The sequence below is a fragment of the Durio zibethinus genome, chromosome 2 (assembly GCF_047325235.1).
Source record: "Durio zibethinus cultivar Kanyao isolate XHJ-2024 chromosome 2, ASM4732523v1, whole genome shotgun sequence".
Classification (NCBI taxonomy): domain Eukaryota; kingdom Viridiplantae; phylum Streptophyta; class Magnoliopsida; order Malvales; family Malvaceae; genus Durio; species Durio zibethinus.
This window is the reverse complement of record NC_143163.1, coordinates 15,198,611-15,270,699: the sequence shown is the minus strand read 5'-3', so window position 1 is coordinate 15,270,699 and position 72,089 is coordinate 15,198,611. Positions and strand designations below refer to the sequence as shown.

Genomic DNA, 72,089 nt, shown 5'->3' with positions numbered 1-72,089 from the left:
TGGCTGAAAGGCTTGGTTGGAACACGGGTTAATAGAACAGGTTGGCGCTTAGGTTGGATCACCCAGGCGGTAAAACGCGTGGATCCTAAAGGTTGCTTAAGGCAAAATGTCATCATTTTGGCAGGGTATAAAAGCCTAAATTTATTTTTTTCCTCCAGATTTCCCTTGTTCCCCCATTCTCTTCTTCTTTTTTTCTTTCCCTCTCTCTCTAGAAACAATGAATGGCTGAATGAATATTCATCGATATTTGGAATTGGTTTTCAGAAATTGGGTTAAATCACTAGAAGTTCATCGAAAGTTCATCAGTTTCTGAAAAACTAACGTTGAAAACTATGAATTTCATCGAGATCTGGGATTGTTGCCAAAAAGTGGTCAAAATCTTCAAGAATGGCCAAAAAATTCAACTGAATTCTAAAAATTTTCTAAAAAAATTTCCAAAAAAAAACTGCATAAACAAAAATTTTTCTAAAATTTCCAGTTGCGTTTGTGCTTTTTTTTTTCCTTTCTCTTCGTGTGTTTTTTTTTATTTGTGTGTTTCTCTGGCTTGATGCAGGTTTGTATTTATAGGGCTTAAATTCAAAGAACACTAAACTAGAAAAGGTTTTAATCCTCTTTAAGTTTTAACTTCAAATTTTAAGTCTAACTTAAACTCTTCAGTTTATACACACAATTTCACATAAACTCAACATGTTAGATTTTTCTTTTTCAATTTTTTTATTTTTTATTTTTATTAACAAAAATAAAATCCATTAGAACCCCAGATAAATTGGGGTGTCTACAATGTGCACAAGACCAAATATTTGCTATGCTGTAAGCATGGTAAGAAGATATCAATCCAATCTAGGTTAACCCCACTGGAAAGCGTTAAAAGGATATTGAGATATCTAAATGGTATTATGGATTATTCGTTGTGCTATCAAGGAAGTGATCTGCATTGATCGGTTATAGGACACTGATTGAGAAAGAGATTTAGATGAAAGATAATCTACCTTTAGCTACATTTTCTTGCTGAATAGTGGGCTATTTTGTAGAGTAGTAAAAACAAACTTGTATAGCACTATCCATAATAGAAGTTGAATTTGTAGCACTTTTAACGGTAGTACAAAAAGCTATTTGGCTTAAGAGATTCTTGAATCATTTAAGATTTGAGAAGGATGAGTCTAACTCAGCGTCGGTGAATTGCAATAGTCAAGCTACAATCACATTCACAAAAGGATCTTAAATATCATTATAAGACCAAACATATAGATACCAAGTATAACTACATGAGAGACATGGTTGCATAAAAAAAGTAAATATACTATACATTTTTATGCATAAGATGATTGTAGATCCATTTACCAAGCTTATACCTAGAGATAATTTTAATAACCACATGAGATTTTTAGGATTATGTAGATGTTGAAACACATATAGTGATTGAACAGTTTTATATAAACAATGTATGATGTTTTTCATTTAAGTTAACTTATATTGAATACAATTAATGCCAATAAAGTTTAGTACTTTGTTTTGAGATGTATACACTAATGTATATGTATATTTACATATACGATATGAGTCAAAAAGCATGTTAGACAGATGATTGGCCTTTTCACATAAGCAATCACCTTAATGATTTGGCACCATAGAGATGAGATTAGTTTTAAGCTATGGATTGAGAGCTCAATCTTAAAACTAAATTACCTTGATAAGGGATTAAGATAAGGTCACTCAATATTGAGATTTGTGACCGAAAGTGAATAAACCCATAATTCACTTTATCTATCTTAATATGCCAAGTAGAAGTCATGTTGATTATATGAATTCAAGTAGAGTTGTTAACTAAAGTTAGATACTAAGAGCATCTGAACTATCACTTGTACGGTATTGATATATAAATGATGAAAGATATATGCTTTCCAAGAACATAAGAGTAATATTATAGCATGTGTTTTATACCACATGTACATTATTTGACTAATAACGTTAATAAAAGAATAAATCTCTGCTTTGTGTTGTGTAAGACCCTTGAAATCAGAAGATCTCATATTTAGTACCCTTAAGGACTTTCAATCATTTTTTAAAGTTTTAGTTCAATGTTAGCTATCTTGGATTATCGGCAATAATCATGGAAGATTCAATCTAATGGGATGTTTCTGGATAGCAGTTGAATTGAAATGAAAATATTATAGAAGAAGGGAAGATTATTTTGGTATCACATTTGGTTGTATTTATAGGTAGCCCAACTATGTTTGAAACATCGAACATAATTATGCATACGCAAGTATATAATGAAATATGATAAATATAGATCATGAAAAACTTGAAATGTGACTAAATGGATTTAAGGTGCTACATACTTGCTCTACTTGTATTTGAGAGTTACTAAACATACCTAACAAATGTATAAGTGACTAGAGCTAATTATGAGCTACTATATACACCTAACAGTCGTATAGCAACTAAGCTCTCGAAGTATGCTAGTCACACTATTTATTTCCTTTTATGAACTCAATGCAAAGAATAGAGAAAACATCTTGAGATCATAAGAATTTAGCACCTATTCGTGTGAGTGAGAGATGTTAGGATAACCACCCATAATGGAAGGTTGTATCCTATAAACATAAAACTACCATAGGCAATTTAAAAACCAAATCAAAACAAAATGCCACCCAAAATTTTTTTTTGAATAACAATGCCATTTGGCAATTAACAAAAAAGAAGAGAGAAAAGTCTCTCAAGAGAAGAAAAGAAGGAAAAGAAAAAAGAGTCGGGCAAGCATTTGAACAACTCTCAATAAGGAATTCTTACATTCTATGTGAAAGAATTACACTATGGAATCAAACAATTTCTATATTGTGATTTTGTTCAATGACCAATAATTCACTTTCACTTTTGTTTAACAAGTATAAATGATTATGTTTGTATATGTCTTGCATGAAAATTTATCTTACATTCATTAATTGACATTAATTAATATAACTTGGTACATAATAACTTTGTTAATCCATTAATATGAGATAAATACAATACCTTTAAAGCCCCAAATCATAGAATTTTAGCTTTTTCTTGCCTTTTTTCATCTTTTTTTTTTGTTTGTATTATCCTACTTCTTAGTCCCTTAGCATCAAAATTGTTATATACAAATTTGTAGAGACAAAATAAGGGTTTACACATTTTCTTTTAGAAACAAAAAATTAGAAATAGTCACCCTATTATTTGGGGTAAAGATTTTTCTTTTATCAAAATTTATTATTATTTTTTTACTATTTTGAATATATTTATATTTATATTTATTTTAATATGTAATTTAATAAAAGTATTATGTTAATTTTTAAACAAAATGTCATATGTCAACTTCATATGAAGTAATCATAAAGGTATTTTTGTAATTATAATAAGGGGCATATAGTAATTGTGGCTAATTATTGTAAGAAGGGCATTTACAAAATCATGGTTAAGGGGACATTATAGTAATTTTGGCCAATTGTGATATGAGGGATATTTTCATAATTATGATAAGTGGGGCATTCTACTCATTTAGGATACTTCTCAACTTTTCGTCAATGAACCATAAGGGTATTCTATTAATCCCAAGGAGATATTAATAATTTAATGTATAATTAATTTTTTATTCTATTAAAATTTAATATATGTAAATAATAATGGTATTTTAGTAATTTTTAAATAAAATGTTATATGTCAAATTTTTATAAACTGATGGCAAGAGTTTTTTAGTAATTTAATATGTTAATTTTATATTATGTTAAAATTTAATATGTAATTTAATAAGAGTATTATAGTAATTTTCAAACAATATGTCACATGTCAACTTCTCATGAAGTAATTATAAGAGTATTTTCATAATTATGGTAATAAAGATTTTATAGTAATTTTGACCAATATGATAAAAATGATATTTCTATAATTATGATAAGATAAGCATTGTAGTCATTTTTGTTATGATTGAAAAAAAAATTTGTAATCATAGCAGAAAGGACATTACTATCATTTTGACCACATATAAACTTATTATTAACCAAATGGAAGAGCATTTAGTAATCTCCAAAAGAAATTACTCCCTTTGTCCCAAAATATTTGTCATGTATTGATTTTTACGGAACTTAAGAAAAGAGTTTTGACTTTAATGTATTTAATATTAAATTTTAAATTTTTTTATAAAATTAAAGTTTTATGATTTTTAATGTCAAAAAATAAAAAAATCATATATAAAAGTTGAAAAGTGAATATATAAAAAGGCGTGGACAAAAATAATTTTCAAGATGTTTGATATATCAGGAAAGACAATGAAACGGATGATGTTTTTTTTCTACCCACAAATTATAATTCATCCAAAATTGAACAGATGATAAAAGAAAAAAAAAAGATTAAAGAGTATAAAAAATTTCTAAATTATAATTAAAAAATTATCTAACATTTATTTTTTATTACAATCAATTAATTCTTTCAATATTTATTTTCATTCAATTAATTTTTTATTTAGATGAAAAAATTAATACCTTTAAGTTTTTTTGTCAATTAAGATAAAAATTTTTATGACATCAATAAAATAGATAAAAAATTATCTCGTGATGTAATTAATATATAAAAAAATAAAATAAAATAATTTTTATTTTATTTTATTTTATTTTTTCTTTTTAAAATCTTTTTAAGAGTTCAATTGACTATAATTCATAAATTAATTAATTCAATTTTATCATATGATTAAATTTTGTCTAATTAAAAATTAATTGAATCGAAATAAAAGATTATGAACTCAATTGATTGCAATAAAATATTAAGAGTTTAAATAATTTTTGACTCTTAAATAAAAAAAAAAAAATATAGTCATGTGAATATATCTAATGGAAAATACTAAATTATCCCTACTCAAATTGAAATTTTAGAAAAATATTTCATTTAAAATGAAAATCTAATAAATGGCAAAAAAATTACAATTCTTTATAAATATTTTTATAAGTGATATGATGGTTAATTTAATTTAAACTGTTTTCTTACTTTTCAATTCTATCAAATAAAAAAAAATCTTTTTCTATAAACTTTTCATCTTTCTTACCAAACACACTTATAAGAAGATATATATATTGTTTATCTTTATTCTTTTTTCTCCTCTAATTTTTGTCTCTTTATTTATTTATCTTTTTCGTTATACCAACCAAAACCTAAGTCATTCCAATGCCGTCACCTGGGGGCCACGCCGCCTATCTTTTACTGCCCCCTTTATTTTCAACCCTGTAACACTAGCACACTTGTCATTTTCTTTATCTACCAACCATTTCTCTTGCTCATCATAAAAGTAAAGTGCCAAACCTTAAGTATTTGTATACAAGAGAACTCAAATTAAACACACAATAAATGTTAATCGGTTACTCCTATTTAGTCCAAATTAAAAGGCTTAATTTCAATGGATTGAAGAGAAAGTCAGAAAAGACATTTGTTTTACCCAAATCAAGTTGGGATAAAATCATAACTCTTTTTGGGTTAAAATTAAACAATATCTACTAGTCTCCACATGATATTAAATCAAATACCAATCAAAAGAACGAAAATCAAGTGGTATATTATAAAAGTCATTTTTAAAGAATCAATGTCTATTATGATCTTAATTCAATATATTAAACTTAATGAAACGTCAAAATTTAACTACATATTAAAAATTTACAAGTTCCGTTATGGTAGAAATAGATCCGCATTCAAAAATAAAATGTCCATAGATACTCTAAAAACTTAAAAATAATAAATTTGAAAGAAAATTTTTTTACATACCTAAAATTTGTTCTTTAACCTTTTTTTAATCGATAAAATTAATAAATTTATTCATAATTATATATATATATAAATAAATATTCTAAAAAATATTAAATCTATAATTTTATTATAATATATATATATAAACTTAAACTTATATTATAAAATACTTTTATAAAATAAAATATAAAAACTTTCAATAAAAAAATCTCGTAATTTTAGTGTGGATATTCGCAACATTAATTTTAGAAATAAATTTGTAATTAATCAATATTTTATAAAAGGGGTATACTTGTCTCGTCGCTGATTCAGTTAGTAGAATTTGTTGATTCTTTATTGACTCCTCTTTGAAATGTCCCTTTGTTCCTATTTATATTAGAAACAGAGAGACAGAAGGGGTAAGGCATTTTTGATGGGCTGGAAAGAATTGTAGCAGCTTTGCAGGAAAAGATCAGGCAGCTAACAGCAGCCATTGTTTTGAATCTAATATTAAATCTAATATCATAACATGTAATATATATAGAGGGAAAGCAAAGTCGTTAATCTCGAATAATATATATATATATATATATTTTAAAAATTTATGTTGATATCAATTATTTTGTTACAATATTTTAAATTTTTTAATTTGATACAAAAATATTTATAAATATAGATAGGCTTATACATAATAATATTATTAATAATTTGTGAAATAAATATATAATTTTTTAAAAATCAAATAATTAGTTTAAAAATTTTAAAAATAATATCATCAATTTATAATGATATTTTTAAATAGTTAATATGATTATATAATATTTAAATAAATATATTTTTTCATGTAAAAATATATTAAAATAAAAGAAATAAAAAAAATTAACTTTGACTTTAGTATTGTTAAAGTTTAAAAAAAGAGTACAATTATTTTCTTAAAAGAAATTAAAATATTTATAAATTTTGGTTTTAAAAAATAAAGTGTAATAAAAAATAAATTACAGTAAAAAATGGAGAAATTAAAATTTTAAAGATTATTTTATCTATTAATTTTATTTTTATTAAGTTAAAAATAATTAAACAACAAAAAATAATTTAAAATTATAAATTATATTTCACATTTACATTTTGACTAAAACAAATTAATTCACCGCAATTCACACTACAGGGGTTTAAGCTTTTAGTGACATTTTTTTTCACATTTAATGATATTTATAAACGTCATTAAAGGATTACTGGCGTTTATCAAAAACAACGCTGAGAGCCCCGCTTATAACTACAACGAGAAAAATAACAATATTTTTAAAAAAACATCACTAAGTTCACAAAACGTCGTTAAATTTAGAGGTATTTATAGTAGAAAATGCCATTAAATTTAGTGGCATTTATAGTAGAAAGTACTACTATATTTTAGTATTTAGAGATATTTTTAGGTACAAATACCGCTAAATTAATTTTTTTAAAAAAAATTTTCTTTTAATATTGATTATTATCATTAAATAAAAAATATTAAAAGAAATAAAAAAGAACTTAAATTCATAAACTGGATATTATAAATACATAATTTGTTCCATTATGGATGAAACACAAAGTTTATTATATGCAATAACATTCAAATTATTTTAGTACATTAACAAAAAATTTAAAATGTATGGAATTGATGACTACATAGATTTGAAACACTACCATTTGATAAAAGATTTTTTCCATCTTGATCACTACCATATTCTATTATTGATGGTTTTCATGCACAACGAATCATTTCAAGTAAGATTAAGTCATTTCATCAAACATCATAATCTAAAAAAACAAACAAAACAAATGCCAAGATGAGATGAAAAAAAATATAATAGACTATTTCAGAATGGTTTCTTAAGGATATCTTTAATGAATCAACAAATTCATGTTAACAAGTAATAATTTTTTAGTAATTTAAAAAATATTTTGTTGAAAAAAAACTAAACTTAAAATTTCATTTGTGTTTGCAACTAAATTCAATGTTCAATTTCAAGTTTTTTAAAGAAAAACTCTATTTCTTTCATTTTTTGTTCTACCTTGAATTTTTTTCACCAACCAACAAACTAAACTCAGAACTGCAATAACGAAAAAAATTGGTAAAAAAGAAAAGAATGGTCAAACACTAAAAATTGCCATTGTTGAAATGGAGCTTACCAATGAAGCTTGAATGGTGCCAGAAACACAACAAATTGACAGGAAGCTTAAGGATTTGACCCAACAAATTAGATTGAAAGTTTAGGGATTTGACTTAAAATGCAAAAAAGCTAACTTGAAATTTGCAAAAATGAAAGGAAAGAAGATGAAAATTGACTATAAAATGACTAAAACTTAGGTAAAAAATGAAAAGAAAATGACCCAAAATGAGCAAAAATAGAAGAAATAAGTAGGGGAAAGAAAAGCAAAAAGGGGTCTTATGGGTTTGAAATTTAACAAAAATTTAACAACAGGAAAAGTGTGATTATTGAAGGCATTTTTGTCTAAAAACGCCTTTAATAATCCCCTTCATTTTTTTGGGCTTATTCAAGTGTTTTTGGCTAAAAATGCCTTGAATAATCCCTTATAAAAAATTTAATGGGATTATTCAAGGTGTTTTTAGCCAAAACACCTTAAATAATCTTGTTTTATTTTTTTTTTGGATTATTCAAGGTGTTTTTGGCCCAAACGCCTTCAATAATCCCCTATAATTTTTTTTTGAAGATTATTTAAGGTGTTTCTGGCCAAAAATGCCTAAAATAATTTTGTTCTATTTTTTTAGCAATTATTCAAGACGTTTTTGGCCAAAAAATGCCTTGAATAATTTCTCACAAAAAATTGAATGGGTTATTCAAGGCGTTTCTGGTTAAAAACGCATTGAATAATCCATTTCATTTTTTGGAGAATTATTCAAGGCATTTTTCGTAAAAAAATGCCTTTAATAATTTTTTTCTATTTTTTTAAAGATTATTCAAGGTGTTTTTAGCTAAAAGGCGCATTGAATAATACTTTATAAAAAATTGAATGAGGTTATTCAAGGCATTTTTAACCAGAAACGCCTTGAATAAACTTATTTAATTTTTTGCAAGGGATTATTCAAGACATTTTCTGACAAAAAATGCCTCCAATAATCCTTTTTTATTTTTTTTGGAGATTATTTAAGGTATTTCTAACCAAAAATGCCTTGAATAATCCAAAATAAAAAATAAAAAGGGATTATTTGAGGAATTTTTGGTCAGAAAATGCCTTGAATAATCCCTTAACAAAATTGAATTGGGTTATTCAAGTCATTTATGATAAAAAACGCCTTGAATAATCCCCTTCCATTTTTTTTTCAATTATTCAAGGTGTTTTCTATAAAAAAACGCCTTCAATAATCCCCTTTCATTTTTTTTTTTGGATTAATCCCTTACAAAAAATTGGATGGGTTTATTTAAGGCGTTTCTAGACAAAAACGCCTTGAATAATCCCCTTCATTTTTTATTAGGGATTATTTAAGGTATTTTTTGCAAAAAATGCCTTGATTAATCCTTTCTAATTTTTATTGGGGATTATTCAAGGCGTGTTCAGCAAAAAACACCTTAAATAATCTCTTGCCAAAAACATCGAAATAGTTCAGTTGGTTAGAGCATACCAATATTAACTATAAAATCTTAGGTTCGATTCCTCCCTCCAAAGTTTTGAGGGTTTTTTAAGGAGTGCAAAAATATTTGTTAGCGGCGTTTACATTATAAACTCCGCTATATTTATAAAAGTCAAAGTACATAGTGGTGTTTAGGTTAACAAACGCCACAAAAATATATTTTAGTGACGTTTTTAAATCCAAACACCGCTATATAAGAATTTAGTAGCGTTTTATAAAAAAAAACACTACTAACCTTATAAAAGCATGAAACTTTGTGGCATTTATTTAAAAATGTCGCTAAAAAACAACCACTAAATTTTTATTTTTCTGTAATGCCACCAAAGCTAATTAAACCAATTGATATTATCTAATATTTGGTTTGATATGAAAAATCATCTTTAAATATAACATAATTTAACATAATAAGAAGATGCCAACTAATACAATCGATATCGAAATGAATTTAACAATTTTGATATAGAGTATAACATGAATGGAGAGAGAAAGAACACAAGTATATTAACCAAATCAGAGAGCACTCTCAGTACTATTAATTGCATGGAAGATGGGATTGAGAGGCGCATGCTTAAGCAATGAATGACCTACCAAGCCCACGTCACTGTGTTTTGATTCTTAGGTTATGGGGAAACACCATTAAGCCTACCAAAGATCCCTATTTATTTTTTTTTATAATTACCTCTTAATAACATACTCTAATGTTCTTAATTTCTTAATATTTGACAAGTAATCTCATTATGCCATGCCACTCTTCTGCCTTCTCCATACGTTTCATTTTCAGAGCATTAGCATTCACTACAAGAAAATGGAAGATTAATGGCAAGTTTGTAGTAGCGTTTCACTTACAAACGCCAGACAACTTTGAAGGAATTGTTTGCACTATCTCATAACAAGCGTATTGTAGTATCTGTAAACTCTTATAGGCAATCGATTGGCGAAGAGGCTCAACTGTTGGCTGGATTTCTAGACATGCTTGCCTGTAATGGAATGAAATTGCCTATTCATTATGAAACATGACATAAAGTTCTAAAAGAAGTTAAGGTCAATGCTTTAAACTTTATTGAGGTTTAGTATAATTAATGACATATAAAAAATTATTATTTTACATTTTATTTACTTATTCAAACTTTTCTTATTGTATTATTACAGTCAAGATTTGTACTTGAAATACCAACTTCATTTGTACTTAAGTCATTAGGAAAGAAATGGAAAGATTATAAGCATAATTTGTAGAATAAGTATTTTGATCGAAATACTACTGTAGAGGCGATGATGGAAAATCTACCATGTAATGTGATTAGGTGGCAATATGAATAATTAGTTAGATTTTGGTTCTCAAGAAAATGACAAGTACTAATTTATAACTTTGTATAGTAGAATGAAATAATGAAAGTGTTTTATGCTTTAAGTTGGTAATATTTGTATTTCCATCATATACATAATTATTTTTTTATGATAGGAAAGAGAATAGATTCAGATTAGTAGCAAAAACAATAGAAATATAGCCACACAAGTGGATCAAAAAGTTTGGCAAGAAAGCAAAAAGAAATAGTAAGTTAATGATTTTAAACTTATTCTAATGAATGAACTTTTTGTGCCATTAAAAAGTAAATATGAAAATTAACAGTTATTGTTCTATTTTAATAGTTTTGATAGTTTCAATACATGATATTAAACTCATTGAAAGTTTTGAACTTAGTTGACATGGATGATATGTATGAAAAAGTTATAGTTTGCATATATTTAGGTAAAAATACAAATTTATTTTTATTGTTGTATTTTAACAGTTTGGATAGCTTCAATACTTGATATTAAACTTGTCCAATTGATTGAACTTGGGTTCTATGGTTGATATGGGAGAAAAAGTTGTTGTTTATGTCTATTTGGGACTATTTTTGCATATAAAAGGCAAATATACAAATTAAACTTTTGGATGGCTTTCAACATATTGAATGGCTTCAATCCATGATATTAAACTTGTCCAAATAATTGGATTTGGTTTCCATGATCGATATGTGTGAAAGCCCAAAATATTTTTATTGTTTGCGTATGTTTAAGACTATTGTGTTGTTATGAGGCCAAAATATAAAAACATGATATTAAATTTATTCGAAATTTCAACACTTGATTGACAGGCTTGATATGGATGAATAAGTTACGGTTGATATGTATCCTATCAAATAACATATATTTTTGTATAGGAGAATGAGATGGACGGTAAAATTAGACATGTGAAACTTTTTTGCATAACACACAAAAAAAAAGACGGATCATACATGAATGTCAAAACATAAGAAATTGTGGTAATTTGTAACATCTATTTTAACAAAAAATAAATATTTACTCATTTTAACATATTATCAATTAATCATTAAATTTGATAGTTGTATATCACAAATTCACAAGAGAAGGCGAAAAAAAATAGGTGCTGAGATTGAAGTAGCATCTAATGGTTCTCTCAACATACAAGAAATGAAAAATTGAATATTCATAAAAGTTACTGGAAAAGAAAGGCATGGACGGGTCTGAGGCCTTGGATCGCGTCCAACACCATCTACCTACTATGGACATAGCTCTCAGTAATTTACATTTTCGGCAAGTCAATTTTCGCGAGACATTTCAATATTGAGAGAGGAGTTGCAAACTATACAACAACGTTTTCAGCAAATTGAAGCAAAAAGAGAACATGAGTGTGCCAAAATTGAGGAAAAACATACTAGAATGGAGCAAGAACGTGCAAAATTTCACTAGTTGCATGATCGATTCGATCATTTTATGAATTTTGTGCAACAACGATTTTTAAGAACTGATCTCAGTGCTCCACCAACTCAGGTATTATATTTAGTAAATATTTAAATTTTTAAATAGAAAAAATGCTTACAATTAAGTGTTAAAAATTGTATGGTATTATTCAGTAGGTTCTTGAGCACACTAGTGATCAAGGTGAAAAAATTTCTTCATCAATTGGTAGCCAACAAAATTGATGCAGTCATCCATTTCATACATTTTAATTTTTATTTTGTTAATGTATTAAAAATATTTGAATGTTATTATACTAATTATTAAACTTTGTGTTAATTACATGCATATTTAAACATGAATTAAGTTTATATTAGTTTCAGTTTCTGAATTTAAGCTCTTTTATAAAAAAAAAATTATTAACAGAAATATTAAAAAATTGCTGGTAGTACCAGCGTTGTTAGCAGCTAACGCCACCAAAGCAATAGCATTTTTCTTATAAAACGCCACTAACTTAGCTGTGTCTGAAAGAAAAAAATGTTGCTAATATAGAAACATTTTCGGAAACAAACACCTCTAAAATAGTGGCATTTTCAATTACAAATGCCACTAAAGTAATAGCGTTTTTCTCATAAAAATGCAACTAAATTAGTGGTGTCTCAGATATACAAACGCCGCTAATATGGAGGTATTTTCAGTTACAAAAGCCACAACAACAATGATATTTTTCTCATAAAAATGTCACTAAATTAGTGGCGTCTCAAAGATATAAATGCCACTAATATGGAGGTGTTTTCAGTGACAAACGCCACCAAAGCAATGACGTTTTTCTCATAAAAATATCACTAAATTAGAGACATCTGAAAGATAAAAATGCCACTAATATGGTGGCGTTTTTTCGAAAACGTCTCTATTTTTAGCTACGCGTGTATAGCCGGCATTCTGACTGACGTTTTTCGCAAACACCACAACTCTTTTATTAGTGTTTATAAACATTGCTAAACGTTAACAAAAATACCACTAAAAACCAAAACCCCTGTAATGAATAGCATGCACGTTTTAAACTTGCCCTTTTCCCTTTAAGAATATACTATAATCAGATTACTCCCAACAGAACTGACATCTGTTTTTTAAAATAAAAAGAATTGAGCAGGCTTTGCAGGGGAAATGTTTTTGATATATCCAAGTTAGGCTGCTGCAAATTTCTATAACTTGTTCGGGGAAAATTAAATAGCTAGAGAGACTTGGGCATAAATGTTTATATGAGAGTGAGACCGTAAGTTTTATTTTTTTATTTGTTATTTTGAAAATATGAGACCGTTAGTATTAATTCCGAATTAATAAGATTATGATCCGGAGCATCCAAAATCTTGAGACGTGTGGGATCTTTGAAGTAAATGTGAAGCAGATGGGACCAAAGGGGCGATGTGATGGGGATTTCTGTTATCTGATTTTATACATTCCAATTGTAGTTTAATTTTTGTAGGGATGGGTAGACATTTCCCCATAAGCTCCCATTAGGTCTAAAAGGGACCTTTTTGTGATATTGTAAAAAGAAAGAGCCTTTACAGTTATTTTCTTCTTGGAACCCTGAAGGTGTTTGCTGCGTTACGTTTAGAGGACTGGTGGAACATATATGTCGTCTTAGTAAAGTCAAAAATCTATTACGGTTCAACCTCCCTAAGAATATATTTACAATAATATCATTATTTAATCTAACTGACTGACTAGCCACCATCTCTCTTTCCCCCTCCCCTCCTGCAACTATTTCATTTCCACAATCTTCCAAACGAAGAGAATTGATGGAAAGTGAGATTTACAACTTTTATTATCCTTGTTGTCCTCTGATATGTTTACAATGAAACACAAGACAAAAATAATTCGTCTCTGGTTAATGGTGTCTCTCGCTTTCTTGATTTCCCAACTTCAAAATATGCTTATGGCAATTATCATAGATTCTTCTGTCCAATTTAAGCAACAGACAGAAAAGCTCTTTTTAATCCATGGCTTATGTTGAGATCAAGACTAAGCTGAGCAATCCTTATCATCATCATCATCATCTTCTTCTTCTTCTTCTTCCTTGTTCTCGTTATAGTCCAAACTGGCTGTTCGGATTTTTGGATTGTCGGATAAGACCATGGTTCCTGCTGAAAACCTTTCTAAACAAGATGATCTTTCTCACGGTGGCGGTTTTTATGGTTATTGTGGTAGCAGTTTCACAGAGAGTTTTGGTAGCCTTATGAGACGCGTTCACGGGTATGACTATCACAGTGAAGCTTTCATAAAATCTGATCTAGGTGCTAATTCCATGGATGAGGATGAATCAAGAACTAATAGTCTTAATGAGGCGGGCTCCAGCTCCAAGCATAACAATCAAGAACAAGAAGATGGAGATGAAGGTTGGCTCCAACTCAGTATAGCGGGTCAGGCAACAAGGTACAATCACAGCAAACATGACCAAGGCGATCGAACGACGAAAAGAGGAGGGTTGATCGAGCTTGATCTATTATCTGGTGGTAGCTCGCAACAAGTTAGGCCATCTATTTTTCGTATGCCTGAGTTTCGAGCTCCGCCACATCCAACGGTTATGCGTAGTTTTAGTGGTTCTTTATTCTTCCAAAACCAACAAGGAAGCAACTCCATGTTCCCTCATCACGAAGAGATTAGCCGGGCATTTAGGCCGATAGTTCAAAATATAGCTGCAGCTCCTTCCTCCGCATCTTCTTCTTCTTCTTCTTTGGTGCCATTGGGCTCCTATTTTGCCAGACCATTTCAGGTGCAATCCGGAATGGATGTTGCCGGGCCGAGCTCGGATGTTAGAATCATTGATCCTCCTAGAAGACCCCATTCTGGCATTTGGTTTAAGCTACAAGCATCACAAAACCAGTAAGTACAAAAAAAAAAAAAAGGAAAACAAGAAAAAAAAAAGAACCAGGAAAATTAACTTTTTGTTTTGTTTTTTAATGAAAAGTTTCTTACTTTTTTTTTTAATCACATCACTTTGGGGTGTTTAAAAATATTAGGATTCACTGTCTGATGAAATTCACTTGGTTTTTTCATTTCAGAGCAAAAGAACCGTTCTTGCCTCAAATACCAAAGAGCTACCTGAAAATCAAGTAATAATATTTTTATCCCTTTGTTTTATTTCAATTTATCGCTTTCCACTTCCGTTTGTTTTTTGGTGCTTTGATAGAAGTCTTTTCCTCCTTTACAAACTTATTTCGTGTCTAGGCGTTCATATTTTTTTTTTTAATCTTCAGGGACGGGAAGATGACAGTGCGGTTATTGATGAAGTATCTGGTTAACAAGCTGAGACTGGATAGCGAATCAGAGGTATTTAAATAACAATCATAAAAGCAACCTTTTTTTCCATTTAAATGCTACTATGTTGAGAACGAGATTTCCCGTACTTCATTTTTGCATATCCCACTTGCTTTAGATTAGCAAAACATGATGTTATAAAAGAGCCAAAAAGAGAAAATTAAGTCATCTTTTTATCCAGTAAATTAATTACATGAGTATAGGACTTGGTTGGTGTTAGAGACATGATAGAAAAGGCAGAACTTAATGCATCTCTCTTACTGTGCTACTTTTTATTTTCATTTTCTTGTCTGATAACAACATATAAATTTGGTGGAAAGTATATTTCTTTGGTAGCCATTTTCTTATCTAATATTCATTAGCCTTTTAACCCATAATCTATGTTTCTTAAGATTGCCCAAATGTTGTCCTAATCAAGGTAATGAGTCTTATAAAATGGTTATAAGCTTCTCGTTTTAGTCAGTTATGGATGTTCTTAGTGACAGGATTAAAGGTGTAGGCTTCAATTGTAGAAATTTGGAGATAATATATAAAACTACTTACCACCTTCTTTTCTCAACCCCAAAAATAAATGGAAGAAGAATTGCCTTCCCTGCTTCTATATATGGGGTTTACTATTTCACACCATAAGTGTATATGAAAATAACATAACAATGATCTGGCACACTTGCATAGCCAACAAGAGAAAACACAAGCAAAGTATTGTGTACATTAAGTAAAACAATATAAAACATATATTTATGTTATATAGTTAAACATTTAGAGAAAAACGTAAGTAAACTGTAAGTAAATGATTAATGGAGCCTTCAAAAGCACTAGAGATGGTTACGTAGCACCTGAATGACAAGTATTTTGCACTGTATATATATATATATATATATATATATATTGCCATTACCTTTAAAAACTTTGGAATGACTTAGAGAAATATAACTTATCTCCCAAAAAATGATATGGAACCATATTTTTTTGTACCTAATGAGAGGACCATTCTTAAATTTAAGACTGTTATGAAAACTCCTAACCGCCTCATCAACTGAATTGGACTATACATAGTTGCAAGAATACACTAAAGAAAGAAAAGAGCATAACGCAAATATGCTTGCGTCAAAATTCAAGCAGAATTCATGAAAAGTGATAATTAACAAGCGGTAAAACACAGCAAAGATAATATTCTAGATGGTAGCATCATCATAAGAATTCATATATATAAAGGTCAAGTATGAGTCTATAGGGAAATCAGTGCATCACAACTTTTTTTTTTTAATACTTGAAGTTGTCCTGATTTTAACCCTAATTACTAAAACTAAGAGTCTAACACTCTAACAATAAGTAATGCGGCTGTTGGCCTCGTTACAACTTTTTAGGATAGCAAAATTTTAATCTAATTAATGTTAAAGGGTTTACACAGGTTCATCTTGGATTGAAATATGAAAGAAAGATTTTTCTTTTGAGAAGGAAGATAATTAAAACCTATATTTCATTAATATATTGACTACTGGATTGACCATTAATTTTCAGAGGATAATTAACTGTTACTGAAATAAATTTATTTTAAATATATATATATATGAATGAAAACTGTTTAATTACTTTATTCAAAAACAAAACAAAAAAGCAGCTCATACTGAAGAAGATAGCAAATATTCTGTTTTAGATGTGAAATTGGGAAAATCGCCTAATACATAGATAATTAATTGTTTGAAGCCTTGATTAGCTAGGGTTACAATCCATACTCCTATTCCTATAATAGAAAAATATATAATTAACTATCAAAAAAGTTTCCTGTCTTTTTTAGTCTAAACATTAATTGTATACAATTTTATGATTGCACAAAACATACGCATGTTGTTACACAAATTAAGTGAAAGGAAACTCCATCGATTGCATACATTGAGGAAAATCACGTATGCATCATGTTTGAATACAAAATTAAATACTTTTTTTTTGGGGGGGGGGGGGGTCTGGGGAATATTCTCAATGGTGAAAATACACTAGAAATTCAATTTGTTTTGTACGCAGTCATTATTAGGGAAAAAGAAGGTCTATTCCACAATAATTTGTGAACGAGGTGCATTATATAAGTGAATAATTTGTGTATCTCAATTTGTTAGCTATCTTTCACTTTATTTTTCATCCTATCCCTTTTGTAAGAAATGCTTCTCATGCACACTTCATAATCAAATGCAATTATTTCGTCCCTAGAAATGACATTAAGGTAAAGTTTTTCCATACTACTTTAGCATTATATATAATTTATAAACCTAAGAGATACAATTTGTGTGCAAAGTTACTCAATTTCATCTGCTAAAACTAAATTAGACTTTTAAATCAATAAATAGCCAAGATGTCCAAAGTCAATTAAAAAATTTTCACAAAAAGTGATAAAAGCAACTTGGTGATCATTCTAATAATTGTAGAGGACAAAGAAATCTTACTAATTAATTTCCATGTACATGTTGCACATTCACATTCATGTGTATGTCATGCAAGAATGAATAAAAAAAGCATTTTATAGATGCTTTTTTTTTTTTTTTGAATTAATAGGTGCTTACTTCAACATACAATACAATTTATTCAAGTTTATATGTTTTTATAGGTTGAATCAGTTAGTACATATTTATATATATCATCCCTTATATATCGATAGGAAATAGGTTTTCACTATGGAAAACATATATCCTTTTTTTTTTTTTTTTCTATACGCTTCAAAGATAGCTTATATGTCAAATAAACCTTGTGCCACTTTTTTTGCATGTTACATTTGATCATAACTTCTTAGGATCTCACTTCTCTTTTTTTGCTGAAGTGGGGATTTTGAAGTTGGGATCTATTTTGGAGGAGAAATTGTGTATTTATTATGTAGAAATTTTTTAAGAACTATTTAAAGAATATGCTTCCAAGATCAATTAACAAGAAAGATTTGCATTTGTTTCTTTTCAAGTGTGTATAAATTAATATAAATTATTATGAGACATTAGAACCATAAGGCCTTAATATTATTCAGTTCATTTCACATTTAATGCACTTATTGCACGCAAGCTATGCATATAAATATTATCGTTGATTTCTAAAATTATAACGGCATAAATTATGAGGGAGAATATTGCAACTTCTTATACGCAATTTTAGAATCATTAGATAAGATGTGATGATAGGTTCAACTATGGTCCAAATGAAAAATTACTGGAAAATGGTACATACTTTTTATATGTTTTACCCAAGACAATTTCGAAACGCGTTTAACAGCTGGAAAGAAACGTGCGTTTATCTTTGTCTAGCTATTAGCTTTTGATAAAACTTTGCCATTCTTTCACTCCTAAACATTTTTTGACCCCTATATTTATAAAATATAGGATGTGTGTCTCGCTGAAACATCCTCCTGATTTTATATAATAAAAAAACTTCCACATGTAGTTTAGGTCAATTCGGCTGCCATTGAAGGCAAATTCTTCGCAGCGGCCAGGTGATAACCATCTCTTTCTCACATATAAAATTTTCCTCTTAGCCAGGGTTTGTTTTAGTCTATGCCTCTCTAGGATAAGAGATTTCTCCTTTCTCACGTGGCGTTAAACAAAATATCCAATGATTACATAGTGTTATAAGTGATTTTAGCATAGATGTAGTTCTCTCCTCCTCTTTGATGATTCTCCGATAAATCATTCTTGCTCTTCCATCAATGATTTTTGTCCATAGTACTGGTATCTAGGCACCGATTTAATACTCTTTTACACCATCTTGTTCTGATGATCATTACCCATAATCTAGAGAAGCATAGCCAATTTCTTTGTTTTTTCATACTCTAGGGCAATAATAATCAAGGCAAGAAAAGCCAAAAAAGATACCCCCACGGACATGGTGGGAAAGGTTTCTTTGATCTTTTTTCTTTTCGCAATTTTTAAGGGCAATGCATTGAATTTAGATATCATTTATAAAAACATCTTTGTCTTTGGATCATTATCTCGTTGAAATGTAGAAAAAACAAAAAAAAAAAAAGGGTTTGATTTTTAGATATGTAGTAATATCATATCGTAGGGCCATGAAAATCACAAGTGGACACTGTCATCTCAAACCCTGTACCTGCACGCGTTACCGCTTCCTTTCGTCATGCTTTCGCTTCTTTCATCTCAGCTTTCGGAAAGCTAACTGTAAGCCCTCCTTTTTTTTTTTTTTAGCCCTCTCTACACCGTTTCTTTTTTTTTTTTTTTCATTAATGGTACAGGTGTAAAAATACCTTAACTGCACCGCTAGAGTTTAAATGACCCCATCAGCACTCCCACAACCAACCACAAAAATACATTAAGAAAAAAAAGAGAAAATCCCCACATTTTTTACACCGGGAGGAAGCAATGCATGAGGGATAATTCTGATGGGCAAAGAAGTCCCTGTCAATTAACGATCCAAGTAAGTGAAGCAAAATTAAACAAACAATCATTACACAAGAGATAAAAATTTAACATAATTCGATACAACTGACTTATATCTACAGATATAAAAAAGATTCACTAGTTGTAAAATATTACAAACAAATATTAAATCAAGCATTCATAATTAATACTCATAAACCCTCTCAATTTCTTTTAATTTTATAGAGTATTCTCAACCCAAACAAACATATATCTATATGTACTCATACATCATACCTATATGGATTATTTCAGTTTCCTCTAATCCATTCACAAACATATACACCCATAAGGACATTAATTTCTAGTAGACTTATAGATTGTCTATCCAATAAAATCATACAAATCTCTTACATCTTTTTTTCATACTCAACCATATATAGACTTCACCTATTTAAAAGCATACTAACTTATCTATCAAGAAACTTTTTTTTTTAGAATTCTTCTCTTGTAAGTTTTCTTATCCATCAAGTAATATATAACTAATCTCAAATAGATCTATTATTAGATTTGAGTTATTATTCCCAACAATCTTCACTTTTACTCAAATTCTATCAATCATCAATCTTCATGCTAGATATCCTTGACTTTACCTACAATGGAAGCCTTACAATCATTTTATCTGTGTGTCTTCACACTTCATGCAAATTGATCCTTAAAACATAAACTCAAATTTTTTTCTTGAATCAAGCTCCTCTAGGCTTGTTTCTTCTTATGTCTTGAACCTTCAGGTTTGATACTACTTATTAGACTAAAAAAGCTCCAATTCAATCAAGTCAGTAGAAGCAAAATTAAACAATCAATTAATTACACAACAAAAAACAATTTAACATGATTTGACCAAATCGATCTATATCCACATATGAGAAAAAAGATTCATTAGTTGTAGAGAATTACAAACATACATCAAATCAAGCATTCATAATTAATACCCATAAACCCTCTCAATCTACTCTAGTTTTATGGAGTATTCTCAACCCAAATAAACATATATTTATGTGTAACTATGCACCATACCTATGTGAATTATCTTAGTCTTCTCTAGTCTACTCACAAATATACACACCAATAAGAACACTAATCTCCAGTAGTCTTATGAGTTATTTACCTAATAAAACCCTACAACTCTCTTATATGTTTTTTTCATGCATAACCATATAAAGACTTTATTTATTTATCAGCATACTAACTTGCTTATTAAGAATCATTTTTCTTTTAGAATTCTTATTTTGTAAGTCATTTTATCCATTAAGCAATGCCTAACCAATCTTAAACAAATCTATTATTGAATATTAATAATTATTCCCAACAAATTCCACAAAAGAATCATTCCTAAACCTAGTTGTTGAAAAAAATAAAAAATAAAAAATAAAAGCATAAAAAATAAAACAGATGAGAGCCCCCTATCAAACTGAGTTCTTTATAGTTGGTTGAAGGAATGCATGCAACATTAAATATTAATATTAATATTAAGGGAATAAATCCTTATTTATCATCAACATCCTCCCATTTAATTAATACTTTTTTCCTTTATCGAGTTTTACCTTATTTATTTTAAAAATTAATAATTTATTACTCTCTTCATCCTATGTGATTTGACTTTTTATGATCAAATTTTGTCAATTGTAATTATTAATATTTTAAATATTTTATTAAATTAGTTTTTTATAAAATTATATTTTAAAATTTTTCATTCAAGACTTTAAAATATATATATATATGTTTTTCATATTTTAGTTAGAAATTTATTTAAAATAAAATGAAGTCAAAATTAAAAAATTTGAATTCTTAAAAATTAAATTAAAATATTATTTATGATAGACAATAAGTATTAATTAACCTAAACGAAAAAATCAACATACAATTAAAAAGGAATATTTACCTTTCATTTTGACATTAGGGCTTTTATGTTGAAAGAAAGCAACGTGAAGAAGACGTGCATGAAATGTGATTGGTGTCTGTGACAGATGTTTGAGTTAGGTTTTGTACGAATAAAAAAAAACCTATTATGATCATTAAAAACTCTAATAAAAAGATTAAAAAAATTAAAAGAAAAATCGGTGCCTATTCCTCGCCGTACTTTTTGGATCCATTGCAAATCATGTGTTTAATTAACTATTTGATGCCTACTATTTTTGAATTATTATAGTAAATCTTTTTTGAAGTTAATTATTATAGTAAATTATTTTAATTGTAATAGCAGTATATCAAAATAAAGTCTATGGAATAATGATTTTGGCTTACGAGTAAAGTCTAGGTGCGCGCCGTAATGATTAATTTCGCGGTTGTTTAAGATCGTGGAATTAACGGGCAACTTTGGACGGTCGATTTCCCTGCCTGACCGCTGACCTAAGTTGTAGTAGTACTAGTAGTAGTCTTTTTCATTTTTTGGTCATAGGGGAAACGAGGAATCTGTTGGAGTAAAGGAGAAAAGTCAGAAAGAAATGGAGAAATTTTATGGGTAAAGTAGAAGTTTAGGAAAGATGGGGCATAGCAGGGTTAGACGTAAGCCACTAACAAAGCATGACTTCAGTACCACTCGTAGACATCTCAATTTAAAAAAGAAAAAATATGAACACAATAAAAAATGCAAAAAAAATATACAAATAATATAATTTACAATTTTAATAAAAATTATATATAAATTTAAAAAAATAAAAAAAGTATTTTTGTGTTGACGTGTATAAATTATAATATATAATTTTTATGTAAAATATGATATAATTGAATATAAAAATTATTAATATTTTATATAATACGAATATATAAATTACTATATTTAACATTACCAAAAAATAACCTTCAAATTTTAGCATTGAAATTTTTTTTTTAATTTTGGGTATTCTTCAAAACCTTTTGTTAAAGCCTATGTAAGCATCAATATAAATGACAACATAGCTTCATTTTTTCAAAAAAAAATTTTAAGTGTCTTTTTTATTTATTTATTTTGTAATTACATTATGAATGCACATACTGTTGAAGCCCTGACAAGAACCTACTGTGGGATTGGGGTTGATGATAAAAGCAGATAGAGATAACATGTAGAGGACAGCAGCTTCTACCATTCTTGACGTTGCAGCATGTAAGAGATCAAATATGGAGTTCAAGAGATGCTGTGACTTTGCTTCTAAATACCTCAACAGCTGATTATAATGTAATGGTTATGCACTATGGTAGGAGCGCTTGAAACACAACACAATTTTTTTTTCTCATAATTTAATCGCTTCCTCTTATGCGATGTATCATTCTTAAGTTACGGAGAAAATATATAGTTTGGGGATGCCCTGAAATGATGTTTTGACTTTGGGAGTCAATAATATAACCGATAATGCGATTACGAGCTGGGCTGGCTTCATATTTAATTATTATCATTTCTGTTAACTGTTACAAACTTTGTTGATTGATTGACTAATCCATTTTTTTCCATCTTTTCTAATCACTTCTCCCTACCCCTAAATCATGCCTTAATTTATATCTCCACTCAAGATTAAGTAATCACTAGAAAAATTATATATACTAGAATTTGACATGATTTAATATTTGATATATTATCAATGTATATATTTTATATACTGACAATAAATTAGATAATGATATTTTTTCATATTATCTAATTTATTTTATTCGTGAATTGTCATTGTTTGATTCTCTGATAGTGTATAAAATCTATATATTGACAATGTATTAAATATAAACTCATTTGACATACTCATTATATAGGTAAAAAAATGTCTTAAAACATTTGTGATTTAGAAAAAATAATATAGGCCAATTTTTAGGTGAAAGGTGGATAGTTTTTTTTAATGGATATATATATATATATATATACATATATATGAGAAAAAATAGGTGAAAAAAAGAAGTTAGCTAATCATAAAGTAGTCAAGAAGTTAGCTGACTAAAAATGAGTGGTTTTTTCTTTTTTTTTTTTATAAATATGTTTTATGTTGTAGTATAGTTTTGACTAATACAATCTTATTGAAGAAAAAAACCTTGAGTAAGGCTCTTCCATGAAGTTTTCTTAGTTAGGTAATAATTTCCTTACTATGATGCTAATAATTTTTGAAAATGTTATCTCATGATATAATACTCAAATGAAGAAGAGCAAGATTGCACTTCAAGTTTTCTTGAACACAAATGAACTATAGACCATAAAATGAGAATGAAAGAGAATGATTTGAATTTTGAAGAGAAAAGATGTTAAGATGTGTAAAAATAAATGTTAATTAAAATATTTATAAGCCTCAAAGATGTTTAAAATCATCTTTACGAGTAGACATTATTTGGATGAAAGATTATCATCTTTCGAAAGAAAGAACATGTATGTACAACACACTTATTTTTTTGAATTCCCATAATAGGCAATTCATTGCTTTAGTCAAATAATGGAAGCACAGTTGATTAACCCCAAAATCAGTCGATTTCTGAAGCAAACTTGGAAAAAGCAATTGATAGCTTTCCAAAGCTAGTCAACTGCTCGAGCTTTTTTTTCATTTTTAAAAAATGCACCTAAAAGTTAGTGATGCAATTTATTTATGAACAATTTCTAAGCTAATTTGCTACTTTTGCTTAGCAGTTGATAAACAGTGCTAAGGCTATTTTCAACTCCAAACATCATTTTACCAACACATATAAATGCTCATGAATTTTATAGATTTGTTTTCACTTAAACACTTAAGAAAACAACATCTTTGATAATATATACAACAATTTCTTATTTAGTACCAAAGAATGTAAATCTATGCAATCTAAAGAAAATGCAAAGCAAGGTGTATTTAGGTGAACAATGTTTGAACTTTTGAATTGAATATGAGATGTAAGAAAACATATTCACACCTACATTGGTTCGTTTGTTCCTCTAAAAGCAACGCAATTTAAATAATGGACCTTCGCTCTATGTTGTGTTAGCAAGTATTTTATGATTAACTAAAAATTCACTAGAAGTAGCTTCTCACTTCTCTATTTGCATAGAAAGACTTATCTACAAAGTTTCACAACCTTTTTTTTTTTTTTTTTACTTTATACTATCCTAAAAAAAGTTATAAATCTAATAAGAATTCATGTCCAACCATCTTGATATGTATTAACAACACATCTAGAAATGAAACTTTCTAAAGAATAGTTTTTCCTTATATTGTGCCACTATTCCAAAAAATGATGTATTGAGAATTTCATATATCTCATATATCATAACAAGATAAAAGACTTTTAGTGATGAATATTACTGACAAAAAATTTTCATCGTTGAAAATTATCTTTAACGACAAATTAATGATGAATTTTCATGAATGGATATTTTACTTTTAATGGTGAAATTTCGTTATTAATGATTAAAATTATCGATGGAATATTATTCCATTGCTAAATATTGGCACCAAAAGTTTTGAGATGACACCAATATTAGCGATGAATTTTTGTTGCTAATTCATTTTAATTCTTATGGATTTAACAATGGAAAATTTTTGTCCTTAAATAATTGTTTTTTTTATTTTTTATTTTTAAATTAAAAAACCATTCTTTAAAAAAAAAACTCCTTGTTTCCCTCACTAACGGAAGCCATTTTACCTTTTTTCAAAGCCAAGAATATAGCACAACCTCCATGCCACCACTGCACTAGTGGCCCCATAGCAACCAAAAGCCTTTGACCTTCTTAAAAGGAGCACCAATGAAGATGACACGAAAGTTTGAGGCAACAAAAAGGAGAAGGTTGAATGTGCTCTATTTAGGGGTGGGTAGTCACGTGATTTTCTACTGGAAAGATGGAAAGCATCATTTCGTCAAGTTCATCAAAGGTCGCAAGATGAACTATAGGGGCCCAATGATTACTTACATCAATTGTAAGATCTCTAGTCTCTTTCGACTTAGGGTTTTTATGTGATGAAGTAAGAAGTTGACAAGGATATCAGTAAAGGGCTAAAGGAAACTAGTAGTAAAGATGATGTAAAGAAGTTGATAATGAAGTTATCTAGTGTAAACTATCAAGCCAAGGATTAGTCGATTATAGGAATAGTAGTTATGTATTGTGGGTTATAATTCACTAATTAAAAACTATCATGCATATGCAGATTTTAGGGTATAAAGGAGAAATCTAATTTCTTTGCTCTCGTATCTCTTTTTTGGTCTTAATTTTCTTTTCTTTTGGTTTATTTCTTTATTCTTTTATTTAGATTAACTCTTAATTAATTCAATAGCATCATTCTATTACAAATTTGGTATCAGAGCCTATTAGATCTACCTTTAATTTAGGAAAACCTAAGAAACAGTAAACCATGATTAACAAAGCAAAATTGGATGCTCTATAAGAGCAGTTTCAGGTGATACAAAGGCAGTTTGAGGCTTTAATGACTATTGACTTAATAGTTCCAAGGTCGTGAGAAGAACAAATTAAGCTTATTGAGTCCCAGCTTACTAAAAATCATGAACGTATAAGCCAAGTGCTTGAGCTATTGGATCCGAGAAAGGCAATTGAAACTCAACTAGAATCAAAAGGGATAACTAGCAGCCAACCATCTGTTCCCATTTCTTAGTTTAAAAAGAGAGGTAAGGCATCTGTCAAAATCACAGTAATAGATGATCATGAAAAATATGCTTATAAGCCTAATAGAGTAAGACTATTAGCTAGTAAACAATATGAAATCAATGGTAGTACCTTTCAATTTAATACTGAACAATCTAAACATGTTGATTTCATTTTTGGTAGTAGTTATTTAACTGTTACAATGCATTTGCACCTATACCTAAGATTGAGTTACCAGTGTTTGATAAAAGCAATCCTAGGGTTTAGCTTAAAAAATGTTAAAAAGACTTTGCCATATTTTCAATCTCTGATCACCAAAAATTAGAGATAGCTGCTACGTATTTAGTAAAAAAGACTAAGGTATGGTTCTTATGCAAAAGGAAAGGGTGGCATGGTTAGAGTTTACTAATGACTTATGCCAAAGGTTTTGTGACAAAAACTTGTTCTGACATAATAAAGGAGCTCGACAAACTAGCCCAAAAGACTACTGTGGATGAATATCAAGAAAGATTTGAAGAGTTAAGACCATATATGTTACAATATAACCCATACTTGACTGAAAGGTACTTTGTTTCTAGCTTTATAAGTGGACTCAAGGATGATATCAAGCTTAGAGTGAAGGCTAATAAACTTGAAACCTTAACTGATGCCTATAGATAAGCGAAAACTACATGAACGATCAATTGAATGTGAAAATAAGAGACATAAGTAAACTACCAAACCTCTGTTTACCTCTAATACTTGCTTTTATCTTGAACCTATTCACACTCAACCAAAATTAAACCCACTAACCAATTTCATACCGAATACACAATAGCTTATTGAGTAAAAAAGGTTATAGAATCTGTGTTTTAAGTATGGTGAGAAATTTATGCTAGGCCATATATGTAGAACAAAACAACTTAATGCCATTACTACTTATGAATCCAATGAGGAAAAAGACAACATGCAAGATGGTAATGAAGAAGTAGAAGGAGTTAAGGAACAAGACAGTCTTGAAAACTTATAAAGTCTCACCAATACTCTTATAGGTAGTGTTGGGCATAGCACTCTTAGGATTGAAGGAACGATAAAAGAGAAACCACTTTATATTTTCATCAACAATGGTAACACTCACAGTTTTGTACTCCTAAGTGGGCTCAAGAAGGAGTGGAGCTAGAGTAGACTAATCATTTAGCTATAACAATAGCTAATGGAAAGAGATTATACGGTAATACCAGATGTAAGGAGTTAACCTGGTTAACGTTGGGACATGTTTTCTCACATAATTTGAGAGTATTGCCAATAGGCGTAATGACATAATTCTTAAGATTGATTGGATGAAAAGGGATAGTCCTTTGATGCTAGATTTTAATAAGCTATATATGACTTTTTAGAAAGAGGGTCAGTAAGTGACATTGAAAGACAATAAAAAGCAACCAGGTGTTAAGCTCATTACTAGTAAAAAATTATAAAAAATGGCTAATAAAGACCCAAACATAAATATAGAGCTTTATATGATCAATGTAGATTGTATGGAAGAAGAACTCCTTTGGAACTACAAGAATTACTCACTATTTATTATGACATCTTTGAACAACCAATAGGACTACCACCAATTTAATCACATGACCATAGTATACCCCTTAAGGAAGGGTCTTAACCTATAAATTTAAGGCCATATAGGTTTTCTCATCACCAAAAAATTGAAGTGGAAAGATAAATTTCAAAAATGTTATCTTCATCTATTATTCAGACTAATAAGAGTCAATTTTCTTCACTTTGTCTATTAGAAAAAAAAAATGGTACATGAAGGCTGTGTATTGACTACATGTAACTTAATGCAATGACAGTTAAAGGCAAGTTTCCAATTCTAGTAGTGGAAAACTTGTTAGATGAATTGAAGGGTGCCAGGTACTTCTCCAAGATTGATTTATGATCAAGATATTGGCAAATCAGAGTTAAACTTAAGGATATATCTAAAATAGCCTTCAGGACTTATCAAAGACATTATGAGTTCAAGGTAATGTCATTTGGACTTACTAATACTCCTGCCACTTTCCAATCATTGATGAATAATGTGTTTTTTAAATATCTAAGAAAGTTTATGTTAGTATTTTTTGATGATATATTGGTTTCTAGCACTACTCTAGAGGAACATGTCTTACATTTGAAACTTGTCTTTGAGGTGTTGAGACTTCATCACCTATTTTCCAAGAAAAGCAAATGTTTTTTTGGTCAAAAATAGGTTGGGTATCTTGGTCATATCATTTCAGTAGATGAGGTTGCAATTGATTCTGCTAAGGTAGAAACAATAAGGAATTGGTCACTTCCTAAATGTCTAAAATCTTTACAATGGTTTTTTAGACTGACTGGCTACTACAAAAAATTTGCTAGGGGATGTAAAGTGATAAGTAAGTCCTTGACAGACACGTTGAAAAAAGATGGATTCCATTGGTCAAATGCAGCAACAATAGCATTTCAACTACTTAAAGAAACAAGGAGCAATGCCTTAGTACTTGCACTACTAGATTTTTTTAAGTTTTTTTACCTAGAAATAGATGCTTGTTCTTTAGGTATAGGAGTAGTTTTGTCACAAGAAAAAAGGCTTATTACCTATTTAAGCAAACCCTTGGGGGTTCTTGACATAGTGATTTATCTATCTATGAAAAAAAGTATCTAGCTATTTTGATAGCAGTTTCTAAGTAGAGACACTACCTTGAAGGTGGACCATTCATTATCAAAATTGATCATGAGGCCTTGAAATATCTCTTAAACCAAAAGTTAATTACTATTATTTAGAAAAAAGGCTTACCAAGTTATTGGGTTTGAATTACACTATTCAATATAGGAAAGGTAAAACAAATATAATGGCAGATGATGCTTTATCGAGGTGACATGAAAAATAAAGAGGGCTGCATGTTCTACATTCAACCACTCATATGCCTAAATGGGTAATTGAAGTAGAACAAAGTTATGAAGGAGATACAACTACTCAAGAGAGAATCACAACTTTTATTATAAATTTTGCAAGTGGTTCTGACTACTATTTTAGTAATGGAGTACTCAGGTATAAAGGCAAGGTTTATGTTGGAAGTTAGGGTCTATTGAGAACTCAAGTATTACAACTACTTCATGATTCACCCCATGGAGGTCATTCAAGAATCCAAGCAACCTATTATAGACTCAAACTCTATTTTTATTGCCTAAAGATGATAAAGCAAGTGCAAGATTATGTGCAACAGTGTGATATGTGTCAAAGGAATAAAAGTGAGCATGTTGCTTATCTTAGTTTACTACAATCAATTCCAATTCTTACATAGACTTGGGAAGTAATCACCATAGACTTTGTGAAAGGACTGTCTCAATCTCAGAAATTCAATTGTATTATGGTCATCATTGACAAATTTGCCAAATATGCACATTTCTTGCCTTTTTTTTATCCTTACACAGCCTTAAATGTGGCTAAGGCCTACTTATGTTAAATTCATAAACTTTATGGAGCTCCAAAGGTTGTTATATCATATAGCACTAAAAAAAATCTAAAATATAGTAACACTAAAAAAAAGCATTAATAAAACCCCAAAATTCATCAGTATAGCACTAAAAACCCTATACCAATGGTTAAAATGTGTATTCTTAAGAATTTTTAACCATCAATATATCCCTTGTTGGTATAGACCTATATTGATGATTTTTAAGGTGTGAAAATAGCTTACAGAGATATACCTATAGTTAAAAACTATCAATAAATGTATATCTATTGGTATAACATCTGTTGTGTGTTCTATCATTATACATTTTATCGATGGTTAATACCCGTCAGTATAAACTTGTATGTTTTAATAATTCTGGCCTATATCAACGATTAATGGTCATTAGTATAGACTTGTAATTTGTTACCTATAGTGACGTTTAAAGCCCATCGGTATAGATTTGTAGTTTTTAATTTTCTCACTTATATTGATGACTAGTGCCCGTTAATATAGACTTAAATGTTTTAGTTTTTTTGACTTATGCCAACGGTTAACGCTTGTCAGTATAGACTTGTAATTTTTGTTACCTATACTGATGCTTAGCATTTGTTAGTATAGACTTGTATTTTTTAATTTTCTTACCTATACCGATGGTTAGAGACTATTAGTATAGAATTGTATGCTTTAATTTTCTTACCTTTACTGATAGTTATAGATTGTCAGTATAGACTTATATGTTTTATTTTTTTATTATATTTTGATGACTGTTAGTATCGCCTAAAATATTCTAACGATCAAGTGCATTAATATAAATGTTAAGATGTTGATAAATTTTTCTAAAAATTATATTTTCAATTATTAATATTAATTTATTTATAATCATAATATGATATGTTTGCATATAAACAAAATAAAAAAAAAAACACAATAAAGTAAAAGATATTTAATAACATTAAAACTACAAGTAAATTATTTATAATCCACAAACTTAGTATAAGTGAAAAACTAAAGTCATTGTACCAAGTCTGATAAAATAAACATTGATAAAACAAACATAGATAAAGAGTTACACAACCTTACCCTAAAAAACACAACCATAAGTTTACAGTACCAGATACCTAAAGACCTTTTGATCACCTTAAAACTTCAATAAAACTCTAACCAAGATAATCTTAAAAAATTGGTAAACGAGCAAACAATTGCAAAACCACCTTAATAGGAAAAAACATCTATGCACCTATTACAAGCCTTTTCCAAAACCAAAATATTTTAATTCATACAAAATATCACAAGTCTTGAAAAAGTCAACAAGTGTAGCTACATCATATAACTAACAAGCTCAATGAACCCAGCTCACTAACAATATTCAATATATTAATCAAAGCATCACAAAAAAATAGCCTTATTTCAACAAAGTGCATAACATCCAAAATGATACCAAATTCCCCTACAAACATAATGCTTTGAATAAATAAACAATTTCTAGAATAAATGATCCTATCATAGATTTCTACAAAGAAGCATTTGCATAGCATAAAAAAAATCCAATTAGAATTCTTGTAAATTATCTTATATTTATAGAAGGTAAGAAGGTAACCATCCATTCATATACCAATGGAAATAATTTTATAAACAATTATTCATTCATACATACAAAAGGTAATCATCCATTTACATACCAGCAAAAATAATTTTATAAACATTTTATTCATTAGTGTAATGCATGAATGAACAAGAAATAACCTAATTTACATGTGTAATCTCCTCATTCTTTTAGTTTAATTCCAAATAATAACTTAATGAAACCAACCTAAGATTATTTTAGTCAACAAAACTATCATTAAACAAATATTTTCACTATCATTCAAGTCTACAACTACAAAGCAAGCTTACATCATAAGGAAGCCTTTTCAAAGGGAAAGAAAAAAAGGTAAGAAAACCTTTTCAAGGGAAAAAGAGAAGGCTTTAAATTATAGTGTAATTTAATGATTATGGCAAAGACGATGGGTAATGTTTCAAGATCACAATTACATGATTCAAAACCTACATTCAAAATTGATTTTGGCATTCTATCTAAGAAACAAGTATTAAGCAAAGCATTTTCACATATGTATCATGTGATGAAAAGTTTACCATTTTCATTTTCATTAAGTTGATGACTCAAATTTGAAGAACGATTGTTTTCACGTGTGATTTCTGAAGCACTACTAGCATCAGGAACCAAAAATTAATTAAAAAGAAATTTCAATAAGGTTCAAGATTCATGAGTAATATGACAATTTACATCTATACAAACTAAAATAGATGTTATATATACCTTTTATTCACCATGTGAATAACAATATTCAAGATATCCATATTCTCATTAAGAAACTGTCTTTCAAGTACCAATTTTTTTGGGATCATTCAAGGCATTTTTCTGATAAAATGCCTTGAATAATCCCCTTCAGATGTTTATGAGGAGATTATTGAAGGCATTTTTGCCTAAAAAATGCCTTGAATAATCCCTAAAAAAAATTAAATAAGGCTATTGAAGGTATTTCTGGCAAAAAATGCCTTCAATAATCCATTCTCATTTTTTTTGGGATCATTTAAGGCATTTTTTTGATAAAATACCTTGAATAATCCACTTCAAATGTTTAAGAGGAATTATTGAACGTATTTTTGCCCAGGTGTTTTTGTTCAAAAAACACCTTGAATAATCCTAACAAAATATTGAATGGGGTTATTGAAGGCGTTCCTAGCTAAAAATGCCTTGAATAATCCTTTTCAATTTTTTAAAGGGGATTATTTAATGCATTTTTTGCCAAAAATACCTTCAATAATCTCCTCTTTTTTTTAGGACCATTCAAGGTGTTTTTATGATGAAATGCCTTCAATAATCCCTTAGGGTTAGTCAAGGCATTTATGGTAAAAAAATACCTTGAATAATCACCTTTAGGCATTTATGAGGAGATTATTGAAAGCGTTTTTGCTTAAAAAATGATATGAATAATCCTTAACAAAACATCGAATGGGGTTATTGAAGGTATTTTTGGCCAAAAACGGCTTTAATAATCCCTTTCAATTTTTTACAAGGGATTATTCGAGGTGTTTTCTACAAAAAAAACGCCTTTAATAATCTATGATTTTTTTTATTGAGAATGCTCAAGGCATTTATGCCCAGAAAATGCCTTGAATATTCCCTTACAAAAAGTTGAAGGCATTTTTTTTGGTAAAATGCTTTTACTGATCATTTTTAAAATTTATTCCCCTATTTTGAACTTTGGAATCCCAAACTGCTGTTACAGAGAATGATTAAAAACTACATTACAACCAAACCAAAACCCCTAAACCCATGTAGTTTGCCTTTTTCTTTTTGTATCTATTTTGTCGTTGTCGACCATCAACTACTAAACACCGTGTGACCTTTCTTTTTACCAATATGTCCTTATTTTATTTGTTTTTTGTATTATTTATATTCTTTGATATAGGTATTTTTTTCCCTTACTATATAATTTTATTCATTCCACTATCATCTTAGTCATCCAATCTCCCTTCATTGCATGTATGGTGTTTCTTTGTAGTTTGGTTTAAATATTATGGTTTGCTGAATGGTATTGTGTAAATTCTATGCATTTTTTTCTCATTATTTTCTTTGCATGGAACTCTGATTTAAAGTAGGAATCATAGTATGGCTTGAACTCATAAAATATTATTAGTTTAAGGATGTTTTACGTATATTGGTGTAGTAACTGTAGTATGATTATTATGTACTATGTGAAATTTAGAAAGACTATTTGGTTTATTTTGTATAATTATGATCAAAATCGCAGGTATTATGAAATTCGAACAACATACTTCTCTTACTACTGAACTTGAAGAAGACACACATATCGTAAAAGGAAGAAAAGTAAGGGGACAAAATAAACAAATGCAAGTGACTGACATGAATATTCACGTTGACTTCAATCAAAACGGGCAACCTATGTCTGATGGAGCTGCCAAGTTGGCTAGTCATATTAGAGCGATCATCCATAGTAGCATTTCTATTACGTACCATAATTAGAATTAAGTTTTTAATGATCTAAAAGATCATATATGGGAGTTGATTGTGGTATGTTTATTCAAATATTTTGTAAAATTTGTTAAATGATCATTTAATTGAAATTAAATGTGTTCATACTAATTGTGTTAAGTTTATTAGGAATGGTTTGACATCCTAATTAAGTGTAAAAACCTTGTGTTGCAATTGACAAGGAAAGCATTCAGAGACTTTAAAAGTAGATTGACAACCTAATATATTTTACCATTCGTTGATCTTAATGATATCTTGGCTATTCCACCTTTGTCATATGTAAATGTTATAAGTTATCAAGATTGGATGAATTTTGTTTGAGATCAGCTATCAGAAGAATTCTCAATGCACATAGTCATTACAAAAAATTGTTTATAAGATTTTATGTAATATATTTGATATCTTAATATGTGATTAACATAATTTCTTTTTTTTTTAGAAAATCAAAGAAGAACAAAAGAACATTCAGGCCAAACAAGTATATCACCATCAGACATCGAGAAAGGGTTATACAAATGTCAAGTATGAGCTTCTAAGTATTTATACACTTTTTTTATACTCATAAATGAATATTTATGAACATTCATTTAATAGATTCTTATTCTTATATAGCATTAATTTATTAGGAATCATCTAGCTTTGGCACCGAAGTTTCTAGATGGGATATATGGGAACAAGGACATATACAAAAGGAGAGATCATTTACAAATGAAGCAACTGAAGAAATGGCTAACAGGATTGTATGTATAACTGCTCATTATCATAACATATAAATCTATAGACCTACAGCTAAACATGGATTAGAAGAGTCACCATGAATCTTTTTTGTTAAGGTGTCATTGGCCACCTAATCAAATTTGATCTACGAAACCAGAGTTTAGGTTCGGGAGTACGATTACATGTGAGGAAGGTTATGATGGTACCAGTTTAATTTCAAATTATCCAAGCCCAAAAAAATGTTTATGCTTTTACCAAAATGTTAAATATTGAAAATTAGTCTTAAAATTATCCCAACAGTTTGGTAGCAATTTTAAGATGATTCTCTCACCTCAGGAGATTCATGGAGACTAGTGTCCCACTCTGAAGGGGCTCCATCATTAGATTCATTATAATATTTTATTAAAAAAAATTAGTAAAGTCTCTCAATAGTTTGGTAGGACTTACTTTAAAGCAGGTCTTTCAAAAGTTTAGTGAGATTTTATTGTAAAAAGATTTGTTAAAACTTTTGAAAATTTCATTAAGTCTCTTAATAGTTTGGTATGACTTAATTTGAAATAATCTTCTAATAGTTTAAAGGATAAAAATTATTTTTTTATATTTTTTCTTTTTTTTTTTGAAAATTGATTTATGAAATTTTCCAATAGTTTGGTGGATTCCATAAAATCTAAATCCATGAAAATTCTCCAATAGTTTGGTGGGATTCATGAATTTATTTGAAAAGATTTTTTTACTATTTTTCAAAAATAAAATAATAAAAAGAATTTTTATAAAATATTTAATAAATAATAAATTGCTTAAAAAATCAACAAAATATAATAAATAATAAAAATGAAATAAAAAAACTTAAAACATAAAATGATAAAATAAAAATAACAATGAAAAAAGAAAAGCCTACGATCGAATCGGGTTATGCATGGTAAAACACAAAGATCTAGGTGCCTCAAATTTCAAGCTTTTCTTCACAAGTGTTTAACTATACCTCTCTTTCTAAAATGATTATTCTTCTATCTTCTCTCTAATTCATATTTAGAAATGGACGAATAAATCCAAAAAATCGATAAAGAAATTTTAGAAACCTAACAAATTCTCTAGAAAACTAAACCTCAAAATCCTTAGATGCAAAACCCTACAGAAATTCAAACCCAAAAACACCAAATCCCAATTCTAGAAAATCTAAATAAACCAAACCTAGAATCTAAAACCTCTTGGTTGCTAAACAAATTTCTCTCTTTTTCTCTCAAGAGTTTCTATATAATCTTTCTTTTTCCAATCTTCCCCCTTTGCTTTGATCACAAATTTATATAGGAATTCATACTCAATCAATTCCTTTTACATCTATAATTTTGTTTTATTTTCATTTTTAATGAGAATTGATTCTGAAATTAAATCCCAAAAATATCTCCCCATCATTTTTAATGCTAATTGATTATGGAATTAAATCTCAAAAGTCTCTAAACATCATTTTAATGCGAATTGATTCTAGAATTAAATTCCAAAAATCTCTAATTACGGTTAAAGCTTGTTTTCAATTCCAAAAAAATATTTTTGGACAAAATAGGGTGTTTACAGTTGCCCTTTTTTGTGTATTTTCTATGGAACAAGAATTGCAAAAAGACAAAAGATATCCATTTTGTTCAGATTTGAAAGCCTTTAAGAAGTGATCAAATTATGCCAAAATGATCGAGATTGAACTATAAAACAAAAAATAAAATGATCTAGACTGAGGTGAGATCAAAATAGGTGATCAGGATTGAAACACAGGTCAAAAAAATAAAGTTCAAAATTTCAACTCTAAATCCAAAGATTCATAATTTAGACATTAAAAAATTTGTAAAGTTCCATAACAAAAGTTGAAAGATCCTAATATTCCAAGTTTAACAAAATTGCAAAGATTCAAGATTCCTAAAGTTTTTGGATTTGCAAGAATGAAAGATTCACAAGATTCCAAGTTTAGTAGAGGTTCTGGATTCACAAAGATTTCAAGTTCACAAGGACCTTCAGATTCGCAAGAAAGGAATATTTGCAAGATTTCAAGTTTTGTAAAAGTTTCAGATTTTAAAGATTTTAGGTTCGCATGGACTTTCATATTCACAAGAATAAAAGATTAGCAAGATTCCAAGTTTTGCAAATGTTTTAGATTTGCAAAGATTTCAAGTTCATAAGGACTTTTAGATTGGCAAGAATGAAATATTGACAAGATTTCAAGTTTCATAGAGGTCAAAAAGATGATCTAGGTTGAGCTGATATTAAAATGAGTAACCAAGATTGAACCACAGGTCAAGAAAATGATTTGAACTGAGCCAAGATGGAATAATTAGGACGGAGCCACAAGTCAAAAAAATGATGTGGACTGAACTGAGATCGAATGACCAGGATAAAACCACAAGTCTAAAAAATGATCTGGACTGAGCTGCGATCAAACAGTTGACCCGAATTGAGTCGCAAGTTAAAAAAATGATCTGGATTGAATCGAGATCTTATAACCAAAATGATGCTGCAAGTCTAAAAGATAAAGTGGCTAGGACCAAGTCGAGGTTGAAGATGACTAACCGGGATAAAACTGTGAGTTAGAAAAATGATCTGGACTAAACTGAGATTGAATGATTGGGATGATGTCACGAGTCTAAAAATGACCAAGATTGAGTCAAGGTCGTAGATGAGTGATCGAGATGATGTCACGAGTTAGGAAAATGATCTAGACCAAGTCGAGATCGAATGACTGGAATGATGCTACAAGTCTGAAAATGATCAAGATCGAGTTGAGGTCATAGATGAATGAATGGGACAATGCCATGAGTCAAGAAAATGATTTGGACCTAGCCAAGATCGGATGACTGGGACAATGTCATGAGTCTAAAAGTAACCAAGATTGAGTCAAGGTCGAGGATGAATGATCAGGACGATGCCATGAGCTAGGAAAATGATCTGGACTGAGTTGAGATCAGATTACTAGAACAATGTCATAAGTCTTAAAGATGATCCGAATCGAGCCAGGATTAGAACCTATGATGAATGAATATGCAATGATATGAATGTATGCCCTATCTAGGATGCAAATATAACACAATGTATGTAATGTTGATGTCATGAAATTTCAATTATGGTGACAAGGTCTCAAGATGCTACCAGTCTTTCTTGGCTTCTCAGTATTAATTCTCAAGACAAGTTCTGTTAACTGATCTATGTTTTTCTTCTCATCTGGTCATGACTTATAAGTCGTGTCAACCAATCTATTATTGAACTCATTATTGAATCACCTTGTTTGCCTCCTTGTAAATATTTTCTCATGCTTCTTTCATTTATCTCATATTGGATTTCTTTTAAGAGAATGGAAAACTCTTTATGAAAAATGTCATTTATTTATTTGCCATCATTCAAATCAGTGACAAACATGATACAATTCTTTGGTTCATTCAAGGAATGCTCATTTGTTAAATGATAAGAAAAATAGGTTTTTATTATTGAAAGAACAAAAGGTATGGCCAAGAACAACTCAATGGTGCACAAAAGCAAAATGCTACGATTCATTCAAATAGGATATTAACATTCAAAATAGCGATTGTTTAGACAATTTTGAACTCAAACTCAGCATCATCTTTTGAAAACATATTCCATTAATATCTTCAGTCTTTGAGCTAATCATCATCCTCATTCTTGGGACCTTTGTATGAAGTTATTTTTTTGAGTTTTCATCTTTACTTAAACTACCCTTTCAGGTTTTTAGTTTAAGTTTTCTTTTTCTCTCTTTTTCTTCTTTTTCTTTGTTTTCTTATTCTTCTTGTTTCATTTTTTATTTTTTGTTTTTTTTTATTTTTTTTGTTTTTATTTTTTTTTACAATTTTTTTTAATTTAACACATTTTTCCCATTTATCCTCTGATCCATTAGTGACACTTTGATCAAATCTTCAAACAATCTAATGGCAAACCCGCCCTAATTCAATTCATGATTCTTCAAATCGAGTATTCATGTTCAATCAAAATGGACTTTTAAGGGGTGTAATGTAGGTTAGGGTAAAAGGTTTGAAAGAAATAGATGAAACAGGTCTAAATTGTATTTAAAGGGTTATCAAACCAAGAATCATTTTTTCCATGTAGATTACATTGGCATTTTGCCTTCTGAATTTCTTCTTCATTTTTTTTCTTTTTTTTTCTTTTCTTTTTTTTTCATCATTTTTCAAGAAAAGTTTGAGCACCACAGGGTTTGCCCATGAAATCACTAAGGATAAACAAGCTTTTCCAACTTTGCCCCTAGTGTAGGGGTGATCTTTGGTTAGGGTTTCTCAAAAAAAATTTTCAATAGGCTCAAATGGGGTAGCAAAGGATAATTTTGCTCCTTTTTTTTTTATGGATAGAAAAAAGATGGCCATTTCTCATTTTGAACATGAACATTCTTAATAAAGAACATTTACTGATCAACAGCTTATTTGTGAATGAATAATTGCAAAGATCATGTGTTGCATCCCTTTTAAGAGTCTTGACCATATTTATCTCTTTCTTATTCAATAGTTCTAATGAATCAACAATTTGCATCTATCAAGTACATCATCATGAATGATGTTTTCAAAATTAAATCTTGAATTATCATTATGATTGTTTGAATATTCATTATTTGGAATCAAAAAAATGGATATGAAAAAAAGGTATAAGAAGGTAAAAATAAATAATGATAATTCACATAAAAGGGTAATGTCATGAAAATGTATCATATCTGTCACTTTTATTAAAATGATAAAAAATAAGATGAAATCTAAGTACATAAAAGAAATCCATATTCTCAAGAAATAATAATCAGTTCTAATTAGCCTTTCTAACGTCATGCCCCTAGGTGATTGGGTAAAGGGCCTTTAAGGATATTTAGCTCTCCTGATTCATTGAAGCTCATAAAGTCTACTTGAATCAAACTTTACACCTTATGCTTGAAAGTAGGGCAGATTTCTATAAAGTGACCCACATTCCCATTATGGTAGTCACATGTGGCATTAACATTATACCATTTAGGATAAGGTGGTTTTAATGGTTCCAAAAGGACTAGGGATACTAGGTTATTCTTAACCAATTTTGAAAATAGCTCAATATAGGTTATGGAAATAGGATCAAAGTGAGCTTTCTCTTAATTGCTCATGGATCTTTCTAAACCATTCACTTGATTGCTAGGCCTTGGAACTAGTATAGTAACAGGATTAGGCCTATATGTAGGTGCTTGAAAAGTTGATTGATGAGGACCTAAAGCGATGTTGTTCACGATTAGGAAATAAGGCTGGTAAGGAATTTGTGCAACGTTATTGGCTATTGGATAGTAAGCAAGATGAACATATGGTGGATATAAAGCATAATTTCTAGGTTGTTGCCCCTTAAAACTCATCACTTAAGCTTTATCCTCTTCTCTCTTAGGCATCCCACCTTTCTTGGCACTGTCAATCTTTTCTTCCTCAAGCTTGCCACTCTTGATGGCATTTTCAATAATCTCTCATGAGATCACTATATCAAAAAAGTTGTTTGTTGCATTCCCTATCATCTTTTTATAATAAGGTAACTTTAAAGTGCTTACAAACAAAACTATCATTTCTTTTTCAATTAAGGATGGCTGCACTTGAGCAGTTATATGTCGTCACTTTTGGGCATATTCCTTGAAAGACTCAGATATTTTCTTCTCCATTCCTTGTAATGAAAGGTGATCTGGGGCCATATTGATAATGTGATGATATTGATTCATGAAAGATCAAGTCAAATCTTTTCATGATCTTATGCGAGTCCTATCTAACTAAACATACCATCTTGTAGCAGAGCCAATTAAGCTATCTTGAAACACATGCATGAGTAATTTCTCATTGCTAAAATGTGTTGCCATCTTACGATAATACATTCTGACATGTGTAATGGGATATTTAGTATCGTCGTATTTCTCAAACTCTGACATTTTGAATTTCGAAGGAATAGTCACATTTGGCACCAAACAAAGGTTGACAACATCCATAGATCCATAAAAATTAATACCTTCCATGGCCTATAATCTTTCTTCAATCATGCTTATGGCTTGATTGATCTTAGAGTCTTCTAATGGTGTAGTTGTTTGCAACTTCACTTTTTCTTTTGTCTCATCCATTTTAGGAATCTGGATGAGTTCATCTATCCTTTCAGCGAAAACAAGATTGGTATAGCTCTAAACATTCCTTTGATTGTAATTTGAGAACATGATTTGCTATGGTTAAAAGCTTGGAGTGGGTTGGGTCTGATGTGGACTAAAACCTAGAGGGTATAGTGATTCAATATCTTTATGTGAGGTATCTTATTCTACCTATTTTCCTTTGTTCATCTTTTCTAAAGCTTCAAGGATCTTACTTAACTTTTCTTCCATTATCTCCTGAGCTTTTTCCAACATTTCAAAGTGGTTTGCATTATCCTAATCCATCTTTTTAGCCTTAGCTTGAGTGTAATACTAATGTTAAGCTATTTTCACACCTTGGTACCACAATCTAGAATAAGTGACCTTGACATGATTTGACATAATGAATAAACGATCATGAATGAATGTAATGCAATACATGTATGTTTATGAATATAAACAATAAGAAAAGAAATAAACAAGATAAGAAAATTGGTTAGTCATAAACACTATAAAGCAAGTAAACTAATGGCATGATCCTAAATTTTGGGTTAACTGTAAAGGGTGGAATGACATAGCTCTACCTATGATTAGGCTCATAAAGTTAACTATATGTGGTTTGGATTACTTTTAAAAGGTTTCCAAATTGTTTCTTACATCATTGTCCATTTCAGATTAGTGAGGCATCTCGATCCTTGACTATCATAGGTTTCAAGCAAAAAGGGTTTAATTTGAGTGGGAGTGTTTCGCAGGATTATGCGGAGACATGAAATCTCATGAGGACTTAGGTACTTCACTTACTCTTAAAGGTAGAGCTTGGGTGAAGAGCTTTATTTTATGTACATGCAAATGAATGGCAGATATATACAATAAATAAATAAATAAGTATAAAAAGAAAGTAAATAGGAAAAAGAGAAAATAATCCTAAATTTATTAAGCAAGGCTTGGATAATAAGGAATCATTCACTGGCTTGACTCTTGATGTCCCTTATGGAGTCACCAAATTTTCATAACATATAGATCCGTTGATCTACTACTAGACATGGATTAGAGGAGTTGCCACCAATCTTTTTTGTTAAGGCATGATTGACCACCTAATCAAATTTGATCTACGAAACTAGAGTTTAGGTTCGAGAGTACGGTTATGTATGATGAAGGTTATGGCACCTTTATAGGGCCTATCAAAAGATGGTACCAATTTGATTTCAAATTATTCAAGCCTTAAAAAATGTTTATGCTTTTACCAAAATGTTAAATATTGATTGTCCCAATAGTTTGGTAGCAATTTTAAGATGATTCTCTCACCTCTAAAGTATTCATGAAGACTAGTGTCCCATTTTGAAAGGGTTTCGTCGTCGGATTCATTATAATATTTTATCAAAAAAAATTAGTAAAGTCTCCTAATAGTTTGGTAGAACTTACTTTAATGTAGATCTCTTAATTGTTTGGTGAGATTTTATTATAAAAAGATTTGTTAAAACTTTTGAGAATTTCATTAAGTCTCCTAATAGTTTGGTAGGAGTTAATTTGAAGTAATCCTCTAATAATTTAGAGGATAAAAATTATTTTTTTATATATATATTTTTTAAAATTGATTTATAAAATTTTTCAATAGTTTGGTGGATTCCATAAAATCTAAATCCATGACAAATCTCCAATAGTTTGGTGAATTCATGAATTTATTTGAAAAGATTTTTTTATTGTTTTTTAAAAATAAAATAATAAAAGGAATTTTTATAAAATATTTAATAAATAATAAATTGCTCCAAAAATAACAATATATAATATATAATAAAAATGAAATAAAAAAACTTAAAATATAAAGTGATAAAAAAAATTTAAAAAAATAAAAATAAAAATGGAAAAAAGAAAACCTATGATCAAATTGGGTTGTGCATGGTAAAACACGCTGATTTAGGTGCCTTAAATTTTAGGTTTTTCTTCAGAAAGTTTGAGTATGCCTCTCTTTTTAAAATGGTTATTCTTTTGTCTTTTCTCTAACTGATTTTCAGAAATTGATGAATAAATCACAAAAATCGATAGAGAATTTCTAGAAACATAACAAATTGTCTAGAAAATTAAACCCAAAAATCCCTAGAATGTAAAACCCTACAAAAATTCGAACCTAAAAACACCAAATCTCAATTCTAGAAAATCTAAACAAACTAAACCTAGAACCTAAAACCTATTGGTTGCTAAACAAATTTCTATCTTTTTCTCTCAAGAGTTTCTGCATAATCCTTTTTTTTCCAATCTCCCCGTTTTGCTTTGATCACAGATTTATATTAGAATTCATGCTCAATCAATTCCCCTTAAATGTATGATTTTGTCTGATTTTTGTTTTAATGAGAATTAATTCTGAAATTAAATCCCTAAAATATCTCCCTATCATTATTAATGATAATTGATTTTGGAATTAAATCTAAAAAATCTCTCAACATCATTTTAATGTGAATTGATTCTGGAATTAAATTCCAAAAATCTCTCAATTATGGTTGAAGCATATTTTCAATTATGAAAAAATACTCTTGAACAAAATAGGGTGTCTAAACTCATTATATCATGTATGATTGACTTTGTGCTTGTATGCATGACTCTATACTTGTATAGATTTATTGTTACGACCCATCTTGTTATTATCTTTCAGGATAATTTTGCTACTAAAATTAAATTCAGTGGACCGACAACCCATTATGCGAAGATCCCTTGTCTTTAGCATTAAGAGCAAAAGAAAGACATGGATGAGTTTATAGGATTGGTAGATTTGTGTTGCCATCAAAGTTCATCAGTAATCAAGCCAAAACCTCTCAAATGATGAATGAACAATATGAAGCAACCATTGAGCAACAATAGCAAATACTTGATGACCAAGAGCAATGCTTGAATGATTAGTAATAATGATTTACAGCTTTAGAGGTGATGTTGGTAGCAATGCAGCCTAGCATGCCTACAAGCGAGTCGGATAGCATCATCCAGCTAGGACAAGCTTTCATTGCAAGTCAATCAAGAAACCCAACCTTCAGTATTAACCATGAAGTATGATTTTGTTTATTTGTTTATTATATTTATTGATTTAGTTTTAATATTATATTTCATTATTTATTGTAGCAAGATGTTGGGACTCAGAGGATGACCCTTGCTCAGGCTGCCATTGATGTGCTATCTAATTATGCATTTAATCATTTACCAAAAGAAATTGCATTACCATTGAGTCTGAGGATGGGTTATTTGATCATCTATCTGTTTTTTACATTAAGGGGCCTAAAATTAAGGAATTTTGTACCCTAGATGAAATATTAGCTTTTGATATTGTTAACTATAAGAGGTTAGCTTATAAATTTAAATATGCAAAGTCAATATGTATTAATCTATATTACGGTGTATTACTAACTAGTATTGTTGATTGTTATCATGTAGCTTCTTGTATAGAGAAATTAAAATGAGATAAATGATCCATAGATTTAGATTTATTGACCCAAATTTCATTAGTGAGGAGAGTGGCATTGTCATTTTTTGTGGTCATCATAGGAATAATGCTTGAAAAAATAGACTGATTATTTTTTGATCCCATAGAATTCTGCATAAGTTATATTCATACAAATAATTATTCTAACCTTACTCGAATCTTAATTGATGCCTAATCTGAGTATATCATTCTTATTATTTTGCAGTTATCATTGGCAGCTTATTGTGATTGATACCAATTCCTTTACACCATACTTATTTAATTTTGCTCAACCAACAACAAAGCCTAACCCTGATATTCAAAATTTTATAAAGAAGTATTACATCTTATTATATTATCTTTTGTTTCTTTATAATTACTTTTATTTTTGTATTAAGAACTTTTTTCTTTTCAATTTAGGGGAATGTCTGCAGTTGAAAAGAAAGCAAAGATAAATTAAGCGTCATTACTGGTAAATGTGAAATTTATTCTTTCATACTGAGTTTGTTTAGAAAAATGTTTCCTAAACCTACTAAATTTATTTTTCAAGTACCTTATCAACCAGGATATACTGAATGTAGATATTATGTCCTTCATTTTATGAGGGAGATAGTTTTATATGATTTTATGACCACACCATTCAAGGTTAGTATTAATTTCATACAATCATAATATCTTCCTAAAAAAAGCTAAATTATATTCTCGTTTATTAACATTTACTTCTGATTTTTTTTATAATGAGAGAGTAAAGGAAGCTTCATGATAAATGAACTTGATGAGTTTCATAAAGAGTGGTCTGAGTATATATTATCGTTCGCTACACCTTGAGGTTGGAGATTGTTGGTTAGGTGTAAATATATGCATTTCATTTTTTATAATGTTTTTAACATGCCAAGTTGAATGGATAATTTAAGTTTCTAGATTAGGATATTGGTTTAATATTATTGGTATATATTTGTTTTATATCAATTGGCAGCTTATATGAATACACATATATTGAGTATGATTATTTGAAAAAAGTATATTTATATGGAATTGTTATCAGTTATAAATTTGGATTTGTGTTCAATTTATTGAAATACTATAATATTCAGAATGTAAATTCTAAATGTAATTTGTAGTATCATATATATAAACCAAATTTTTTAGGCATAAACCTACAATTGATTTGCATTCATTTCTAGACATGCTTTTAAAATGGTAATAGCTATTTCTCCATTTTTTTAGTAAGGTCAAATGGTTTTAAATTGAAGGCCTTTTTGCCCAGAAATGCCTTGAATAATCCCCTTAAATTTTTATGAGTGGATTATTGAAAGCATTTTTGGCTAAAAACACCTTGAATAATCCCTTCTAATTTTTTAGATAGGATTATTAAAGGTATTTTGGTGTAAAACACCTTCAATAATCCCTTCCCATTTTTTTGGGATTATTCGAGGCATTTTTGTAAGAAAACCCTTTAAAAATGCCTCGAATAACCCCTTAGAAAAAATTTAATGGTGTTAGTCAAGGCATTTATGGCTAAAAACGCCTTGAATAATCCCTTTAAATTTTTATGATGGGATTACTAAAAGCATTTTTAGCTAGAAAACACCTTGAATAATCCCTTACAAAATATTGAATGGGTTTATTGAAAGCGTTTTTGGCCTAAAACACCTTGAATAATCCACGTATTATTCAAGGCATTTTTAGCCAAAAACACCTTCAATAAACCACGAAGTATTCATTTAGAGGGGATTATTCAAGGCATTTTCTATAAAAAATGCCTTCAATAATCTCAGTATTTTTTTTTGGAATATTCAAGGCATTTTTGCCCAGAAAACACCATGAATATTCTCTTACAAAAATTAAATGCTTTTTTTTATCAAACACCATGTGATCATTTTTTAAAATTCATTCTCCTTTCTTAAACTTTGGAATCCCAAACTGCTAATACAATGAACGATAAATATTGTTTTATATAAAAATTTTTATAAATAGCATAGAAAGCTATTTATATGAATATATATACTATTATATATGTAGATTATTTTATAATTTGACTTTCGATCTAGAATGATTTAAAATTTATGAAACCATATTAAAACTGAAATATTAATTGATAACAAATTAATATAATATTTAAATTTAAAAAATTTTTAGTCTAATATTTAATTATAAACTTATTAATTAATATAATACTTACAAATTTTATTTAAAACTTATTATCATTTAAAATTAATTAAGTTACAAATTTTATTTAAAACTTATTATCATTTAAAATTAATTAAGTTACAAATTTTATTTATTAATACTTATTGCTTTTATCAAATTATAGTTTTTGAAAATTTTTATTAAAGGGAAATATTATAAATTAATATTTTTTTAAAAAAATTAGGAATAAATATTTTTTTAGCTTATACTGACAGTTCTTATAACCATCATTATATGACATATTTATACTGATGGATATTTTATATACCGTCAAAAACAATTTACCTATACCAATGGATTTAAAAAGTGTTGGTATAAGCACTATCTATACTAATAGTAACAAAAATCCGTTAGTATAGATGCTTTTTACTTATATAATTTGACTGTTAGTATAGATAAGTGTCAGTATATAGCATACTTATACTAACGAATAGTTATATACCATCAGAAAAAGTTTATCTATACCGACGGTTGTACAAAATGTTGGTAAATGTATGATATATTATGAAAGTATTAAAAATTCATTAGTAAAAGTTTTTTTTATTGACTCAATTTAACCATCAATGTAACCAAGCGTCAGTATATGAAAATTTTTTCATAGTGTAGGGATAAATTTTTCACTAGTTTTGTGTAGCAAAAATTGATGAAGCTATTAGGTACTTTTTTACAATTCAGCATAGCTTATCACCCAAAAGTCAGAAGGCTAGTCTGAGAGGTTAAAGCTATGCCTTGAGCAATACCTAAGGTGTATGTGCTTCCTTAAGCCAAAAACTTGGATTCAATGGCTACCTTTAGTTGAGTAGTGGTATAACACTAGCTATCATATTGCCATAAAAATGAGTCCTTTCTAGGCTTTATATGGATATCCACCTTTGGGTTTTCTTGGAATGTTAGGAAGAAGCAAGAGTATCAATTGTGGAATAATTGCTTAAAGAATGAGAAAAATTGAGTAAGCTACTGGTTGATCAATTAGGAAAAGCTCAACACAAGATGAAGTTTTATGCTGATAAAAATAGGACTGAAAGGGAGTTTCAAATGAGGGATATGGTGTATTTGAAACTACAGCCTTACAAGCAGACCTCTTTTATGTTAAGAAAAATTTTAAAGCTTTCATCAAGGTATTATGGTCTTTATCCTATAGTTACAAAGGTTAGGAAAGTAGCTTATAAGTTGCAGTTACCATAATTTTTAAAGTTGCATCTTATTTTTCATGTTTACCTCTTAACGAAAAAGGTCAACACTAAGGATGTCCCTAGTATAACCTCTCCTGAAATAGCTGAGAATGGTCAACCACTGGTACATCCAGTTGTTGTGTTTGATAAGCGAATGGTGAAGAAAAACAACAAGGTAATAATTTAGCTACTGGTGGAGTGGTCTAATTTGGCTCTACAAAATGCTACATGGGAGGATTTCTCAATCCTTAAATCTAAATTTCCACTTTTTGATCCTCGGGCACAAGGATGCTCTTAAAGGGAGGCTAATGTGATGAAGTTAGAAGCTGACAATAATGTGATCAACTAATTTCAGAAAGACTTCACCCCAAATGTGCTCCTCATAAAAGGACAAGCATATTCGTAAAAATACTTTGCATCAGCATCTTTCATCTTTATTTTGGATTAAGCTATTTATTGAATAAAAAAAAGATAATTAAATGTTGTGTTAAGCAAAACCTAAAGGATTGCTTGAATTGAAATGAAATATATAGCATTTCTTCTTCTCAATAATCACTTCTCAAACAGTCTAGGCAATCGGTGCTTTGTTGCTGGTTATAGTCTTTGAATTACTTACTTATTTGCCAAAAGCAACCAAAAAAAAAAAAAAACCATACAAAGAGATGTATTTTAGATCAACACTTGTTTACTCCTCCGTTTTATTTTTATTTCTTTTGGTATGTTGACATGGGTCTTGAGTGAAATTTGTTATTCTAATTATATAGATCTCCTTGCCATCAACATTCTGAATTCCAAAGAAAGTTCCCAACAAGTAAGAAAATAGTTCAATATATATTCATATGTCAATCCAAAGCAAACACTAAATTATTAGTTACTAGTAAGAAATAAATACCTATGAGTTTGCTACTACATATGATCTTCATGTCATTTGTGGTAAACCATGTTTATTTTAGCTTGCTATCTCTTTGAAGTGCTTAATTTATGGTGGAATTTATTGATTTATCTGTAATGAGGACATTAATTCTATCAAGAAATTTTTAGTTTTGGGCTTGAGTGGGTTTTAGGATTAACAATGGTGCTACACATCTGCCTTACGATTTCTGTCACATCTTCATAAAAGTGTGTTGCACATGGATTTTATGCTAAATGTTTACTTGCTTACATGCATATGGTTTTAGATTCTTATGCCATCACTAACTTTGTTTAAGTTAAGGGATGATAACTCTGCTCGAGTTTGTGTGTTCAGTAAAATCTTTTAGTTTATATATCTGGATGTTTGAGTTATAATTTGTTATTATTTCTGAATTTGCACTATTGAAATTGTTAATTTTATGCATAAGATTTGGTGTTTATTTAAATGATAAACTTTTTATAGTTGGTGCTAATGGTTCTGGCAAAACAAACTTTTTTATCGTACTTTAATTATATTACTTTACTTCTATTTGTTGACTGGTGTTTCTTAAAAGCAAGTGACATTAAACTTGCTCTTTCTACTTTTATTATAGCAATTTATTTTGTTTTAAGTGGCCTTTAAGCATTTAATTTCTTGTCTTGTTCAACATGGGGATGGCTTACCATGTCTCAATTATATCTAACACCTTATCAACCAGAGAGCTAAATAAAAACTCAACTGAGTAAGCCAATTTAACTTGTATGTTGTTGGGTTTGTAACTTTTGACAATGAGAAAGTAAGTTAGATGTTGATTAGGTAGCCAACTAGTAATTTTTCAACTAGATGAAACTATGGAATTTTTTTCTTGAATTCTAAGGCTAGAGTGGAAATTTATTATTCTTCAAACTTCTCGTTTATAATTTTAGGAGGTTCAAGCAAAATATAAAAACCCATTTTTTCCTCTGCCTTTACCAAGTCTTGAAGAATTTAAAGTGATGATTAAATAGACATTTACAAGGTTAGAAGGAAAGCGCTTGCCTTTTCATGATTATCATGACCTTTCATATTACTAGGGATTATTTTGAAAATATCATTTGAAAAGGGCATTGGTCTACATGTGCGTGTCAGATTTTAATTTTCGCTGTGGGTTGTAGTGACTCTTTTGTGTTATTTTTCAGGGAACCTTATGGGTTTAGCTTTGTCTAATATGTTGTTCCTACTAATGCTGCAGAAGCCAATTACCAGATGGATGGCCATGTTCTTCTTGGTCGAGAGTTGACTGTTGTCCTTGCTGAAGAAAATAGAAATACCAACTGAAATGAGGCACTGAGAGTGAGTGAGGTAAGCTTTCTAGTACATTTACTGAGCTATAGTTTTTGTTTTGAGACAGTTTAGGAACATATTTGGCTTTCATTATTTTTGTTTAAGGTTATAGAACTGACTTATTATTGGTGATGATAAGTTGCTTTTTAAATATTTTATTAGTTGACAGTTAGATTTTGTAAATTTCAAATGAAAGCATGAATATTGTCATTGTTGATTAAATATATTTGTTAGATTCATAGTGATAATGGCCATAGTGATCATACTGTCTTTCGTTAAATCAAAGTCTTATTAATGCCATTTATTCCTAAGAAGTTAAAAATGCTATTTCCAATTTTCATGTTGCTCAAAATTGTAGTTCTCTAGTATATTGGTACTTGGTTGTCAATGCACTTATATTGGAATAGCTGAGTTGCATTTATGGACAGTGGGTGATATTATGAAAAAGAAAAGATCAAATTGTTATAAATGACTCTTTTGATCTTCATTGAGAAATTTCTTCCATCACTAAGTTAAACATATAAAATGAAGTAGAAAACATACCTTCGTTTACAAGATCTTACTTACAAGAAAGGATTATGGAGTTGTGAAACTTAGCTTCCCTTTGAGACAAAAATTTCTTGTTGCAGTCTTTACTTGCATGCATGAATTAGTTGCATTTATCTCTTTGAGACATCAATTTTTGCCAAATTGTTTGTTCTAGATGCGTAGCTCTAAACAATGCTCGGGCCTAAGCTCTATCTCCCATGATACCTTCTCATGGTTTTACCATCTGTCACTTAGTTGTTTTTAACTTGAAATGAGTTTGCTTGTGTTTCTTGTTGCAATTGATAGAATATTGTTTCAGGTTGAGATTGTGATTGGACTAAAGGAAAAGTCTGGAATCGACTATGAAAGAGGACAATGCTTAAAGCATCACTTTGTTCTTTTGAGTGAGCTTATCAAATATTTTTGAATATTTGTATAAAATTTGTAACGTTTGTGTAAACAATTATTCTATTTTTTATTAATATAATGACAAGGTTTATTTATTATATCTACATCTATTTTAATATATTTTAAAAGTAATTATTTCGTCACTACAAGTATTACTGATGAAATTTAATAATTAAAAAAACATTTGTCAGGGGAATTATTCGTCCCAAAAACGTATTAGTGATGGAATTTAATAATTTATTTAAAAGAGCATAACAGAACCCAAACTATAGGTGGAAAGATATTTTTAAAAAGAGTTAGCAATGAAAATTGATTATTTGTGACAAAAAGATCCATCGCTAATTCATTTATTATTAGCTATGGAATACATCATCACTGAGTGATGTGCACCATTCTTTTTTATACTCTTATTGAGGGATAAGATTGCTTTTGTACTTGTTATGCTTTTATACTTATCAGGGATAAATCTTAAATGCCTTTTATAGTGACATTTTTGTACTTCTTTTTATTAATCATTTCTCCTTGATTAGACATAGTTTATGATAAAGACTTATGGCTGTCTTGTAAGGTATAATATCAAAATGATTCACTATAAGAAAGCATGCTTTTAACAATGGAAAATTATCAATGAGAATTTTTTGTCACTAAAAATGATCATTATTGATGAATTTTTTATAGATTATTGATAGATTTTTGTGAATAGATTTATGCATTCATTGATGGAATTAGCGACAAAATTCAATTGATAAAAACAGAAATTAGTGGCTAAATTAAATTCTATTGTTGATAGTTTAAGGCAAAAAAGATTAAAATGGCACCAATATTAGTGATGGAATTTCATCGGTAATGGTTCTAATTGGAATGGATTTAACGACAAAAATCTTGTGTATCTAAAGTATAGGTTTTTCTTTTTTATTTAGAAAACACTTTTTAATAAAAAATTTGACTAAAGAAACAAAAAAATACAAAATATGTTTTACAAATGGAATTTTTGACAAAATTTTCATTAGTAAGGTTTTTATTTTAAAGTCGTAGCCTTATCCTTTCTCCTTTATTTCTTTCTCTCTCCTTGACACTATCAATTCACCTTCTACCTTCCCTTCTGAACCCTCTAGCTCGACCACCTGGTACGACTCCTCTTTTCCCTACCCCTTCACGTCGCCTGCCGCTCATGTTGACCACCCCTTAGTTTCTTCCCATACAAGCCCACTGTTCACTATAGGGGAAAATAACGTGTTTCTTATAAAACGCCGCTAATTGAGAGGCGTTTGTATCATAAAACATTGCTCTAATGAGTGACATTTATAAGGACAATCGTCGCTAAATTAGCAACATTTGTATCATATAAATGCCTCTAAATTAGCAGCATTTGTAGCATAAAATGTCACTAATTTAATAGCATTTGTATTAGATAAATGCCTCTAAATTAGTGGCATTTAAAGCCTAAAACGTCGCTAATTTAGCAATGTTTGTGTTCAAAAGCACTACTAAATTCAAAATTTAGTGGCGTTTGTATTAGATAAATGTCGCTAAATTAGCAGCATTTGTATAGCAAAACGTCACTAAATTAGCGGCATTTTATGCTACAAACACCACTAAATTTTAAATTTAGCAGTGCTTTTGAACACAAATGTCGCAAAATTAAGAAATTTACTTTTTTAAAAAAATTTATTTTTATATTTATTGTTATCATTAAATAAAAATTTTAAAAGAAATAAAAATGAACTGCAATTCATAAACTAAATATATAAATATATAATTTGTTCAAATATGCATGAATACAAAGTTTAATAATACATGCAATAACATTCAAATTAATTTAGTACATTAACCAAAAAATTTAAAGTGTATGAAATTCATGACTATATAAATTTGAATTATTGCCATTTGATGAAGGATTTTTTCCACTTTGGTCACTAGCGTGCTCAAGAACCTACTGAATAATATCATACAAGTTTTAAAACTTAATAATAGGCTATCATTTATATTAAAAAAAATATAAACAGTTACTAAATATAATACCCGAGTTGGTAGACCACCTAAATTAGTTTTTGAAAATTGTTGTTGTACAAAATTCATAAGAATATCGAATTGATCATGCAATTGCTAAAATTTTGCACACTCCTGGTCTATTCTATCACATTCTTCTTCAATTTTAGCCACTCATGTTCTCCTTTTGCTTCTATTTGCTGGAAACTTTGTTGCATAGTTTGCAACTCCTCTTTCAATATGGAAATGTCTTGCGAAGACTGACTTGCTGAAAATGTAAATTGCTGAGAGCTACGTCCATAGTAGCTAGATGGTGTTAGACCCAATCCAAGGCCTTGGACCCATCCATGTCTTTCTTTTCCAACAACTTCTGTGAAAATCAGAAAGATCTGATTTTCTAATTCTTGTATGTTGATAGAACCATTAGATGCAACTTCAATCTCAACAACCAATTTCTCTTTTACTTTTTCCTATAAATTAATCAGATAAAACTATCAAGTTTAATTATTAATTAATAATATGTTTAAAATAATCAAGATTTACTTTCTCAAATGTAACAAATTACCATAATTTCTTGTGTTTTAGTTAGGTAAGATCCATCTTTTTTTGTGTGGGTTAATAAAAAAAGTTTCACACGGCCAATTTTTTCATCATTGTCAATCTCCTATATAAAAACATATGTTATTGTTAATTACATATCAACCGTAACTTATTCATGCATATGAAGCCTACCAATAAAGTTCAAATTTTTGAATAAGTTTAATATCATGTATTTAATTTGTCTAAATTGTTAAAATACAGATATAATTGTAAAATTATATTTTCCCCTTTAACAGCACAAAAGTCTTAAACAAACATAAACAATAACAGTATTTTGGCTTTTCACACATATCAATCATGGAAACCAAATTCAATCATTTGAACAAGTTTAATATCATGTATTGAAGCTATCCAAACTATTAAAACATGGTGACTAATAGCAACTTTGTATTTTTGCCTTTTAATGGCAAAAAAAGTCATTAACAGAGGTAAACAACAACTTTGTCACATATATCAATTGTGAATACCAAGTTCAATCTTTCGAAAAAGTTTAATATCATGTATTGAAGCTATCCAAATTGCTAAAACAAAATAATAATAGCAATTTTGTATTTTTCCCTTTTAATGACCCAAAAAATCCTGAACAGAGGTAAACAACAACTTTTTCACATATATCAACTGTGGAAACCAAGTTCAATCATTCAAAACTATTTAATATCGTGTAATGAGGCCATACAAACTATTTAAATAGAATAATAACAACAAATTTGTATTTTTACATTTTAACAACAAAAATAATCATAAATAGACATAAACAATAACTTTAAAACACATATCAACTGTAGAAATCAAGTTCAATCATTTGGATAAGTTTAATATCATGTATTGGAGCTATCCGAACAATAACAACAAATTTGTATTATTACCTATTAACAGAACAAAAAGTCCTAAATAGACGTAAACATTAACTTTTCCATACATATCAACCATGGAAAACTTGGAAAACTAAGTTCAATAATTTGAATAAGTTTAATATCATGTATTGAAACTATCAAAACTATTAAAATAGAACAATAACTGTAAATTTACATTTTTACCTTTTAATAGCACAAAAAGTTATAAACAGACATAAATTGCAAAAAACGATGCATATATCAACAATGGAAAACAAGTTCAATTATTCAAAAAAGTTTAATATCATAAACTTCTTATTTCTTTTTGCTTTTTTGCAAAACTTTTTGATCCACTTGTGTGACTATATTTTTTATGCTTTCTACTACCAATCCCAATTGTTCTTTTTCCTGTCATAAAAAACAATTGCCTATATGGTAGAAATACAAATATTACCAACCTAAATCATAAAATACCTTTATTATTAAAACTAATACTAAAAGTTATAAATTAGTACCTCTCTTTTTGTTGAGAACCAAAATCTAACTAATTGTTCATATTGCCATCGAATCACATTTCAGGGTATATTTTCTATTGTGGCATCTATGGTAATATTTTGATCGAAATACCTTTCTTCAAATTATGCTTATAGTCTTTCCATTTCCTTGCCAATGGCTTAAGCACAAATGAAGTTGGTATTTCAAGGATAAATCTTGACTATAATAATACAAAAAGAAAAGTTTTAACTAATAAACCAAATTTAAAATAATTAATTTTTTATATGTAATTAATTATACTAATACCTTAATAAAGTTTAAAGCATCAGCCTTAGCTTCTGCTGGAATTTTATGCTATGTTTCATAATGAATAGGCAATTTCATTCCATTATGGGCAAGCATGCCTAGAAATCCAGCCAACAATTAAGACTTTTCACCAATTGGTTGCCCATCAAAGTTTGTAGACACTACAATATGCTCGTTTAGAGGTAGTGCAAATAATTCCTTTAAAGTTGTCCTATCTTCGGTCTTCTATTGACCATTGTTATCAATTGCAAAAAATACATAATCAATTTGTAAATTACCAACACTTTAGTCATTATAATCAAAATTTAATTATGGGGTTTATGATACATGCATTCAAATTAAAAATAGAATCAACTAATGGGATACTATCTAAACTTGGACCTCCTATATTGCCAGATCCAATATTTGTTGAAGGATTAAAAGTGACTGAGTTAGAACCGACTGTACGTCTCATCCATAGGCAAGATCAACTGGTGCTGCAGATGGTTCTGAACTAATATCTCTATTATGTATTCCTTTCAATCTACTTTTCCACATTGAACTTAGCTGCATCATAAAAATGCATATATAAAAAACATATGTAAAGAACATATATAAAGACATTGAGAAGTTAAGAAATCATAAGCAACCATATGTAGAGAACATATTATTTAATTAAATTAAAAGATAATGTATGACTTAAAAAACAATAATTGAAATAAAAATGAATGTGACATAAATTACATACAAACATTTATTATATTATGTTTTAAACACTCGAATTACAAAATATGGATGATCCATCATGGTTCATAAATGTCTTCATTAACATCTTCTTGAACCCATTGAGCAGAGGTACTTGAGACATTTTCATCCAAGTTTTGTTTAGCAAAAGGAAAACATTCAGTTCCATGTTTAACATCATCTTTGATATCTGACCCTATATCAAATAAGTCTCTAGGTGTGTTTCAAAAAACAACATACCAACCTAATTTTTTGGGGTCTTTAGAATAAAAAACTTATTTGACTTGAGAGGAAAAAACATAAGGTTCATCGATGAGTTATTGTCCAATGTGAATTAATCTAGAAAAATTCACAATTGTAAAGCCAAACTAGTCTTTCTTAATACCCCTCGTATTATTTACATTAGCATAATCACATTGAAATAAGACAACTTTTCACTTCCCATAATAATCTAACTTAATGATGTCATTAATCATGCCATAATAATCAACATTTCCCTCTAAAGGGTTTGTGTCCCTAGCACTAACATAGCCAGTAGCTGATGAAGTAACAACAACTCTTGAATTTTGTATACTTTTACATCTCTCATAGGATTTAGTGTGAAATCTAAATTCATTGATGATGAAACCTTTGTATCGTTTCACAACCTTGTTTGGCCTTTGTGAAATACACTTCACCTCTTCACTAACAAGCCTTCCACTCCAAACCTATAAAGGTGGAGTAAATATATATATGTTATTAATTATATTTATACCCTAAGCATTCTATGTAAACTTATCATTATGGGAAGTATGGCATTATTTACAGTTGCTCCTAACCATTCATGAAAGTTTTCGATGAATAATTTATCAAGCTTTCAAGGGTTTGATCGTTAATAATGTGCACGAGCTCTTAAATTATTTCTATACTTACTACAAAACATCACGATAAAGTATTAACAACAAGAAAAATACAATAATTTATGCTTAATGGAGTGAATTATTTCCTTGCAAAAAAACCTTACGTGTGAAATGATTCAATTGAGTCATGATGGAAAAGAACATATCAATGTGCTTGTGCCCAAGATTTATCATCTAACTCCACCATTTTAGCTTTGCCTATTGGTTGTCCGAAACTTTCAAAAAGATAAACGTAGGTAAAGTCACTATGTTGCATACCAACATTTCTCAATAGTCTATTAAATCTCGTTTCAACATCATCCAAATAACGAGAACAAAATGTTGTACACTTTTCTACTAAATATCCTTCAATAATAAAACCTTCCAGATATCATTTGTTGTAACAATAGGACTTTAACCTCCCTAAAAACCTAAGGCATAAAACGTTTGTCATATACCTTTTTAACTAGAGTGATATGATCAACACTAACAACCTAATCAAGCTATTAACAAATAATACCTTTCAATAGGATACATCTATCGATAACAAACCGATCAATTGACTTTTACTTCATATGGAAGTTGGATAACCAAATGCATCATAATAGTGAAAAAGTTTGAGGGGAAAATCTTCTTTAAATGGCATCGATCTTGAAGTTTGTCAAGCTCTTCCACATTCAAAACTTTGCCACAGAGAGCTTTAAAGATGTTACTCAATTCAATTACCACTAAAATTACTTGCTTTAACATTGATGAACGTAAAGCAAGGGGAAGTAAGTCTTGCATCATAATGTGATAATCATGTGACTTCAATGAAGAAAGTTTCACTCCTTTATATTCACACATCTCGATATATTTGATGCATAACCATTTGGAACTTTCATATTTTTCAAAACCTTACAAAACACATTTTTCTCAGCTTTAGAAGTCACAAAACAGGCATGAGGCAATCAATATTTGCTATTAGGAAGCAACTTCCGACGAAAGTCAGGGCAAATCCCAATATCAACTAGGTTAAGCTGACTCTTTATGTCATCCTTTGATCTTTTATTCACATTAAGAATTGTCTCGATAAAATTTTTGCAAATATTCTTCTCTATGTGCATCACTTCAAAGTTATGACGTAATAAATTATATTCCCAATAAGGAAACTCAAAAAAGCTACTTTTTTTTTCATAACTCAGACTTATTGGGGTCATCTTCGTCATCTTTCTTTTCATCACTTTGAACATCAAGATCACTAACTTGAGTATCAGTATCACCAACTTGAGTAATAGGAGGCAAAACACCTTCAAAGATTTCCCTCACTCTTTTCCTTGATTGAGTTATTTTTTCATAAGTGAAATTGATATCTTTTAACTTTGACAAGATATTAGACCCACTAATTAGTAAAGGCGATCTCCTCAACTCTTTAGTTCCATTAAAGAGATTTTTTGGAATCTAAATCAATGATTATCATTTAACCATCGACGATGTCCCATATAAATGAACTTTCTACCATTATGTAACCACTTTGAACATGTCTACGCAGCAAAACATGGACAAGCATAACGACCTTTCACGCTCTAACCAAATAAATTTGCATAAGTAGGAAAATCATTGATAGTCCATGATAAAGTAGCATGCATTTGAAATTTTCTGTTTTTGATGCATCATAGGTCTCAACTCCTTCCCATATTTGCTTTAACTTTTTAATACGATGTTGTAAGTACATGTCTATATCATTACCTGAACCTTTTTTCTAAAAAATTATCATAAACAAGATCAATGACTATTGCTTCATGGCAATCCATGGTGGCAAATTGTACGAAATCAATACAATTGGCCATGTACTATAATAAGTACTCATCATTTTGAATAGGTTGAATCCATCAGATGCTAGTCCAAGCATAACATTTCAAAGATCAGAAGCAAAGTTCGAAAGCCTAGAATAAAATGATTTTTAGGATAAAGAATTTACAGGATGCCTTAATGATCCATCATCCGTCCACTTGTCATGATGCCACCTTATAGAATCTATAGTTTTGAAAGACATGAAGAGTCATTAAAGTCTTAGTATTAATGGAAAATATCATAAAACCTTTACAGGTTTTTTTTTTACATTGACCTTCTCATTATCCTCATTCAACCTTTCATCGGGATTTTTTCTACCCAATGAGAATTACCACACAAATGACAAGATTCTTGATTTTTTCTATCACCTCAATATAACATGCAATCATTGGGACAATTATGAATTGTCTTATATCCAAGATGCAAATCCTTGATCATCTTCTTTGAATCCTTACAAGATTCAAGGATTTTTGCAACGGGAAACATTTCTTTCATAAACTCCAATAATAAAGTCAAAGAGTTTCCCATCCATCCATATAAGCATTTTAAGTGAAAAAGACACATATAGAAAGATAACCATAAATGCTTAGATCCCTCATACAATTTTTCATTCATATCCTCAAGCAACCTATAAAACTTTGATGCTTCTCCACTAAGTTGTTGGTCACCTACGCCTGTCCCGTGTTGACCAAATTCATTCATTTCAACATTTGACTTATTAAATCTATCATTTTGTGGAGATGGATGCTGGAAATGTTGGTTATGAATGTTAAAAGCATCTCGTAACATGCCTTAATGTCATCTTGTCTAATAGGATCATGTTGGTGTTAGGGAGCCCTTGATGTTTAAAGAACTCTAGGCGAAGGTTGATGGTACAACTCTCCATGAAAATACCAATTAAGATATCTTAAGACAATTCTAAGACAAATTAAATGTTTGAAAACAACTTCACATATTTGCCATTTGATATTAGCACACTTCAAACATGGGTATAATATCATATTATCTTCACTTGTATTCATAAATGCAAAATTAAGGAAATTTTTCACTCCATCTCGATACTCTTGACTTAATCTTGACTTTTGCATCCAACTATTATCCATTTACTACTTGCTACATCATCAGACCAAAATAATGTAAATTTAGTTGGTATAGATAGAGAATAGTAGATTAATGAAGTTAAAGCTTGAAGCTGGGGATTCGATACGCAAAGTGTGGGGATAATTTTAATGGAGTTTGTAAGACAAATGCCCATCAATCTGACAAATAAAGGCATTTTGACAAACAAATGCCACTAACTTTTAATGTTTTAAGTTAGAGGGAGATTTAAAAATTGACATTTTACATTATTAAAGGTGTTTTTAGACTAAAAATGCCTTCAATAATCTAATGAAAATTTTAAAAGAAATTATTGAAGGTATTTTTTTTTTTTTACAGAAATGCCTTCAATAATCAACTCTAATTTTTTACTTGGGGATTATTGAAGGCATTTTAGGTCATAAATGCCTTCAATAATCCACTCGAATATTTTAAATGAAATTTTTGAAGGCATTTTTTTTTACAAAAAATGCCTTCAATAATCCATTCCAATTTTCTATCAGGAGATTATTGAAGGTGTTTTTAGACTAAAAACAACTTTAATAATTTTATGAAAAATTACATTTAAAATTATTGAAGGCATTTTTTTTACAAAAAGTGCCTTCGATAATCCACTCTAATTTTTTATCAAGGGATTATTGAAGGTGTTTTTACTCACAAATGCCTTTAATAATCCCCTTAGATATTTTAAAGAAAATTATTAAAGGCGTATTTTACAGAAAATGCCTTTAGAAATCCATTCCAATTTTTTAATAAGGGATTATTGAAGGCATTTTTAGTCTAAAAACACCTTCAATAATCCAATGAAAAATTGTAAAGGAAATTATTGAAGGTGTTTTTTTGTAGAAAACCCCTTCAATAATAAACTCTGATTTTTTATCAAGGGATTATTAAAGGCATTTTAAGTCACAAATGCTTTCAGTAATCTACTTAAATATTTTAAATGAAATTATTAAAGGAATTTTTTTTGTAGAAAATGCCTTCAATAATCCGCTATAATTTTTTATCATGGGATTATTGAAGGCATTTTTAAACTAAAAAAGCCTTCAACAATTTTATGAAAAATGACATTTAAAATTATTGAAGGCATTTTTTTTTTTCAGAAAATGTCTTCAATAATTCATTTAATTTTTTATCAGAGGATTATTGAAGGCGTTTTTACTCACAAACACCTTTAATAATCTCCATAAATATTTTAAAGAAAATTATTGAAGAGTATATTTGCAGAAAATGCCTTAAAAAATCCACTCCAATTTTTTAACAGGGGATTATTGAAGCATTTTTAGTTTAAAAATTCCTTCAATAATCCCATGAAAAATTGTAAAAGAAATTATTGAAGGTATTTTTTTTGTAGAAAATGCCTTCAATAATCGACTCCAATTTTTTATCAAGGGATTATTAAAGGCATTTTTAGTTATAAATGCCTTTAATAATCCCCTCAAATATTTTAAAAAAAATTATTGAAGGCATTTTTTGCATAAAATGGCTTCAATAATTTGCTCTAATTTTTTATCATGGAATTATTAAAGGTGCTTTTAGACTAGAAACACCTTAAATAATCCACTGACAAATTTTAAAAGAAATTATTAAAAACATTTTTTGTAGAAAATGCCTTCAATAATTAATAGCCAATTTTTTATCAGGGGATTATTAATGGCGTTTTTAGTCAAAAACACCTTCAATAATCCCTAGAAAGTTTTTATAGGAAATTATTGAAGGTTTTTTTTTTTGCAAAAAATGCATTCAATAATCCCTTGATAAAAAATTACAGGGGATATTAAAGGTATTTTTTTAGGCAAACACCTTCACTAATGAATATTTATATTCATTCCCATCATGAACTTTGGAATCCCTAACTACCATTACAAAGAATGATTAAAAACTGCATTGTAACTAAACCAAAACCCCTAACCCAATATAGTTTGCCTTTAGGTTTCTTTATCTCTCTCATCGTCATCAATCTTCAACAAATCAACACCGCGCACCTTTCTGTTTACCAGTATGTCCCTATTTTATTTGTTTTTTGTAGTATTTATATTCTTCGATATAGGTTTTTTCTTTGTTCCTTACTATTTATATATAAATATATATTATTTTTATTCATTCCACCATCATTTTAGTCGTCCAAGCACCTTTTGTTACATGTATGGTGTTCCTGTGTAGTTTGCTTTAAATATTATGGTATAGTGAATGGTATTGTGGAAGTTGTGTCTATTTTTTAACTCATCATTTGTTTTGCATGGAACTCTTATTTAAGGTTGGAATCACAATATGGCTTGTACTTGTAAAATGTTATGGGTTTGAAGATGAATTATGTATATTGCTATAGTAACTGAAGTATGATATTGGTTTTTTTTAATAACGTATTATGTGAAATTTAGATAGACAGTTTAGTGTATTTTGTATAATTTTGGTCAAAATCGTAAGTAATATTATGGAATCTTAACAACATACTCTTTCTGCTACTCAACATGAAGAAGACACATTTGTAGGCTAAAAAAGAAAACGAAGGGGATAAAATAAACAAATTGAAGTGACTGACATGAAATTCATGTCCACTTCAATCAAAGTGGGCACCCTATGTCTAATGGAGCTGCCAAGTTGGCTACTCATATTGGAGTGGTCATTCATTGTAGCATTTCAATTACGTACCATAATTAGTGACAAGTTCCTGATGATCTAAAAGATCGTATATGGGAGTCTATTGTGGTATATTTATTCAACTATTTCATAAAATTTGTTAAATAATCATTTAATTGAAATTCAATGTGTACATACTAATTATGTTAAATTTTTTAAGAACTGTTTGATGTCCCAATTGAGTGTAAAAAGATTGTGTTGCAATCGGCTGGGAAAGCATTCAGAGACTTTAAAAGCATATTGACAACCTAATATATTTTGCCACTTGTTGATCATGGTGATGTATTGGCTATTCCATATATGTCATATGCAGATGTTATAAGTTATGATGATTGGATGACTTTTGTTCGAGATAGGCTATCAAAAGATTTCTTGATACACATACCCAATACAAAAAATTGTTTATAAGATTTTATGTAATATATTTGATATCTTAATATATGATTTACGCAATTCCTTTCTTTTCTAAAAAATCAAAGAAACAACAAAAGAACATTCAGGCCAAACAAGTATATCACCATCGACAGCGAGAAAGGGTTATGCAAATGTCAAATATGAGCTTGTAAGTATTTACACACTTGTTTTATTCTCATAAATGGATATTTATAAATATTCATTTAATAGATTATGATTCTTATATTATGGTAATTTATTAGGAATTAGCTAGCTTTGGCACTGAAGTTTTCAGATGAGATGTATAAAAACAAAGACATATGTAAAAAGGTGGATCATTCGCAGATGAAGCAATCGAAGAAATGGCTAAAAAGATTATATGTATAACTGTTCATTATATCACGAATGATTGGCTTTGTGCTTGTATTCATGACTGTAGACTAGCTTGTATAGATTTGTTATTACGATTGATCTTATTATTGTCTTTCAAGATGATTATGCTAGTAAAATTAAATCTAGTAAATTGGCAACCCAGTATGGCAAAGATCCTTTATCTTTGGCATTAGGTGCAAAAGAGAGACAGGTCAATTTCGATGGGTTGGTAAATTTGTGTTGCTATTAAATTTTTTCAATAATTAATAAAAAAAACCTTAAATGATGATTGCACATATAAAGTAATAGTTGAGCAACAACAGCAAAGACTTGATGAGCAAGAGCAACGCCTGAATGACCAACAGCAATGACTTGCGGCTTTAAAGGTGATATTGGCAGTAATGCAGCCTAGCATGCCTATAGGCCAGTCGGATAGCATCATCCACATAGGAAAAGCTTCAGTTGTAAGTTAGGCAGTAAACCTAACCTTTAGTACCAACCATGAAGTATGATTTTGTTTATTTAGTTAATATTTATTTCTTTTTTTATAGTTATTGATTTGGTATTAATATTTATATTTCATTATATATTGTAGCAATATGTTGGGACTCAAAGTATGACCTATGCTCGAGATGCCATTGATGAGTTATCTAATTATTTAGTTGATCATTTATCTAGAGAAAACTATATTACGATTGGGTCTGAAGATGGGTTATTTGATCAACCATCACTTTTTTACATTGGTGAGGATGAAGTTCAAGAATTTTATAACTTGGATGAAATATCAGCTACTGATATTATTACTTATATGAGGTTAGCTTATAAATTTAAATATGCAAACTCAATCTTTATTAATCTATATTATGTTGTATTACTAACTAGTATTGTTGATTGTTATCATGTAGCTTCCTGTATAGAAAGGACAAGGCAAGAGAAATGACCCGTTGATTCAGATTCATTGACCCTAATATCACTAGTGAGCAGAGTGGCACAATAACTTTTCATGCTCGTCATGTGATTGAATGCATAAAAAAATAGGTTAATTATTATTTGCTCTTGTATAATACTATGTAAGTTATATTCATACAAATAATTATTCCAACCTTAACTGAATTTGAGATGATGCCTATTTGAGTATATCATTCTTATTATTTTACAGTCATCATTGACAGTTTATTGTGATTGATGGCAATTCCTTAATGCCATACTTATTTAATTCAGCTTAACCAATGGTGATGCCTACCCTGATCTTAAAAATTTTATAAATAGGTATTACATGTTATTATATTATCTTTTGTTTCTTCATAATTACTTTTATTTTTGTATTAAGTAATTTTTTTCTTTTCAATTTAGGGTATTGTCTGTAGTTGGTAAGAAAGCAAAGATAGATTGGGTGTCATTACCGGTAAATGTGAAATTTATTCTTTTATGTTGAGTTTGTTTAGACACATGTTTCCTAAACCCACTAAATTTATTTTTCAAGTACCTCATCAACTGAGATATACCAAATGTGGATATTATGTCCTTCATTTTATGAGAGAGATAGTATTATATGATTTTATAACCACACCATTGAAGGTTAGTATTAATTCCATAAAATCATTATATCTTAAAAAAAGCTAAATTATGTTCCCATTTATTAACATTTACTTTTGATTTTTTTTAGTGGGAGAGTAAAGAAAGCTTCACAATAGACAAATTTGATGAAGTCCATAAAGAGTGGTGTGAGTATGTATTATCGTTTGCTAAATCTTGAGGTTGGAGATTGTTAGTCGGGTGTAAATATATGCATTTCATTTGTTATAATGTATTTAACATGCCATGTTGAATGGATAATTTAAGTTTCAAGATTGGGGGTATTGGTTTAATATTTTAGGTATATATTTATTTTATATGAATAAACATATATTAAGTATGATTATTTAAGAAAAGTATATTTATATGGCAACATTATTAGTTTTAAATTTAGATGTGTGGTTAATTTATTGAAATACTACAATGTTTGTAATGTAAATTTCAAAATGTAATTTGTAGTATCCGTATATAAACCAAATCTTTCTAGGCATAAACCTAAAATTGATTTCACATATATAATTAAACCAAAATTTTTTTATGGGATTACTGAAGGCGTTTTTTGCCAGAAAACACCTTGAATAATCCTTAATAAAATGTTGAATGGGGTTATTGAAGGATTTTTGGCTAAAAACACATTTAATAATTCATACAAAAAATTTTGGATGGGATTATTGAAGTCATTTTTGGCCAAAAATGTCTTCAAGAATTCGTTCCAAATTTTTCCTATAGATTATTGAAGGCATTTTTTGTCAAAAACACCTTCAATATTCTCTCTCCAAAATTTTTTTAACGGATTATTAAAAGCATTTTTTAGCCAAAAAACACCTTGAATAATCCCTTACAAATAATCCCTTCAAAAACCCAAAAAAAAAAGCTGAAGGAAGGGATCAAACTTGCGATCTTATGGTTAATAACCCTATGATCTAATTGAAAGAGCTACTCTAGTTTTATTTAAGAGGTAATTTTAGGCCACCCCCTTAAAATTTGATAGGATATTTATTGAAGGTATTTTTGACAAAAAATGCCTTCAATAATCCTTTCCTATTTTTTAGGAAAATTATTGAAGGTGTTTTTGGCAGAAAATGCCTTCAATAATTACCTACATTTTTTATGCTAGGATTATTCAAGGCATTGTCTACCAAAAATGCCTTCAATAATCCCCTATCCATTTTTAAAAGGGGATTATTCAAGGTGTTTTTTTACCAAAAACGCCTTCAATAATCACTCTAATTTTTTAGAAAGGATTATTCAAGGCATTTTAGTCAATAAATGTAGCTAATTTTTATCTTCAGTAATGTTTATAAGTACAAATGCCCCTATTTGAATATTTGTGGTGTTTTGATAAAAAAACACCTTAAGTTTTATAAAAACATGGAAGCTAGCAGCCTTTATAAGTGAAATGCGATTACAAAACTACCACTAATCTTCCATTTTCTTATAGTGGTTGTTCTCCTTCATGTGACCTATTACCTATTTTTTGCAATTTGGTTGGATTTTTTATGGTCTCCATCATCAGTATCTGCCTTAACGGTAAGGCAAGCCCTTGGCATCTCCTTTTCCTTCCCTTTCATCTTTTCTCTTCATTAGGTTAGGTTTTTCAATATTTTCATTTTGTTTGGTTCCCTAAAAAATAGATATTATAATTTGTGCTCTATTTTTGTTGATTTTGTAAGTCTCAAAACTCAAATAAAGGTAAATTTCTTATTGTTCCAATTGAAATTCTCCTTTAATTTTCAACTCCTTTCTTAGTGCACTTTGTTTTCTATTAGGCTATTGAAATCAAACAAGACATTGACTGCTATCATTGTAATTAGAAATCATTTGAGGGTTTGTTTATTACTAGAACTTTCCTATGTAGAATTTTATTACCAGTTCGACAGTTTTGGAATTCATTGAATCTGATATAATTTTGGTTATTCAAAATAAAAGTTTTTGATTCAAGCAATTGTTGAATTCTTGTTGTTCCATTATGAAATAAGGTCATTACTATTATGTTATCTATTTTGTACTTTGCATCAATAGAACTACATATTTTACCTTTTGATTTAGAAAGAGGATATTGAATTGTTGTAGTTGCCTCTACAGAAGAGTGCACACATAGTTGCATCTAGGCACTCTCTTTAGAGACAAGTAAGATGGAGTTTATTCTTAAATTGCCTTCCCTATTAGAAACTAAAGTTGTTGGTGTATGAGTGTAAATAGGATGGAGATAATAATGTTCAGGCTTATATAACAATAGATGTTAAATAGTCTCTTCATTCTTTGTTTGACCTTAATTCAGCTTTCTTTTATAAGTTTGATGCTTAAAGTTTCAAGTATGTGCTTATTATGTCTGATCTATGCTCATTTACACATATCTACTAATGATTCTCTAAATTTTGAAATAGATGCCAACCTTTAAAACTGTAAATCCTGATGTTGTTTTCAAAGATTTTATCCAATGGCATTCATTTGGAAATTGGGAGAATGATTGGAATCATGTTCCTATTTTACTAACTTATGAGTAAAAACCACTACTGGATCCAAATTGAGAAGGAAAGTTTAGTTCGAACAAGGGAAGAATGAACTTGTTTTTTTATTATTTTATTTTCGCTTATTATACTATTGTGATGTCCACTTCTATGTATTTCAAACTGTTAGTAGATTATTGGGTTCTCATTGTCTCTTTTTCCCCATTATTTTGGTTTCTAAATTGAATAAATATTTCCCATATTTTAGTAAGTGCCACTGTGATGCATATAATATCTCACTAAACAAGATGTGGTCATTTTAAGAAAGTAAACACATGACAAATTGATGTATGAGATTAATGGCCTATGATGTTAATTGAGAAAAGATATTGAATCATAAATTTGCTTACTTTATTTAATTCTTCCTTAACGTTGGATTTTAGACCATGCTCATTTTCCATTCATGGTAGCACCTTTTTTCAGTGATAATCATCTTGGAGTAGAGGTGATTTTCCTTTTTTCTTTCTTTTTAGGTAGATTGGTTTTTCTTATTTCTAGGTTGTTCATAGTGCTTTACCATATAAAACTCTAGATTCCTTGGAATTAGTCAAGTTGGAAAAGGGTGCCATTAAGGCACTATGCATAAATACAAATATTAAGGATTATGTCAATTAAATTATTATGAAAAAGAGACCAATTTATGGGACCTGCCAAAAGAGAATGGTGCGATTATATGATGAATATATGAGAATATTACATGAAATATTCATCATAAAGTTTAAGGTTGTAAACTATCTCCAATCTTAAAGCATTCAAAAGCTTGCTTTTATTAGTTTTGATACTATAAAATTTGTGGTATAGACTTTCAAGGCTTGGTGTTATAATTGTAGCTTTTCTCATTATTGCTAACCCTTCAAGAGTATGGTAAGTGTACGGGTTACAAAAGTAATAAAGGTTGGAAGAATTCTAGATCTCATCTTTTAAGGGATTAGGAGTTTTAAACCTAAAGATAAGTACCAACTTTGACTTCTTGGTTATAGCTAGTCCTATAAAAAATTTTAATTGAACTAATTAACCTAAATTAATGAAACAAAACTACCAAATAAATTAAACCTAATTAAACTACCAATTATGGAAAGGAAAGACCTCAAGGAAAAGTTACTAAAAATGGCAGTTACGTAAAATAACAGGTTACTAAAAATAAAAAGTTACTACTCCTAAAATTAAACTAAGCAAAATTAAAAGCATGAAATAAATTGCAATTAAAAAGAGAAGAGATAGAAATTAGAACATAGAAGTAGCAATTTCAAACTGAAAATTAAACCTAACAAAACATAAAAAGGAAAGTTAAAATTTTAACTGAAAACAAACCTAATGAAAATACTAACCTAGCCTAAAATGCATAAAATGTATAGAACAAAAATTAAACATGAAAATAACATGAGAATGCATAAAATAATGACCTAAAAACATAATTTAAAGACTACCAAAAAGCTAAGCTAAAAACCTTAATACATGGCCATCAATTTTCATTAAGGCTTTTTATTGAACACCTAACATACTAAATGCAAACTTCTAAGATAACAAGCATAACCATAATGCTAAGAACTAGAATTAAATCTAAGCTAAATTAAATGAAAATGACATGAAGGAATGTTGGGTAAAACTCCTAAACCAAATAAAAACACTAAAACACTTAAATAAAACTACAATGTAACCTATGTAATTTGATCGAATGAAAATATGACCTAAATAGATGCAAACATTAATTGTGATTTAAATAACCTAAAATAAAGTCAAAATAGGACCAAAAATCTATTGGACACTAACTACAAAAAGCAAACAAATTGGATAGAAAAATATAATGCAAACTATGAAGTGTAATGGCCATGAATCTAAACCTAATGAGCTAAAATGCTAAGAAAATGACCTAAGACTATAAGGTACTATAAAAACTAAATGGAATATCTTAAACTAAACCTAAAACTTGACCAAAATGATGCATGAAAATATTTTCTAAAACTTACCAGAAAATGAGAAAAATAGAATGTAAATCGAAACACTAAAGTGCATGGATGCTAAGACCTATGAACTAAAATGCTATGCAATTGTGATCTTAACCTAAAAAAACTATAAAAGTTAGGTTTATAGGTTTAAAGTAGACTTGAAAATGAAGTAAAAAGATGTAGGTGAGCATTTTCTAAATCTGACCGAAAATGATTCAAAATAGTTACCAAAAATGGAGCGAGAAATGTAACCTAAACTATTGATCTAATGAGCTGAATGCAACAAAATCTGAACATAGCTACATGATAACTAAAATCAATAACACAGCCTTAAAATAGACTCAAATACGAAGAGAACATATGTAGGTGACCATAGTAAAAAACTAAATGAAAACTAAACATTGATATGGAAGATAAAAGCCATGAAATGTAACATATATCACTAGGCATTTGCGGCAACCATGTAAAGATCATTTAAGAATAAAATAAGAATATAAAATAAACATGAAATAGTCAATAAATAGCACAAAAAAAAACATAAAATAAAATTGGGCAGAATTTAAATGGCATGAAAAGTAAGTTGAAAGAAATTAAAAACACACAATGAGTCAAGCCATTAAAGCCCTATGATGAAACCATTAAAATAGCATTCAAGGCCATCCTCCTTGAAATTGAAAGAGCTTAAACATCATGCAAACTTGTTGGAAAAATAAAGGAGACAAAATCTAGAAACTAACAAAAAATAAAAAGCTAGGCAAAAACATACAAGTACAAATTAAATGGGGAAAGAAAAATCAAACACAGAAAAGACTTTTGATACCCATTTATGAACAATAGTCCATCTAGCTATCAAAAGCCATCTTTCTCAACAAAGAACAAGCTTTAAACAAAGTAGAAACAAGCTGAAAATAAAAAAAACATGGCTAGAAATTTAAGTGGCAAAAACTAACATATCATTGATGAAAATGTGATAAACAAAGTTTAAATGAAGAACAAGGTGCTAGTGCTAGAAAAACAAAATAAAGCTAGAACTAAAATGTTACAAAATGAAGAAGAAAACTGCTAAAATAGAGCCTAGAAGCCAAGGCAAATTCAAAACTACTACTTGCTAATGGTGTTGCCTACAAAGAAAATAGAAAACTAAAATGAGAAAAAAAACTACTAGGTAGGTTCATCTCCCTTTCCATTCTTTTAAAATTTCTTATATAAAGCCTAGTTCTAGGTGTTTTATCAACCAATCTAGGGCCTTTATTGATCAATAATAGCCCTTGAAAAAGTCAGCTGGCTTGAAAAATCTACTGTTGGAAATAATTAAGAAAGCATGACTTGTGCTAGCCATTGTCTTCCTCATTTATGGCACATTGAGTTGGCCCTAAAAGATTTCTTTATGCCTCTTCCTAGGACACATTTAGGTAGCTTGGTCCCCTTTCAAAATGAGCCATTTGAAGGCTGACTTGCTGCAAAGACTAAAGCTAGTAATAAGTTGGCAGCTTGGTGTTTACTTGTATTTTTTGCACATAAGCCATCTTGCATGAGCCAATATGTTTCTCCACTCATTTTCCACCAAAAGGGCAACTCTTCACATGACACATTCTCTACATTTCCTAACCTAAAGTCCCTCTAAATCATGCAACTCAACAATAAAAAAAATTTTAGCTGCTTCTCTTTTTCTGAAGTGATGCCTGAAATTAATGGTTGAGATGTTGAAGAGTAATTACAAACAGAAAAACACCCAAAGAAGATAACTTACAAGAATTTGAATAATGGTAGAATATGGTTATTGGATTAAAAAGGATAGAAGTTCACCACTAAGATTAGACACTAAAGGATACAGAAACACCACCCTAAGAACTCTAATAAAGGATACTAAACTATAGAAGTTTACCACTCTAGGAAATCCACCTAAAAGATACAAAACTTTAGAACAGTCTAAAAGATTGCTTAAGGATAAACAAACTCCATTCTGCCTTCTACAAAGAATAACTGAAAATAAATAGGTTAGGAATATCCCTCCAAGCATGGGAGTTTTAGAGATTTGGTTGCTAAATTGATAAGATTGCCTTCAATCTTGTCTTGCTGAAATGGTGTCCTAAATCATGTGATTTACATGTGAACACAATAATCTATAGTGTGAACACAATTATTTGCCCATTTACTCCTACAAATCACATGATAATATGCTAAATATTTGGTGTCTAGGTTCATCCATGAATTTGACCATAATTTTATCCATCTTCATGCTCTTTTTTTTTAGCTAGTGTGAACATAATCTCCCTATTCTAGCCCACTTTTTTTTTTGCATTTGTTTAGTGGATTTGGACCAAGGATATGCTTATCCTATTTTTGGATAAATCTTCCTTAGTTTCAGTCCAAGTTGTAAGATATGTTGACACTTTAGTGTCAATCTTCTCTGGTTAGAAAAAATTTATCCTCAAGTCTAAATTAGTCTTGTCATCATGGTAGGGTGACAAATCAACAACATTAAAGGTAGGAGATACTCTATAAGTTTCATAAAGCCCTTTTTTAAAGGTATTTTCCCCATTACATTGGAGAATTCTAAGTGGACCATTTACCTTAGGTTGTAATTTGCCAAACTTTCCTAGAGAAAATCTCTCTTTCCATAAGTTAATCCACACCAAATCACCTTATTTAAACTCCACATGTCTTCAATGCTTGTTTGCTACCCTTTTATACTTTTCATTTTGCTGTAAAATCCTAGCTCTGACTTATTCATGCAATCATTTAATACCCTAAGCCATTTCTTCTATATCTCTACTAAATTGTTGATTAGTAGGGAGAGGAACTAAATCTAAAGGGCTGATTGGATTCTTACCATACACTACCTCAAAAAGACTACAACCAGTGGTTTGGCTTGGTAAGCGACTGTAGGCAAACTCTACTTGAGGTAAAATAAAATCCCGTTGCTTGATATTGTTTCTTACATAAATTCTTAAAAGGTTTCCTAAGCTATGATTGGTTACTTCTGTTTGAACATCTATTTAAGGTTGATAAGAAAAACTATACTTGAGATTAGTGCCAAGCTACCAAAAATGACTAAGAAACTTGAAATCCCAATCAGACACCATGGATCTAAAAACTCTATGTAGCCTCATAATTTTCTTAAAATATAAATAAAAAATAAAAGAATCATCTATAGTTTTGGTACAAAAAATGAAATGGGCCATCTTGGAAAAATGATCCATAACCACCATGTTGGAATCTTTGTTCCTTTGAGTTCTAGGTAGTCTTACTATAAAGTCT

General features: G+C 29.2%; 1 protein-coding gene across 3 annotated transcripts; it reads left to right on the top strand.

The window, feature by feature from the left end:
• The first annotated feature begins 13,805 nt into the window (after positions 1 to 13,805).
• LOC111309338 (uncharacterized) lies at positions 13,806 to 34,069 on the top strand. Of its 3 annotated transcripts, none has more exons than XM_022908424.2 (4): positions 13,806 to 14,986; positions 15,166 to 15,216; positions 15,361 to 15,433; positions 22,853 to 23,355. In XM_022908424.2, the coding sequence occupies exons 1-4, from the start codon at positions 14,238 to 14,240 to the stop codon at positions 23,012 to 23,014; spliced, it is 1,035 nt and encodes a 344-aa protein (XP_022764159.2). In that variant the 5' UTR covers positions 13,806 to 14,237; the 3' UTR covers positions 23,015 to 23,355. The 3 variants fall into 3 exon arrangements, with proteins under 3 accessions (XP_022764159.2, XP_089606937.1, XP_022764160.2); XM_089750811.1 differs by lacking the exon at positions 22,853 to 23,355 and adding an exon at positions 33,615 to 34,069 and having other exon boundaries at positions 13,814 to 14,986; XM_022908425.2 differs by having other exon boundaries at positions 13,814 to 14,986; positions 22,856 to 23,353.
• The last annotated feature ends 38,020 nt before the right edge of the window (positions 34,070 to 72,089 follow it).

Bases quoted from the DNA above. Each gene is read 5' to 3' on its own strand.
- LOC111309338 (XM_022908424.2), top strand. From the start codon at position 14,238: ATGGTTCCTGCTGAAAACCTTTCTAAACAAGATGATCTTTCTCACGGT. The intron at 14,987-15,165 runs GTAAGTACAAAA...TTTTCATTTCAG, and splicing joins CTACAAGCATCACAAAACCA to AGCAAAAGAACCGTTCTTGC. The intron at 15,434-22,852 runs GTATTTAAATAA...TGATGATAAAAG, and splicing joins GACTGGATAGCGAATCAGAG to CAGATAGAGATAACATGTAG.